Raw genomic sequence first — 72,089 nt, 5'->3', positions numbered from 1 at the left:
CGTGGAAGTCCCTTCAAGAGACCTAGTAATATGTCCAGCAACGTCCAGGATTTAGGCATGCGTTATTTTTTAATTCAAATTCAAAATAATTTTATTCAATTAAACTCTTACAAGTGCTTTTGAATCGTCAAAATAATCTACAACTGGTTCGGAAAGCCGTTCGTACTGAGAAGAACCAGCAAGAAACTCGGTGGTTGCTCTTTTCAAGTATTCAATTCACAATAATATGTAATATGCCATACTGTATACTGTGATTGTATACAAGCAATTGCAGCGCCGTGTATTGCTGGAGCGAGTCAAATCCAAGCTTTTTTGTCATTTACATAATCTTCGATTGTATAATAAGCTTTTTTCAGGAGCATACTTTTAATTTAATAGATTTTTTAAACTTGTGTCAATAATAAATTACTTTTCTTTTTTTTTCGGCTTGGTGCAAAAGCTTACTGACCTAACCAACTTTTGTTATTTCAATGATAATAATTATTGTGAACAAACAACGTAATTTAATGTAATAGTTTTATCATACGTAAAATAATTAGTGCATTCAACTACGAGTTTAATATATCGATAATATTTAAACAATAATGTCTATGAACTTTCAATTGTCGAAGTATAAATATGGAACTCAATTTGGATTTCTTGCATTGTTTAATAGAAAATGAAGGGGGTAACAGTGTTTTTTATTTCAGTTCTGTGCTTACAAATCCAGGGATACCTTATCAAGGTCCCGACTTCAACTACGAATACAAAGCTTGGTAAGTTAGCGCCAAGAGGCACCTACTAAGTAAAATTAATTTTATTTATTACTAAATTCAGCTAAAAAGTATTCATTTGAAAAGTTAAATTAATCATAATAGCCCCCGAAGAGATATATCCATAATTTAATTAAATTTAAACATCTTTATTGTTATAAAATTACAATAACAGAATAAATTCATTTTTTTTTTTGAAAATAAAATATAGCATATATCACTCAGGAATAATGTAGCTTTCTACTGGTGAAAGAATTTTCAAAATCGATTCTGTAGTTAAAGAGATTACTTTCTACAAACAAACTTACAAACTTTACCTACCAAATGCCAATCATAGTTCAATGCATAAAAACAGCCAATTATTTTTTATTAACTTGCGGCAGAACTTAAAATATTTACTAAGTTAGATTATTATCTAATAGCAGTAATCTGTTGATAAGTTACTGCAAATTTATTCAATTTTTTTTAACAAATGACAACGTTGCTAAATTTTAATACTTGTAACTTGCCGACAGATTACAGATAATATAGGATTGGTTATAAATTATAATATTATTGGTTATTAATTACGGCTGTAAGATGGTTATAACATTTTATTGACTCAACAGTCAATAAAATGTTATAACCATCTTACTTACATCATACTTACATCAATTTTACAGCAACAGGTGGATGGGTTCACATTCAAAAGCTTCTACTCCCGTTATTTGAAAATGTTTGTGAAGAAAGTACAAAACCTACTATCGTGAGGCTCAGTGAAGACTTCAAGTTAGATCCGTCCAGTGGCATTTATCTGGTAAATATTTTTAGCAAAGAATATTAGTCATTTAAAATTTCCCATTCTAATAAAATAACTATTTATTATTTATATTAAAATTGAAATTCAAATGCTTAAATGGAAATAACGATATTTAAAAAATATATATTTTCAGTTATCATAGTGCATTATTTTCAGAATCCGGAGGTTCTTAGCAATTTCCAAAACCTTAAGGCAACAAAAGGTTTATTGGCAAAGGGAGAGATTTTCACGGAATATAATCCTGATCACTTGAATGAGCTAAAAGTTATTTACGAACTATTATATTACGCTAGAGATTTTGATACCTTTTATAAAGCCGCTTGCTGGGCTCGTCAAAATGTTAACTGTGGATTATTCGTTGACGCCATATACTTGGCAATTTTGAATAGACGTGACACTGAAAAGGTATCATTACCAGCGCCCTATGAGATCTTGCCTAATTATTTCATAAAAAAAGATTTCGTCATAAAAGCGTCGTCATTGATAAGAGGTGAAACAGTTTCGTTATCTGATTCCGTGCGAAACGAAGGAAACGCATATGTTCTGGACGTGAATTACACAACTAGCTTCGATGATACCGATGACAAACTGGCCTATTTCCATGAAGACATTGGTCTAAATTCCTATTACTTTCTAACAAAACTGAACTATTTACCGTGGCTTAACAACTCCCAAAGAAAAAGTTACGGCCAACAAATGTACCATATAATGAAACAAATGATGGCCAGGTATAATTTGGAAAGATATTCCAATGGATTACCGGAGTTAAACGGAATCAGTTGGAACGATATCAATGAATCGAATTTTGATCCTATGCTTATTTACTCCAATGGTAATGACTTTAGCCAAAGAATGTCAGCAAATATTAGCAACACTGAAATCTTAACATCACTAACAAACATTGAAGGCAATCTTCAAGCGGTAGTCCTACATATGGTAAGTATTTCTATTTTCAATCTGTTATATTCTAGAAAATAATTTTACACATGATTTAATAGATATCTCTGATGTTTTATTAAAGTACAAATATTTACAGAGAGATGGTGGATATAGTAAATATGATATCATGGATCAATTGATGGAGATTCTTGTAACAAGTGAAAGAAGTTACTTGAATCTAGCTCTAGAGCTCGTTAATGATGATGGACTTCTTTCTAGGTAAGCCTCTATTCGGAAAACGTTGTTCATATTGTATGGTTCAGTTAGAGATTTTTAAATATGCTGCAAAATCCAAAGTTTTAATACTTGTTTTTGATTGAATATCAAAAAAAAGTATTAAAACTTTGGCTTTTGCCATTATTTTTAGAATTGCGTAATTTATAGATAGCATTTTTTTTAAATAAAGTTAATTATTTCTGTTTCAGATATCCTTCAGTTTTGGAACATTATATCACATCCGCAAGGGATCCTTTTTTTTGGAAATTAAAGAAAAAAATTGTTGACCTTGTAGATACTGCTCTAAAAGTGTTGCCTAGTTATTCTAGGAATGAACTTTATTTCCCTGGCGTAGACGTCCAAAATATTGAAATAAAAAAGATGATGACGACTTTTGATAATTTTAAGTTCGACGTTAACAGTGCCCTAAAGACTGAAGGAGAAGAGTCAAAATTCGAAGTAAAAATTTGTCAACCAAGATTAAATCACAAACCCTTTTCTTTTAAAATATCTGTGTCGTCACTTGTAGCACAAAAAGCTTTGGTAAAGATATACTTAGGACCTAAAGTTATGCCGGGTGAATTGGTTGAAAGCAAAAATCTCTTCATGTTATTGGACAGCTTTGAAGTGAATCTTAAAATTGGAAGTAACGTATTGTCCAGAGCTTCTAATGAAATTGCAAATCTTTCAGAAGACTTCCTGACCTTAGAATCTCTATATAAACTGGTCTTAGATGCTGAATTTGGAGTGGATGCTTTGCCTCTTAAACCGGTTTGGTCACAAATAGGGTTTCCATCTCGTTTGATTCTTCCAAAAGGTACGAGCGAGGGATTGCCTTTACATGTATTTGTATTTATAGCTCCATATGTGAAAGCAACTATAGGTGGTTCTAGAACTAATATGGATCTAAACACGGACGCAATTCTTTCACCTGGATATCCCCTAGACCTGAACATTGAAATCCAACAATTATTTAATCTTCCAAATGCAATGATTAAAGAAATTTCTATCACACACAAAAGTGAAAGCACATCTTATAACAAGCCAGCTAATAGTTACAATTCAAACAGCAGAGTGTGGCCAACTGATGACCAAGAGTCCGATGTTCCAAGTGGCCCCTTATACTTAAGTGCTCGACCTGAATTTACAAAGAGAACATTTGATTACAAATCAAAAAACAATCAATATGGAAAGAAAACAGATTATGCAGCTAAGCGAGGTAATTACAATTCCTACCAAAATAAAAAACCAGAGCAAGTCAAAATTGAGGCTGAAGATAAAACAAATGTTAGTACTGAACCTGAAAAAATAGAAGTTGTTTATAATGTTTCTAAAAAAATTAACACAGATCATGATGTTTCCAAGGATAATATAATTCACAAAGTTGAATTAGATAAAGTTAAAGATACAAAAAATTCATTTAAATCAGATAACTTTGAAAATGACTTTGAGAAAGTCGTTGATATAAAAGGTCATGACATAAAAGGCAAAACTGAACCTGATACTATGGATGTCGTAAATAAAATCTATATCAGTCGTGATTTAGAACATGAAGTTCCAGCGATTAATGATGATGAAACAGTAAATAGAGTGTTTTTATATGATAAGGATCATATTGATAAAATTTTACTAGATACCAAACCGGACGGTAATGATTTTGAGAAAGTTATTGAAATAACAAATTCCAATGTGAAACCACACGGGCTACTTACCATGCCGAAAAGAAAAAATGTATTAAATATATTTTTGAAACCTTTAAAAATATTTGATTCAAAAGAAATATTGTACGAATAAAAACTTGATTATAGATAGTTAACTAAAACTATTTAATTTTATTTTCATTGTTTCGTTTTAGTTACCGATGTAATTTATAAGTAATGTTAATAAAATATTAATTATAATATTTTCTAAAATTTATTTTTATTTTCTACAAAGTTGTGCTTATAGTTTTAATCACATTCTCATGAATTGGGGATTAATAAGTTTCATATCATCCCTGATACAATAATTTCGTTTGAAATAAGAAAGCATTTCGAGACCTATTTATTTTCTGATTAGAAATTAAAAGCTTAGACTGCTTTAAAAAATAAAATGAATACATCATTAGCGACACAAAAGAAGTCAAAGGATAATTATCACTTTTTCTCGATTTTCTATCATTATATCTGGAACTGGTCCAAATACTTTACAACGGTGTTACGCTTTCCCTATTTTCATCGCGGAAAATTTAAAAACCATCGGTCACTAATGTGACAACCGCTAGAGAATACTAACAGAAATATTTTACAGTCGATTACAAGGTTTCCTTAACGCTCGTACACCATATTTATACATACCTACCATACTGGATATTCATATACTATGTAACGACTGCATGATGGAACGTAGGTATTTTAATCACCGTATTATTATATATTATTATATTAGGTGTTGAAATGTATCATTCAACATCATAACAGATGTGGTGGGAGCTGCTCCAAATTTATTTCAATCGTAAAGAAATGATATTAAAGTTGTAGTAAACACACACGTCCACTCAATGCGCCTACATCTATCCAATGTTCGGCTAACAGGAAAGAACAGTGGATCGGGCACATTTCAATGTTAGGTAAATCTGTCCAAAACAAAATGGAACTTTATTCCGTCAATTTTATTTTCTTCTCCTTTGTCCTGGTTTTCTTTAACGCACTTAGACGTAGTCGTCCGTTGTACGTGAGACCGCCGGCTGCCCGCTGGATAACTCCAGCCCAGCCAGCCGAGCTCACTCCAGAATCCGAGCAGGTCAGCCAGGTCAGCAAACACATCTAGAAGCTGGGGGCCCAATTTAGGCTTCTCGTTGGGCAGATACACCGTTCTATATACACTCCACTCCAATTCACTCTCCATGTATGCTCATGATCTGCATAGTTGGCAGTCAGTGATGCCTAGAATGAAGAGGAGTTTATTTAACAAACGCAGTTAGCACAATATAAATCATACGTCTTACGAGCTATTGTATACACTACGGTCTACGATGTATGTACCTACTCTTCACAATAGTATCAATACATATGAAGCTTCGTACATAATTTAATTATATTCAATTACAACACATTACAAGATTTTAACACAACTACAAACTACTACACGAGCTGCTCCCTGTAGTATGCAGTCGTAATCTGTAGCCTTAATTTCCAAACCAATATTCGGTTTTGCGTTAACGTTCTACACCAAATACCAAAAAAATTGGTTGTCTGTAAAGTCGGTTTACTGACGATAGTTGAACGTGACAACAAAGGCCGATTGTGCTTCTTTGTCGCTCGTTCCGCGCTCTCGCTTGCACTTCAAGCCTTACATGGAACGCCTCAGAGCGAGGTAACGCCGCATGAGTCATGTTTTTTCGTGCGTGCAGCCGGCTCTATCGAATTATAAGGCGTTGTCACGTCAAAACAGGTACCCTAAAAATTTTACCGTGACAATGTATAGCACACATATTTCTAGAATACCCACTCTAAGGATAATAAATAGTAATAAAATCTTCTTTATATGCATCTTTAGTGCAAAGAAGGGTTTTGAGTTAATCTCGTAGAATATTGGTGCATGCGCAACGGCAGATAGTGGAGCCTACGTGTTTCATGAAATTGGTCTCGTGACTTTTTCATTTTACATTTAAAATCGAAACTGCCTACCGTTACGTAGGATTATGATGTAACGGGAGAAACATGGGCGGGTACAAAAATTTACGATCACTATTTGTTGACGTTTAAAACTCACTATTCATTATATACACCATGTGATTTTATTTATAAGTGGGAGTATTTATAACTTTTATATCCGTTTGAATAGTGAAGATACAAATTACTTACCAGCTAAAATCACGCTCACCCACACAATGATGCATCAGTGCTAATTCTGTTGTACACAAATCTCTAAACTATAACTGCGAACTATACACGAATTTGATAGTCAAGAAAAGAAAGAAATATTTTCGGACCTATTTGGTACGTATTGGAAAAAGCAGTAATACTTTTCCGAAAGTAACGTTTATGTCGATATTTTATAACATTTATGAAGACGTATATTAATTTTAGACGTGTTAATTTATTCCAGCTAAGTAGTATCTTTTTACAAGTTTACAATTTACAATTTATTTCGAGTATTTTTAACCGACTTCAAAAAAGGAGGAGGATTCGTCGGAATCTTTTTTTTTTATTCCGATACAAAGTAGCCCTTGACTACGATCTCTCCTGGTGATAAATGATGAAGCATGGATCGAAGCGGGTCAACTTGAAAGGGGTATGGCAGATTTGCTAAACCCATATCTCTGATCGGTTTGTACACGGCATCGTACCGGAACGCTAAATCATTTAGCGGCACGGCTTTGCCTTTAGGGTGTAACTAGCCACGGCCGAAGCCTCGCACCAAACCAGACCAGAGACTATTACACATAACTTCTAAGACCACAGCCAAGGAGGTCGTCTAAATCTTTATTGACTTTAGGATCTTTAGATTGGTTTGGTACCTAAATAAACATCGGGCATACAAAAAACAAGCTTTATTTAAAATTTTATACATCTTTATACATTTAAAAAAATACTTAAAAATTTAATGTGCAAGCTTTGGTGTAATAAGAAGTTTCGCCTAGTTTTAACGTTCATGCATGATAATTAATGAGTGTGTTTATCAAGCCAAGATCATTTTCCCGATAAATGTACGATAACATCTACCGCACCTCATTATTAATGAAATATTATTATCAGTTTAGAGCTGTAACACCGCGAGCATATTATTCATTAACCATCTTGTCTCATTGCCATGTCTAACACGTGTGCGGCTTAAACACACAATGATGGAGTAATCGACAATAAAGAATCTATAATCAACTAGCTGACGCCCGCGACTTCGTCCGCGTGGATTTAGGTTTTTCGAAATCCCGTGGGAACTCTTTGGTTTTCCGGGATAAAAAGTAGCCTATGTGCTAATCCAGGATATTATCTATCTCCATTCCGAATTTCAGCCAAATCTGTCCAGTAGTTTTTGCGTGAAGGAGTAACAAACATACACACACACACACATACAAACTTTCGCCTTTATAATATTAGTGTGACTAGCGACCCGCCCCAGCTTCGTACGGGAAGCTTATTACAGTTTTCGTAAGGATCTCTAATCTTTTTAAAATAAACTATAGCCTGCGTCACTCAGGAATAATGTAGCTGAAACTAGTGAAAGAACTTTCAAAATCGGTACAGGAGTTCCAGAGATTACTTCCTACAAACAAACTTACAAACTTTACCTCTTTGACGCGAGTTGGATTGCAGAGCATGCCGGCCATCAGCTAATTAATTTTACAAGTTAAAATTAAAAATTTAAAACACCCCGATAAGTAAAGGTTACATATATACAGTACTTTTCGTGGTATGTATTTCCAAAAAAGTTTTATTACAATACTTAAACATGCCTACCTATTCCCTATTCCTCAATCAGGAATCATGACTCATGCCTACTTTCATTTTTTTTTCTCTCTCGTCTGGCTTTACAAAGATTGGCTAATCTTTGTAAAGTCAGACAAATGTCAAGTTTGTAGTTATTTGTAACAAGTTAGTTAAACTATACAAGTACTGACCCCGTCTGTGCCGGCGCTCGCCGACACACGCACGGCATCCCCTTAGAGCGTTTTCCAGTCAGTTTTAACAAAAAAAAACACTCCAAAAAGGCAGAGCACGCCCGCCAGCTAACACCAACACAGACGAAGTCCTGCCTACTTTCAAGTAGGTAATTATATTATTATAATGGTAGGAGTTTTTTGGGATAATAATGCAGTGGGTTTCAAAAGCCAGCATATTAGCATAGAACATTGTTGATAGATTGGGAAGAAAATGATGTTTGTACGCAATTAATTATCCCATTAAACAAACAATTTTCCCTAAATAACTTATTTAAACACATAATTAGTTTGCATTTGGCATGCATATCTCACAAATCACTAGTTCAGTGCCAAAATAAATTTATATTTTCCGCTTCGTTGACACACAACCTCGGGGAAACTTCAAACTTTGCCGTAACAGCCAAATTTTCGACTAGGAATTTACGGTACTTATTAAATAAATAAATTTTCAGACGTCAGTTATGCGCCGTATAGTGGATTTAATAACTGAGAATCGAGCATAAATTTTCGCGTATCTCTATGTGAATCGCCTCAATAAAAAACAGGAAACATCTCGTAGTATCCATTCACACTCTGCCTACTTTATGTTACCATAATTTAGTAACATTATTACTAGGTATACCCTAATTCCAAATTTTACTTAATATTAATAATATAAAGGTTTGCAGGTTTGTTACTCCTGCACGCCACAATGGCTCAACCGATTTGGCTGCTTAGAACGGAGATAGTTTATACTCTCAATAATTAACACATAGGCTACATTTATTCCAGAAAATCAAAGAACCAAAAAGAAATCAGAAGAATCATTATTTACTTTATTGAATAGGAACGTGTTTGACTTTTGAACAAATCTTGAATTCAATCACAGAATTTGCCCGATTTTCTGCAGTGCGTATGTAAATTGAACAGACAAGTTATGAAATTCGTCACATACGGCGGGTGACCTGTCAAACATTCAAATGTTTAATCATTTTTGGTGCTAACGAAGGTGCAAACTCACGGCAAGAAGATGCGTGCGTTTAAATAGCCCATTTATTTGTCATCGTATTCGATTGTCTATTTTTATAACAAAGTCAGTATGCCAAGGAAATCAAAACATTGAATGGAATTGAAAGTGATAGTCTAGCTAGGGCTGTGCTTTCTTGAGAAAATAATAATGAATTATGTTGGCGAAAAAAGGGCAATAATAAAAAAATTGTCTTAGGTACTATGTAAAAATTTTGAAAAATAAAAAGTGTTGACTAATAGATTATTTTATATTTTTCAAATATACTAAACATCAATAACAGCTCAGCTCGCTGATGCCCACGACTTTATTCGCGTGGTTTTAGTTTTTTAAAAATCCTGTGTGAAATCTTTGTTTTTCCCGGATAAAAAGTAGCCTATGACACTCTCCAGGTCTTTAACTACATGCAAAAAACTATACGTTGATTTGATGTGATGCGATTGAAGGACAAACTTATTACTACGTATTTTACGAAACAGGTAGGAAGTACGGTAGGTGCTACTTAATTTAGACCCTGTATCTAATGTTAAAAGAATTGGATTATAAGTTCAGCACTTTATAAGATAAGAGCTTTTAAACTTACAGACGCAATGTACTGACTTTACATCGCGTATCCATAGGGTAACCCTAAGTCCAAGTAAAGGCCGTCCACAAACAGTTATATTGACGGTTGGAATCGTTATAAATAAAGTGTATCGCTACATCGCGAAGCATAAATCAAAAACGGCTTCAGGATGCGAAGCCAAGGTATTCCGCATATCTTCTCTATTTGTAAATTGGCTTAAGGCTCTTTCACACTAAGCTAAGGTCTCAAAATAAACTGGTGAATCTATTATTTGGACGCAAATCAGAAACTCAGGGTGGGCTCACGGTTGATCTTTTCGATGATACGCTGAAGTGATTGCCGATCTAAAATGGCTCATTGCTCAAACAGCATATATGTATAAGTCAGGGCCAGCCTGGGTCACTTTTACCGACAGTGCGAGATTTCTGCACCACACTAAAATTATAAAGGTGAAAGTTTGTGTTTGTGTGTATGTTTGTCACTCTTTCACTTTCTTTTCTCAAAAACTACAGGACAGATTTGGCTGAAAGGAAAGGAGATAGATTATACCCTGGATTAACACCTAGGCTACTTTTTATCCCGGAAAATGAATGAGTTCCCACGGGATTTTAAAAACCTATATCCACGCGGACGAAATCACGGACGTATTTATACAGATAATAAATACTCGAAAAATAATGTTCGGTATATACCTACTAGAACAATAGAAATAAAACTACTTACGTGGATTAATTTAGCGAGGTTATTCATATTAGCTACTCTATATGTATAACTAGCTGTACAGAGTTATAATTAAAGCTAAGTTACATTTTAATATTTAAAGCGTATGAAACGAATGCAATTATTATTTTACAACTTTTCCCAGGAAGAGGAATGTGAAAAATATAAAATCTTTCCAAGTATTGATTTCGGGGATTGCTCAAAGTACTGAAAGCAAAAAAGGAGAAAAATATCTTAAATACAGTCTGAACGCAAATGCAACGAGCAATTTTTTTACTATTTATACACAGTGGAAACTACAGCCTACTTTATGTTATCTAGTGGAATGTGGAAATCAAATCTTACTCACAAATTGATAAAACCTGAGCGAAGCGATTGTGTTTCATATTTATGCAGAAAAAAATGTGTTAGGTTTGGTTACTGTAAAAGCGCGAGCGAAAGGAACACAAAATTTTAACATATGAGGGCGCATTTTTGAGCCCAGTTCAATGCCCCCCTTATGATGGCACCAGAATCGACCTCAATATCTAATTAACCAGGGTCGGTCCTGATCGAAGTGTGATAGTCGATCACTTCTATTGTTGAAAAGATGAAATCATCCATGCATGCATCCATCTACAGTACCTAAACTTGAAAGCTACCCAGCAGCTGCAAACACTGCGTTTGTATAAACCCTTTCCTATGTAAGTAGCCTTGTATAATAACTAAACATTTGTTTGAACAGAAGCAACACGATAATAAACATGTTCACCGTGTTCACTAATATATATGTCAGTCGTATTTTTTGATTCCATTGTCTCAGATTGTCTCATTAGAGAGGGGAATCCACGTGGGCGGAGTTACGCATCACAGTTCACACTCACTCCGGCATTCGGGAAACAAAAATTATAGCCGATCACCGACATTCTATATCTGCCCGTGCGCAGCGTATAACCCGTTGCACGCGTCAGTGGTTGCAAAGTGACGCATACTGAAAGCTTACTGAAAGCGTGCCCCAACATTTTCTTCTGATTACTTACCTACTAATTTACAAAAATATTTTAATATGAAAAAAAAATATATACTTATTTTAAAGATGAAATTTAAAAAGAAATACGCAACGAATAGAGAATCTCCTCATTTTTGGATGTCAATCGAAAAATAATTTGATGGGTTAGTAAAATTTTAAAACGTACTTAGAATTTTTGCCAATTATTTTTCCAAGCCATTCATCCGAAAAAAAAACATTTTAACATTTTGATGCAGTATAATAGGTACATACAAGTCCATTGGTAGAAAAAAATGTTATATTCCGTAAGTAGGTAAGTAGGACTTGAAAGTTATGACAGAGGAAGCGAAGGTTACCATTACCACTATAAGTATATGAACTATAAAATAACCTTGTATTCCTTGGCTTGTATTCATGATATTCGACAAAGTTCACCTACGTCTATCAAAAGTTTTAAGCTTCTTATTTATTAGAGTTGGACGCCATTTTAATTGCTTACAAAGTTACAACAGATAAAAGATACATTTTACCAAAATGTGCATGACTTCTGATGCCTGGAGTCTCTCCTTCCATTGGTCTGTGACGTCGCTATACGTAATATTTTCATCGGATTGTTTTGGAATGGCGACTGCTTCTAAGGAATTTCCTGTTCTTAATCGGGAAACTGCTTAATAAGCGCATACCTTTTAGTTTCTGGAACACTTTAATATAGATGTATGAGCTCAGGCGCGTTTACTGGTCAAAGATTATGGTTACTATAGTTTCAAATCACTTTGCATGATGTGTGGATGCATTTGTCGATTCAAAAGTAAAAGTTTATTTGAATAGAAATATTACTTTCAACTCTATTCTAATCTGTTCTATTTTATTCTATTCTGTTCTATTCTATTCTTCAATGAGCAATTAAATAAATAAATAACACACCGGAGAACTGGCTTTGTTGGAAACATATTATCGAGAGGATGTTACCAGAAAGGAGCCATGACCCTTAGTAATGTTGGAGTAATGCAAGGAGGAGGAAGAGTTCCAAATAAATACGAATTAGTTAAATAAATGGTATCCTTCAGGATTCAAAATTTGGTAAGATTTTTTTTTTTAAAGGTTTATTGACCATGAAATCGAGTGTTGTTGCTGTGATGATGGCTGAGTTTGAACCTATGAAAAGATCTGTACGTAACACAATACGTATACTTATACTAAAGGTAATTTAGAAATTTGCAGATCTTTTTACCCCAAATTGGCATACCAATAAGCTAAGCCGCTTACCTTTTTCAGATAGGCACTTACATTATATGTACACCTTTTTCGGATAGGTAAGTAGCCTAAACAAAACATTCCCTCGAAAGAAAGTTGCTAATACCGATCTGGTTCGTAGCAAAAATTCGTAGCGAAACAACCCCAAAAAAAAAAACAGACGATAGATGAAAGCTATTCCAATCATATGGCAATAAATAAAATGAAAGAAACTGTATTATGTTTTCATGTGTTTTCTGCAATAATTCCAGCAACTGACGTATTAATACTGACGATAGAGTGAAACGTCATCGGTTCACTACGAAGAGACACTAGCTGATTTTTACTTATTTTTGTATTCCTTCGTCGGAGGAATGGTCTATAAATAAGGGTGCCACATGAATGTAAAATCCAGTGTAACAACACTCGCACTCGTATTCGGTTCTTTTTACAACTGCTAACTACTAAAACAACATGGTGAGCTCCAATATTATGATTTGTGCGTCTGTGCGTGTGTGTGTGTCATGTAATAAAAAGTGATCTCGTGAACAAGTTCTTAAAAAGTTATTAACTGTTAATGCTTTTAAAATTGAGCATTTACCAGGAGTATAATTATTGGCAAACTTTTACGTTTCAAATGATTTGTTGGATCACATGCCTTCATATTATTATGTATTCGTAGATTTTATTGCCAACATATTCAAGCATATGTTTTTTGTGAAAATCTTGAAACAGTTATTGTATACGTTTTCATTCAGTAATTACGTTTTATGGGATATTTTATTGTTTAGACATAAAACATACTAAGACATAAAATAAGTGTAAATGTGTGTTATCCGCTAATTTTTCACGACCCATCCGTAAAACCAATTTTGGCACCTTGCATTCTTGAAAGGACATATTTATTTTTATACCGAAAATCAAAGAGTTCTACAGGATTTTAAAAATCCTAAATCCTAGTGGCTAGCATCATCTATTTAATTCAGCGATAGTTTGCAACCAAGAGATGGGTATAGACTATACTTTTATCCTGGAAATCAAAGAGTTCCTACGGGATTTTTAGGAAACCGAAATTCACGCGGACGAAAGCGCACTCGCTGACTGCATCTTGTTTATAAATCCTATCATTTATAGGACTCTGAAGATGAGCAAAAGATGGCCATGCTCCGCAAGGCCTTCCAAATGTTTGACACCACCAAGACAGGTTACATCGAAGTCCTTAAGGTCTCAACGATCTTGAACACAATGGGTCAGCTTTTCGACGACGCTGAACTACAGGCCCTCATCAGTGAAAATGACCCAGAAGGTAATAAGACTTTTTAACTCTTAAAATTGTTATCAGCCATCATGCACCCAGTATCTATTAACCATAGGCGTGCTTAAGGTAATCAGAATTAACCACTTTTCAGATGTCATCACTTACCCTGATCCGAGATGACCTACTTACTCTCCGCTGACCACGACTCATTCAAGGTCCTTATGATTTTTACTTAAATCGTACGTGACCTGCATTTTACAACTGCTGTGGTTTTACTAGTTACTTATTTCTTCCTAGACTTCATCACTCAAAGCAAACATAGCTCTCTCTATAACAAACTTAGCTCTAACTTGAAGTCTTTTTTATATAATACCTATACTAAAGCGAACAAACGAGCAGGCGGGTCACCTGATGTTAAGTAATTACTACCGCCCAAGAACATTTACAGCACCAAAGGAATCATCAATGTATCGCGTTGCCGACGTTTCAGGGATTTGTGCTCCGTCCTTGTTGACATCTAGTGAGAACACTACCGAAGGAAGTTGGTTCCATAGTTTGTATGTGCGTGGACAAAAGAGTGATCAGAGTGCAACAGGCAACTAGGTGGTGATGAAGTCTGAAAACAAACTAAACCGATAATAATTATAATAGTTATAAAGTTGACTAAACTCTAACAAGTATTCTCGTGGTGAACTTGATCCACCCTCACTGCACTCAGCTGAAATTTCTACAAATCTTTTCTTACTAAAAGGTTGACATTGACAACGAAATTGAAACAACCCATAATAATACGTCAGTCAATCATTATTTCAATTGAGACTTTTGTAACACTTCAATCTCCAGCAGCGAACTAAAAAATTACCTGACACATAAACTTTTAACAAAAACAATTTATTTACCTCTTAAAAATAACGAGATACATTAATCATTTAGAACTGAAACAAGTCATAGTGTCGACGGACGACGTCTTCCAAGATACAAGAATATTTTTAAGCGCAGCAGTTATAATGAGTCTATTTTTGAGCGAGTCTCCTTAAGATTCCAATACCTTTGAAACACGTATCTTCTATTTCGATGTTCAGACATCCAGTTGCAACGAATACTCATATTGTAATTTTAGATTGCAGTAAACATTAATTTTAATGTTATGGGTTTATTAAAATGTCTCGTTGAGGTTGACAGAGATTGAGTGTTATATTCTTGTTTTTTGGGTTTCGTACCCAATGTGCCAAAATGGGACCCCATTATTAACCCTCCGCCGTCCGGCCGGCGCAAACTCTCTTGCTACTAGTTTGTTGAACGACAATATCCACCAAAGGAAAACTCTATTGAAAAGAAAAGCGCTCTCTTGGCGGTCAAAGCACTCAAGCAGTTTGCGCTGGGATTAATTAATGTATGACAGGCGATTACTCGCACTCGCACACTCGCTCTTAGTCCAACCATAAAACTATCCTAACTACTCCTCGCTTCTCGTTGCTCGCCAACTCGTTTTCAGTTTTTAGCTCAATTTGTTTAATAGCCGGTCGCGCGGTTGGACAACTGCATTGTTGTCAACAATCCGTCTTTTCTTTCTTCTTTTGTTGTCTTAAATCTTTGTTTTTTTTTTCTGATAGATGCTTTTGTTTTTCGCCAGGCTCTGGAAAAATCAATTTCGATGGATTCTGCAACATCGCCTCCCACTTTTTAGAAGAAGAGGATGCTGAAGCTATGCAACAGGAACTGAAAGAAGCTTTCAGGTAATAGTTAAATTCTTATGAATGTAATAAACATTCTGATTACAACTGACTAAGAGATGATTCTCTCTGAGATGCCATACTACTAGAGCATACACCACACAAAATGGACGCGTATTAGAAGTTTGCTGCTCTAGTAATATTAAGTCGTCTCTCTGAACTAAGCATAGGTACTTTATCTACATATCAAGTAAACCAATATTTGGAAATTACGATCCAACTTTTAGGAAATACTTAGTTACGAATTGAGTAGAATTGACGTGGCAAACCTATTACATATAAATATAAATATCTAACGGCTATACTCACTAGATTAGTCGGGCATACCTACGTCTACTAATCGTGTGTCTATCCGTTAGATATCTATCCATACTAATATTAAAAATGCGAAAGTGTGTCTGTCTGTCTGTCTATCTGCTACGTTTTCACGGCTCAACCTCTGAACCGATTTTAATTAAATTTGGTACAGAGTTAGCTTACATCCCGGGGACGGACATGGCTACTTTTTATCCCGAAAAAGCAAAGAGTTCCCACGGGATTTTTAAATAAACCTAAATCCACGCGGGCGGAATCGCGGGCATCATCTAGTATTAAATATAGATATCTACGGATCTATTCATGATAGTTTAAGCGCTAAAATGGCAAACTTATTGTGAAGTTACTGCTACTTATATTATACGAAGTGTAAAAATTTTGGACTGATTCCAAAATTATTCGCGTTGCAATCTAGTCATCAGACTTCTCAAGCCACGATATCCCCAGAGTTTATTCAGACTTTGCTTATTTAAATTCTAAATCGATAAGCCAGACTATAAGTTTTTTACACGGAACCAGTGACGGGTGTAAGGACTATACTAACTCAGATTAAATCATACTCACCCGTCTAATTTTAATTAGACGGGTGAGTATGATTTTATTAGATTGATATGTATCGCAACTATCGATACTATACTGATTAGCCTTTCCCATACAATTCCGTCAGCAAAAATACGCTTGAATCTTACGTCATCGTCATTGACAAAGTCAATAGACTTTTGCAAATTCTATTGACTTTTTGAGCGCGTTTTTTATCTTCGAAGGGCTTATCCAATCAACTGTGATTATAAAGCTAGTTTGATTACGCTTCTGATCAAAGTACTTTTTAATCCAGACGTCTTTGGCCCACTGCATGTAAAGTATTCATTTTCAACTAAAACGGCGTAAAAGTGTAATTAAATTTAGTCCAAAGTTCATGATTTCGATCACTGAACTCATTTCCAAGCAAAATGGCCTAAAACTTGAGCCCAAAGTCAGCAATTTCGAACAAAACGGTGCGATTCGACTTTAGTCTAATATTTTTGTATGTATTTGATTTTATGCAATCACACCGTTTTGTCCGATAGCTCCTCAATTCATTGCCAGCAGTAAATAAAAATTTATTTTGTGTAACTTCCAGGTTGTACGACCGCGAAGGCAACGGCTACATAACCACATCTACCCTCAAAGAGATCCTTAAAGCCCTCGATGACAAATTGAGCAACTCCGATCTTGACGGTATCATCGCTGAAATTGACACTGACGGTTCCGGTACCGTAGATTTCGATGGTTAGTTAATTTTTCATACTTTAGTTCCCCTAAACTTAAAGCTTTAGCTGACTTAAAAGATATTATTATACACATTCTGGAGTTACTTTTTATGGCTTCCAGGAGTCAGGTTTTCAGCCGTATCATGTCTCGATAATAATCTCGTAATACCTATGGGCCGCGCGTAGTGCGCATCTTACCGTTTCAGCGAGAGGCTTTAGCTTTAGTTATTAAGCTTTTAAGTCAGATAAGTAAAAATAGATTATAGTCGTCTGTATCTCTATCTCTTCATGATAAATCTTGATCTGATTGCTGAAAGTCATCACTTTATGATCCACTCCCTTACAATATAAAAAGTCATTAAACCACGAAATTAGATTAAAATCATTAGAAATTGGTTTTTCATTATGATCAACCCATTTCGATGGATTGCCGGGGATGCATCGCCGGCTCACTACTGAGCACGGGTCTCCTCTTATGAATGAGAAGAGTTTGGCCACGCTAGCCAAGTGCGGATTGGCGAACTTCACACTGCACCTTTGAGAACATTATGGAGAACTCTCATGCAGGTTTCCTCACGATGTTTTCCTTCATCGATAAAGCAAGGTGCGTGGCCGAATTTAACCACTAGGCTATCACGACTTTCAGCGTTTAATACCAGTTATTTATATTTTTCTAGTATTACTTACACTTAAACAGATTACTACAACAATATAATTTTTGTTACAGAATTCATGGAGATGATGACTGGCGATTAAAGCAAACACTTACCATTTACTGTAGTATTATTTATACTTAGATTTTTATAATGCACATTAAGTTCTAAAGACTACATCAGTACAAACAAATGCGGTATTAGCATAAATGCATGTTGGAAATTCTAATTGTGCACGTTTATAATCTATCTTATAGATAGGTGTTTAAATTATAAGTTTTACTTTATTTTCGTTCCAATCTATTATTTCCATGATAATTTAAATGAAACGAATTCCATGCGTATTGACATTATATGCTAATATTTATAACGCAACACCCTATTTTATTTGCTTTCCTTTCATAAAAATAACTAGGAAATGCCTGCTTTCGTCCGCGTGGATTTAGGTTTCTATAAATCCCGTGGGAACTCTTTGATTTTCCGAAATAGCCTATGTCACGTCACTATCTATGCAGAAAATTACATCGATTCGTGTTTTGTAGCACGGTGATTGAAAGAAAACCAACAAACAAACAGGTTACATTTATAATATAAACAGACAGCATCAAGATTCAAGACTGAAGCCGCATCAGAAATGGCTGAAAACGGCAAGCGGCGCAAATATGCCACTCTTATTAATAGTTACATTTTTGTTCCGTTTGCCGCGGAGACCCTGAGGCCATTGAGTCTTAGTGCTAAAAAAAATTACCAGACATTTTCACCGCGTTTAATAGCCTCATCAGGTGACAGAAGGGCTGGCTCATTTTTTGCGCAACGGATCAGCCTAGCTGTCCAGCGAGGAAATGCAGCCAGTATCCTTGGCACCATTCCACGTGGGAATGATTTGAATAGTAATTAGATAAGGCTAGCTTTAAGTTTTATTGTAATATTTTCTTAATACAAATAAAAAACTTGCAACCTAAACGGACATTGGAATTCCAAGATACTGGAATGCCGACCCCGTGCATTGGAAACCATAGTATTGGTAGACCCCGTACTGGACTCCGTACTGTGGACCGTCGACATCCGAGACTCGCAAAGAAGGCCCAAGTGGCACAAGATCGTGGAGTATAAAAACCCTCCAAGAAACCTACGAGGCTACGAGTATGTCCAACGGTTGTAAGTCATTGGACGTCTATTTAATACTTTTTTTTTTATCCTTTGTTTATAGGCTTTTACATTTATGCATGTCAGCCTAATTGTACCCTATCTTATCCTACAATTCTATCTATATATACAATTCCATCTTATCCTACAAACCTATCCTATCATACAAATTCCACAAATTACTTAGGTACCCTGTAACCATCTAAACAGATTGCAAGCTCCGTCAGAATTTGGATTAGCTAATAAGCTATTAAAGACACCAACTTGCAATCTGTTCAAGTTTAATAATTCAACCAGACGGTCTCTTCCTGATTGGAATCGGACACATTCCACCAACCAATGACTATCAATAAATGATGAATGATGAATATCATCTATGACTCCACAGGAGTCACAGTTTGGAGAAGATGTTTTTCCCATAAGAAATCCGAATTTGTTGCCTGGAATGTGCCCTGATCTAAGCCTGTGGGCCAACACTACATATTTCCTTTTCATTCGTGTACAGCTGCTCCAAGGTAGGTATATGAGGAGGCTCACTCTGCAACGTTCGATACCATATTCCTTTTTCTAATGACATTTTGTCGAAGTATTCTTTCCAATCTCTGTAACATAATTTTCTATATTTTGGTAATGATTCAGAATAGTCGCCCTCTATTTAATACTTATGATCACTAACTGGCAGACTCCAGTTGAATATCGATAAAATTCATAGAGACTTGTACACATTGATCCAAATCACTTGACGTACGTATGCCACGTGTGCCCAGTTTATAACTCTCCGGCTTGCCAATTGCTGTGGGGTTTCAACAAACATCACAGGATCTTGGTGAAATTGTAAACAGTGAGATCGGCTAACACTTGCCAAACGCATCAGGACATTGTGTTACATTGTCCCTTTAAGATCGAATAATTGTCTAATACTTTTGATAGCATACTATAATATTATTTAGCACAACGTCTTTTCTTCAAACAAAGAACTAATATTAGAACACGATGAAAGAAGTCTGTTTGTAAAACAATTGTCAGATAATAAAGTATGTTGGAGTATCCAAGGTGAGAATGTACATTAACTTTACGCATCGTATTAGAAGATATAGTGAAGAATAGATTAAAGAAATATTACTTCACATCTGGCTTTAGTAAGTACTATGATGGATAAAATATAAACAAAAAATATATATTAAACAACAAGTATCCAGGCAAATAAAAACACATGTAAAAAGTAAAATCAGTTTACGTTTTAATCAAACAAGGTACCTATAAGGCTATGGCTACAATATTTTTCTGAGAATTGAAAAAAAAGCTTCGGGAGAGCTTTAGCCATTTTGTTTGGCGATTTATTTATTAGAAAGAAAAATATCATACCACTGACCAGTGACCTTTTCTGGAGCAGTCTGGTGAGCGATCCCAATAGGGGCAATTTGAGATTTCTAGATTTGTTTCTGCTCTGGTTTGGTATGAGGCTACGGCCGTGGCTAGTTACCACCCTACCGTACCGGCAAAGCTGTGCCACCAAGTGATTAAGCGTAACGATGCCACGTAGAAACCAATCAGGGGTATGGGTTTAATAAAACTTTAATAACTCCTTCCAGGTTAGCCCGTTTTCATCTTATGCTGCATCATCACTTACCACTAAGTGAGATCCAATCAAGGGCTAATTAATTGTATCGGAATTTTAAAAAGACTATATTAAAAACTAAAATCTATGTTCACTTCTGATATTATCATGCTAAGATTAAACTAAATTAAAAACTAAAGACCACGTAACATTCTTTATTAGAAACATTAGTTTCTGAATATTCTCACAAAAATATTCTCTCAAAAATATTTTTTACACTTTTTAGTTAAAGGACGGCAGAGTTATCCTATACAAATGCTAAACATGGAAAAATAGTCCGACAAGCTGTATAAAATTGTCTATTATAGTATACAGGAGCTGTAATGGCAATTGTTGACGACGATTTACCTCCCGAACGAAATTAGACATGTGCCACCGTTGCAATTGGAAAATTATCCAATTGTATTTTGCTTCCCGAAGGATATACTGCTTGGACTGTCCTGCTCAAAAGTATTTATTTTAAATGGTTTTTTTATATTTTTAATAAAAAAGATTAGCATGTACATGATGAAGACCCTGTTCTTGTCTGATTTAGGGTCCATATAGATTGTAGAAGTATTCTTTACAAGCTAATGAACTCTTTGATTTTCTTCGATAAAACGTTCTATGTCTGGTAATTTTTGCACACCAAGATTGTAGTACAACGAATTCTACAAATAGCATGTTATGTACTTATACGAAACCCCAATATATTGACCTAATTTTCTTATTGGTAGTAATTGGTAGTACAACTTTAACAGGGCTCTCTCCGTCACTCGCTTCATACAATCGTAGTTCCAATTTCATTTGAATATTAAGCAATCAAAGTCCACGAAATTTTGCAGACATATTCGAGAAACTAATATCTGTGTCTGTGATGTTTTAGATTTTTCTAAAAATATCTAGTTTTAAAATTACAGGGGCTCAAAGATTTGTATGTAAATTTTTAAGACCGCGTAACTTTGAAATCGAATATTTTAACAGAAATCTGGAAAACCACAGACATAGATATTAGTTTCTAGAATATGTCTGCAAAATTTCATGGACTTTGGTTGCTTAATATTCAAATGAAATTGGAACTACGTTTGTATGAAGCGAGTGACGGAGAGACCCTTCTTATAAATGACAACGAAGTGATCGTATAGTTCCATTCTACATAATATAATATGATACACGATATTGATGATATATAAGTATCTTCATACGTATAATGCGCAAAATATAGCGATCCGATTCCACTCCAAAAAGAATTCTAAGAACTAACTAGAGCTAATTCAGAGTTGACCAATCAAAATTATGCCTTCTTTCTTCCACGAGTGACAGGAATTTAGCTAACAGCTATTGAAGCAGAAAGCGAACAGGAAATGGTAATAAAGGTTATCTCTTTAAACTACGTACTTCCTCGTATTAAAAAGTTACTCTTTTGAACACTCAAGAAATCTTTTAATAAGTGTACCTAGTATGAAAATTGTTGTCATTTAAGTGACCCCAGGATTTCAATTGAAGGAGCAGAAATAGTGGCAGTGAGGTACATATAGGTTGTTTACACTTTTAACATAATTGAGTCCGTGGTTGCACCGCACGTACAATGTTTCTAAAATATCTAAGCATAATGTTTCTATGGCTGTTTTTTCTTGGGAACGTATTTTCATCGCCAGCTGGTGATGGGTTACGAGATCTTGTAAATGAAGGAGGTAAGGATAATAATTTAAAACATACAGTTTATTTATCATGAATTAGGTACTATTTGTGTCTTTTTGATGAACTATTTACTCTAAACCGAACGCATCTTTTTTTTTGTAATTAAAAGTATAACAATTACTAAACTAATATTTAAATTATTAATTGGAACTTTTACAAACAATATTACTGTGGTTTCAGAAGTTATTTTAAACGATGAAACCTATAAAAAATATATAGTACCAGGAACATATACTTCTCAAAAGTTACAAAAACAAACCAGACAAATAGAAGATTTTATTGATAAGGTAAATTTTGTTATCAAAATTTTATTACTATTACTGACTGATTGTTAATGTTACCTATATTATTTTGCAATTTTGTCTCAGGATAATGAACATTTCAAAATTTTGAATCAACATATTGAAGCCGGTCATACAATGAAGGGGCTGACATTTACAATTTACGACGATAATATGAGGGAAGCTGCTATCGCACTCTTTCGGATTTTACAAAATGTTGAAGAAGATAAGATTAACGCTGTAAAAGAATGGGCCTATAAACATATTAATAAGGACATCTTGGAATATGTTCTACGCTTAGCATCAATACATAGAGACGATGATGCTATTGAAGAACTAGAACCACCTTTTGTTACTAAACCTAACTTTTTTGTGAATAGTGAAACTATACATAAAGCTCTTAAATTGAAAATAAACAATGGAAAGATCGACCCTCAGGAAGGACAAGTATATCAAATTTATAGGGAAGAAGATATGCTTATCATAAACACAAATTACTCTGGATGGAATAATTGGAATGAAGATTGTAGAGATAATCTAGATTATTTTACACAAGACATTGGTCTAAATAGCTATTACTACGGAGTACATCTACAATATCCGTTTTGGATGAGTAACGACGAATTATCAGCAATAGATTCAAAATATGCTGAACAATATTATTACATTCATAAATATTTGGTAGCCAGATACAACATGGAGAAGGAACACCTTAGACAAAGAAATATTTCAACTGAATCAAAATGTTACGATGACTTTATACCTTATTTATCTTATGAAAATGGCTTACCATTTGCTACTAGGTCTTCAGTTCGTATGGAATGGAATGAGGCATATACGCGAATAAAATCTATAGATCTTGCTATTAAAGAATGTATTACAAGAGGAGTAATATTTATGGTGAGTGTTAAAAATATATTTATACGACTCTTACATGAAAATATGAAGCCGCATTGGAAGAATCCCCCCGAAAGATAGTTTCGAAATATAACTTTTTTTGTTTTAGGAAAATGGAACAAAGGTAGATTTAACAGAGGAAAATTATGTAGATTTGCTCACAAAACTTATTAGAGCCAATTATGAAAGTATTCAAACAGCCAAATCCGTAAGAGCCCTTCTTGGTTACGGAGGCAATGGACATCCGTCAGACAGGTATTTGAGCAATTAAATTACATCTAATAAATAAATCGCCATCGACTGAGTGGAATGAAGCCTACTTATATCAATTTGGACTTTGCTAATATATCTGTCTGCCTATATTATATTTGTTCTAGCTTAATAAATTCTAAAGTATTAATTAAATCACTTAAGATTCACAAATATTACGTAAAATGACCTAAAAAAACTGAAAATGACAAAGTTATAAAACTTTATATCAAAAAAGGCGCTTATAGAAAAATGTAGGTAAAAAAATTAATACTCCCAGAATTGATAATTTGATATTTAATTTTTTGTCTCCGTAGACCAAGATCTATTTTGTCCCGGGGACCATTTCACTAAATGGTTTTAACTCAAAATTGTGATCCCTGTACAAAATTCCAGTCACATCCAAAACTACAGTCAATAGGAGAGCCAATAAGCTATCACGCTTGGTTTATATTCGGAGTAAATCACTTGTATAATTATAGAAACAAAAAGCATTAATTACGAGGGTTGAAATATTTAGCATTTTAACTTTAATGTATCTTAGTATGTTTAATTATTTTTTCAGATACAATCCAGCACCTTCAGTTTTGCACCACCCCCAAACAGCTTTACGAGATCCGACTTATTGGTACATGACTCAAGAATGCCTCAAATACTTTACAGAGTATTCGAGTACTTTGGAACCATATGATTTTTCTAGATATCAAAGTGAAGATATCGATATAATTGACAACAATTTTTCAAGAATTACTACATATTATGATCATTTTTATATCAGTTTGAATAATATTTTTGAAAACTATGACTTTAAAACTTCCGAATTAATATACACTGCTAGACAAAAACGAATTAAGCATTTGCCTTTTAGTTTAGCTTTTACTGTTAATTCAAAAGTCAACAAAACTTCTTTGGTCAAATTGTTTATTGGTCCCAGATGTCAAGGTGTTAACTGCTGGGATAAGTATTCTCAATTTTATGAACTTGATACGTTTACTCAAAAGCTAGAAGAAGGTCTCAATCTTTTAAAGTGGTCATCAGAATTATCAGAAAAATATTCTGTAGACGACTATTTTAATGTGGAGTTAAAAACTGTTAGAAGAAATAAGTTTGATATGCTAAGATTTCCAGAAAACTTGATTATACCAAAAGGTTTAAATGAAGGTCTTAATATAACATTGTTTATTTTAATTGTACCTATGAATGATGATTTTGAAACTGATTTCTATAAAGAACCCATAGGGTTTCCCTTCCATAGAGAGGTTGCAATTAATGGAACGGACTTTAGTAATTACAAATTTTATAATATTACTGTTTACCACAAGGAAAATACTAGAGAAATGGAAGAATACTATTCCCCCCATTTAAACTAAATAAGTTTAGTAATTGAAATGTAGCGGTATGAAAATGAAGTTATTATGTAGTAACGACTTACAGTATTAACAAATAACTTTATTTGTTCTTTTAATATTATAGTGTCTATACTAGGGATCAAGGATTAAAATAATAAATGTTATTTAAATTTACACCGTTTTTTATTTGAACTAAACGGTATTACATTATATTATATTATTATTATTTATATATATAGATATATAGAATATATTAAAATACATATGTAACATTATTTCTCTCTCCTCTTAGTGCTTAGCCACATCATTGTAGTGAGCTGTGTAGGAAGGAATGTTGTACTTGTAAGAGAACTCTTCTCCTTCATGGTATACCTCTACATCTTCGAAGAACATGTTGGGTTGCTTGAAGTAAACCTCGTGAACTGGACGGTCGAATGGATAGCCCAAAGGCTTGTTGTCCCAAACGAATGCCTTGATGGAGTCGAATTTCTTCTCAGCCGGGCTGTATGGGTAGACCATCACGAAGATTTGGTATGGGAAGCCACCCTTGTGACCCTTAGGCAAGAGGAGCCTCTTGGGGAAAGCACCAGATTCAATGGACATATCGGTGGGTATCTTGCCTTCGGGGAGGAGCTTAAGAATCTCATAAGTAGGTACAGAGTCTTCTTTGTAGAAGAAGAAGTCGTTGGATGAACGCTTGATCTTGTTCTGTCCCTTTTGCAACTTTTGTACGAACCAGTCCAACTCAACAAAGTTCTGCCAGTTGTCTTCCAAGCTGATGGGGTAGCCCTTGCTGTCGTATTTAGGTCCCAGGAAGAATTTGAATACTGCATCGCCTTCAACGTCAGATTTGACATCAACTTCCACGTTGAAAGGTTTGTGGTTAATACGGGGTTGACGAACTGTGAAGTATGGCATCTTTCCGGTCTTAAGTTCATCCTGGTTGTAGAACACGTTGTTTGATACATCGAAGTCGTAGTATTCGAAGAAAGTGCTCAATTTGTCAACCTTAACGTCGTTGATCTTAACTCCAACGTAGTGCAGATTGTCTTGGGTGTAGGGAGTCAAGAATTTCTTGTATTCAATGAAGTACTTGAGGATCTTGCTGTACAGCTGCCAGAATGCTGGGTCACGCAGAGATGTCTGGTAGAAGTCAAGTGCCGTCGGTACGAAGGTATACCTGTATCAAAATAATAATTATTTAACAAAATAAATAGAGATGAACTACCGTAAGAACTTTATTTTTTAAATTATCTGTATAAATATTTTTTTATCGCAACTTTTTTATACATTACTAGCTGATCCTCCCAGCTTTGAGGGAATTTGATATATACCTACATAATATTAATCCTATATTTCAATTCTGTTTTATTGTATGTTACATCTGAATAAAGTTGCTTTCTAATGGTGAAAGAATTTTTAAAATCGGTTTAATAGTTTCAGAGTTTACAAACAAACAAATAAGTCTCTCCCCTTTATAATATTAGTATAGATATCCCCATGTTATACTCACTTGTCAACAGGTTCAGGAGCAGCGCCCAAGATACGACGAGCAGTGACTTCATATGAGTTGTGGTTGTCCTTGCGTCCAACTTTGCCGTGCCAGTCAGCGTTAGCTTGCCAGAAGTTTCCAACAAAGTTGATAGACTTGGAGTTGCGTAGGTCGACATCCTGGTTGAACTAAAGAAAAAAAAGCATAGGTACATTAAAAACTCATAAAACTATAAAACTCCATATAGTTTTACTGTTTCTATCAAGGAACTTACAGCTTTGAAGTGTCCTTGTTCCAAGTACTGGATGAAAGTCTTCTCGTAAGTGTCAAGAAGCTGCAATTCTTCGTCATATTTCTCTGGGATGGGGTAGTTGGCAGGCCTCTGGACGAACGATGAGAAGTAGTTGACGTATGGGCTGTAGCCACTTCTGATCGGGTGCCACCAAGCGAAGTCAGGAACTTCACCTAATCCGTTGGACAGACGTTCCAGGTAGAAGCGGGCTAATAGCTGCTGGTAGAAGTAGTAGTAAACTTCTCCACGACGTTCCTTCATGACTGGGTAGAGGTCGCCGTCCATCCAGAATGGGAAGTATGAGTGGAAGTAGTAGTAGTACGCGTTAAGGCCGATATCTTCCATGAAGTAGGAGATTTTGTATTCGTCGGTGTGGTAAGTCAAGTAGTCAGAGTAGTTCGAGTAGACAACGTAACGGTCTCCTTCTTGAACGATGCCGTGTTCAGTTCCAAAGTCAGGGGTGAAAACTCCGTTCTGCATCTTTGCGCGGAAGATTTTGTACCATACGTTGGAGTTTGTGAACAGTTCAGGGTAGACCTCGTAAGGTGCAGGGACGACAACTCCTTTGGTTTCAGCACGGTGGAGTAAGGCGATGTAGTAAGCGTACAGGAATTGGCCTTCGTTAATGTAGACACGTGCGAATGCAGCGGTTTTCCAGAAGGTGTCAAAGTCCTTAGCGTAGAACATAATGTGGAATAGAGCTACAGCTTCCTCCCTCTGTCTTTCGTAGAAGATTGAGAAAGGAACATTCTTGGGCATGAATCCAGTCTTCCACAGTTCCAAGAACTCCTGGACGGCCTTCTTGTTCTGTAGATTAATGAAAAAGCTAAATGTTAAAATTGTTCCATATAAATTAGCAATAAAGCTTTTGTGTTAAAGTTGGAAAGTATTTTATTGTTCTAAGCCTCAAAGGTTAATAGGAACATTCTATTTGTTCTAGAATATTTTAGGTATATTTAATTAGTCAGTTTTGTAAGTAGGTAATGTTTTATCAGAACGTTGCATTAGATGTACAGAAGTGAAATAGATGTAAATCTTACGGTGTAGTCCTCGATGCATTTCTCGATGTCGTAGTCCTTGCCAATTTTGTAGTACTCAGCCTCGGGGTTAACTTGCTCTGGGTGATAGAACAGCTTCAGGATCTGTTGCTGCTTCGTTACGAAGTCAGTCTCAACTGTAACAAAATAATATTCATAAGTACCTATATTAAACAACTTTAAAATATGAGTTTAGTATATCCTGGTATACAAGGTTTAGGAAGTTAAAGAAATAAAATAGTATAATAATTCTAAAATTTCTTTAGTTAAAATATGAATTTAAATAGAAGAGGTGTCATAAAATTAGTTGGATTTCAGAAGTTAATACAAATCATCTTTATTATTTATCCCATGGGGATTTCAAGAAATCTGGGACTTTATTCCTTGTCTACATTCGAAAGGGAACCTCTGTACAAAACTTTGACTTTCTAGGTCCAAGGATTATGGCTGGGCGTTTATGAGTCAGTTAGTCAGTCAGAATCTTTTTATTATTAGTTATGGTATATTATTAATTATTCTAATAATTATTGTGAGACGAATGAAATATTTTGTGACTTCATGAGACACTGATGCAAAACAAATCAAGAATTTTTCAAGAAAGTTGTGAAATTAAATAATATTCTTACCAGGTTTGGTTTTGTAGGCGGTCTTTGGTGGGACCACGGAGGCCCCGACCATGGCGAAAGCCAGGCAAGCTAAAACGACGACAGTCTTCATCGTGCTCAGACCAGAAGGCAACTGTGCTTCTACCCTCGCCGGCTGCACTTTTTATACTAAATGAACACATCTTATCAGCCCCCAAACAGATCAATTCCATAGTAACACAATAACTTGCGATTTCTCTTTATCGGTTTATCTGCCTTTCTGTGACCTTTCACGTTTCGGGAGACAAACATACGCGTTCACTTGATTACCTATTTACTTACATATTCTTGAATATTCTTATGTAATTCGCCAAACTTTTTGATTAGCAACTTAACATTATAGCCCGCTTGAAGATTCAAAAATTTCAAAGAGTGTTTTACACAAATTACTCTAATGATAGAGTAATTTGATGACAGACAAATACTATTATTTATTCTAATTTGATAACAGGGTTGCATGACTGTATTTTACCTGATGTCGTATTTTTTAAAAGGAAGTTTTCTAATCTAGAATTATTACAGGTACCTTACTAGAGGTATCGTTAGTCCTACAGAGCCATACCCATCACTGGATGAGCGTATTTATGTATTGAAGAGAAATAATGCCTCTTCAGCACAGTGATTGGTCCAGTGACTTATTATATAGGAGGCTCCAAGCTAATCTAATGATTAGTTAAGACTATTATTTTTAACTTATTTAGGTCTGATGACGTTGGATCGCGACTTAACACCACTCCTGACCAACAAATCGTTTGTAGAAGTGTATAATCGTAGTGTAGTCTCATCTGATGGTAAGTAATGATGCAGTCTATGATAGAAACGGGCTAACTTGAAAGGAGCATGGCAGTTTTTAGTAGACCCATTACCCTTTTTGTTTTTACACGGCATCGTACCGGAACGCTAAATCGCTTGATAGCACGGCTTTGCCGGTAAGGCAGTAACTAGCCACGGCCGAAGCGTCCCCCCAGACTAGACCAGACATTTAGAAATTATGAAATTACAAACCAAGACCACGTCACTTATCATTGCGCCAGGGAGGTCACTGCATATTATCGTGGGTATTTTAAACTGGCATAATCCTGAAAAGGGTAGATTGTTGGTGGCCAGACGACATTAAATAAGTTGTAGAGCGCTGCCGCTGAATTCAAGGCCCGCAAGACTGTTAGAATCAATTATGTCATTTGTAGGTAGGTATTTCTACTACGCCAAGGTCTTACTGCCTGGATCTTTGGTACTGTCTACCTTCTGTCACCGATTCCAACACCTTGGGACTCTAACGTTTTTGATTCAATGCTTACTGGCAAAGCAGTTCTATATAATGTCTTACTGACTTTTGAGTTTTGATTGAAAGAAATTCAATAATGCTATTTCAAGAATGCTATATACTCAAGAACCTGTAATGAAGAAAAGGTGGTTATAAAATATTGTGTAGTCCCTTTACCTAAGAGTCTTAAGGGTTAAGGATAAAAACGCTTAGTTAGAGGTGAATGGAGAAAATTAAAGGGGTTGTTAAAAATATACTTTGCTACCTCCATAATATTATATCTAGGCAAACTCGTAAAGTCTATCACTCTTTATTTACATAGTACTTACTCTACATAGCCTACGAAACCAATTCAGCCGATTCGAAGTGTAGGCCGGACAAGCAGACAAATGTGTAAATTATTATGATAGTTAATCATCATGATCAACTCATCGTCGGCCCACTACTGAACACGGGTCTCTTCTCAGTATGAGAATGGTTTAAGGCCATAGTCCGCCACGCTGGCCAAGTACGGGTTAGCAGACTTCACACACCTTTGAGATCATTATGGCCTGGAGTCTCAGTCATGCAGGTTTCCTCAAGATGTTTTCCTTCACCATTAAAGCAAGTGACATTTAATTGCTTATTAAAAACGCGCATAACTTCGAATAGTTAGAGATACGTGCCCGGGATCGAACTCGTAGGCGGACGTCTAAACACTAGACTTTCGCAATCATAACAACTTTTTCATGTAGGTATGGAAGCCTCCCTGAAAAATTATGTAATTGAATTTCTAATTCAATTTTTGGTTTTGGGTCAAAGTTTTACACCACTTTTTGGAGTTACTCGACGTGATCAAATGAGAAATGAAGAGATCTGTTGGAACTCAGCGGGTGGCGAAGTCGAAGAGGCTATGGGCACTTAGTTCGAAAAACCGGCCAAGTGTCAGTCAGACTTGCACACCGAGGGTTCCGTACTCGGTTATTGTTTCCGACATTGTACACGATAAATCAAATACTATTATGCATAAAAATAAATAAAAATCTTTAGTTGTGCTATAAGACCTACGTACCTGCCTTTCATGATTCTATATCGACGTGAAGTACTCTACAGGTTTTCTTGACAGACACGACAGACGGACAGACAGACAGACAACAAAATTATCCTATAAGGGATCCTTTCCTTTTGGGGCACAGAACCCTAAAAACTAATAGATGTTGGGGTCCCAAGATGCTGGAATAGCGACCTCGCATCGGAAACCGCAGCGTTGGCCGTCCCCCACTAAGTGGACGGATGACATGGCGAGTCGCAGGGACCCGCTGAATTCAGCGGCATAAAACCGTGTCATGTGGATGTCCCTACAGGGAGACCTATGTCCAGCCGTGGACGTCCATCGCTTGATTATGATAACGATGATGAATCATATTTGTCCCGAAAAGGTCTCTTCACAATAACCATGACCATGAATAGCGAGTTCAATGACCGTCTAATGCTAACACGCCACAAATTTTTTTTTCCACCACGATAAAATTTGTTTTTGTGTTTGTATAAACCTATGAACTTTGTCGGTAATCTTCCGAAGACAGTGGTGCTTATCAACGGACTCGTTAAACTTTTATCTCCAATGAAATGGAAATATTTTTTTTTGTTTGTAGTTTTGTCCGTCCATAAAAATATATTAATAGCTGAGTTGTATAATATTTTCTGTTTTAGATTTTTTGTTTTATTAATACTTATTATAAGGTAGAAACATTAGTATGTCTCCTCTGTACTCAACATTTTATTCATAAGTAGCTGAAATAAATCGTGAGTATAAGGGCGCCTATCGAGTTGTAAGGTCTTGTCACAAGTGTGTTTATAACCTTTCTATGGTGTTACTTGTGGTTACAACCATAGAATAAACGGGTGTTTAGTCCTTGGTCAAAATATTTTTTCTCACTTCCTTACGAAAAAAATTGAGCGAAGCCTGTATCTATTATAATGCCATAGTTAAATTACCTACATATTTTCACCTTTTTAATCTCATTAAAACAATACCTTTGATAACCCTCCCCTATCACAATCTACTTGCTCTTAACACAATTTTTTTGGATCTTTAATCACCACTGACATGACGAATACAAGTTCGCTAGAGCAGACCTGTTTTTGAAGCAGCTTGGATTTCGTGCAGATTATCGTGGTAATGAGCGTCATATGAGCGTACACAAAACTGAATGTTAGTGATGACTGACGAGACATCTTTCAAGAACACGAAGACCATTTGACACAGTGACAATTTTAATTCCCGGCAACGCTTGGTGGAGCGCTTCGAAACGCACAAATTTACTGTAATTTTGTATAGCACACCTCTTCCAGCGCACTTGTATAAGTCCATTTCAGTGTTAATCACCGAAACGGCAATTAAAAGCAAATAATATGGTCATATCCAAACAATAACATCAACATCCGACTTCAAGATCAAGGACGGTCTTGTATTAATAACTTAATAAGTGACATTCATTTTTTATCGAAGAAGTTATGGATAAGTTACAACTGTAGAACAAAGAGATTATAAAGAAAATGACGTGGCGTGGTGTACCTATCTTATGTAAGAAACTGCTCTTGCTTATATTATGGTTATGATAAGTTAATCTTTGTCTTTTAAGAGGGTTCTCTCCGTCACTAGTTTCATACAATCGTAGTTCCAATTTCATTTGAATATTAAGCAACCAAAGTCCATGAAATTTTGCAGACATATTCTAGAAACTAATATCTATGTCTGTGGTTTTCCAGATTTCTGTTAAAATATTTAGTTTCAAAGTTACGCGGTCTTAAAAAATTTCATACAAATCTTTGAGCCCCTGTAATTTTAAAACTACATATTTTTAGAAAAATCTAAAACACCACAGACACAGATATTAGTTTTTAGAATATGTCTGCAAAATTTGATGGACTTTGGTTGCTTAGTATTCAAATGAAATTGGAACTACGATTGTATGAAACGAGTGACGGAGAGAGCCCTGTTAAAGAAAATAAGCTATATATATATAAGCTTTGAGCTCAGCTAAGGAACGTCACATGGAGGTTATGGTACGAAACGATAATTGGGCTTCGGATCCATTAACAAATAGTCTGCAACTGACTGCCAGCTATCTGATTCTGATGTCTAAGCTGCAAATAAGATGCAAGCCCATAGAAAATTTGCGCACATAGTAATTTTGCTGCAAATTGCAAATCAGCCGCTGCAACTGACTGAATGAGACGTCAATCGTCGAATTGCGCCGATTGGTAGGTACCTACTAGGTACGCGTTATAATATGGGAGGCTCTAAAATATATGGCAGATAGGAGACAAACCAGTCGGCCGCAAACTGACGCCGATTCTGATGTTGTTCTCTAAACTTTTTAACCGACTTCAAAAAAGGAGGAAGTTCTCAATTCGTCGGAATCTTTTTTTTTTAGAGATTCTGCATCTTTTTTTGGTATTGCTATAAAAAGACGGAAAATGAATTTTAAAAGATTCTAAATTTTATAGCATTTAACTATTTTTAACCAACTTCAAAAAAAGGAAACATAAATTATTTTTTACTTTTTAGTGTTGTGGTTGTTGAAGTTGGTTTTCTTTTTTTGATTTAAAAAAAAACACTCACGACTGGTACCGAAACTTACGATGTTTGACAGTTCTAAATAAAATAAGGTTTGTCTGTTCTTCTCTTATTACATTGGTAATGTGTTCGAATCTTTAACATAATGATTTGACATCTCCATACTTGGCATAGGTAACTCTGGTAGTGGTGTCAGCCAGGCAACCTGATTTCCCCGTGTGCCAGTGTGCCTATCCGAAAGGGACCGGCAGCACTCGAAGGTCCCTTTATTTACTACTGTTTCTAGGTTGGGAAGAGCAGCGCTTTTCTTCTTGACAGCGTTCAGAGCTTGACAAGTGTAGGTAGGTTTAATCCATACTAATATTATAAATGCGAAAGTGTGCCTGTCTGTCTGTCTGCTACGTTTTCACGGCCCAACCACTAAGGGTGGAGTTCACCGACTTTTAAAACGGCTGATTATTAGAAAACCGGCTGATTAAGTGATTTTTACTGTTCACCAGCACCTAACCGAGGTTTGCAGCCCTAAAACGGCCGTTTTACCTAACCGAGCTCGGAAGGGTCGTTTAACCGGGGTTTCCACATTTTTACATCTGTTGTGCCTTTGTGTACAGATCAATTTAGATTATTTCGATTTGTCTTTGCGTCGTTCATTTCAGTGCAACAAGTGATTAATGTAATGGTTGGAAATAATTACTTATCTTACTTTCCACTATATTTTGATATTTTAAAACGAACTCTGAACTGATGCGCTTGTCGTCACTTGAAAAATCACTTGTACACATTTTTGGCCCTCCATTTTAATATTAAAATTATTTTAAACACTAGAATCTCTTAAAATCATCTTTAAATGCACGCACAAATAATTACGGCAACACGACAGCAAAAAATCAACAGTCCAACACGTGCAGGACACATGATCACGACTGTGACGTCGGGGCCCCGAAGTTGTAAATTTGGGACGGTTACTACCTGGCAAAATTTAGAACAATAGTGTAGTTCATCTTACCCATAGCGTCTTTGTACTTTTCCAGTTGAAAGTATTTTATTTTATGCTCCTAAATATAGGCGTCACAGTTTGTTGTGTTGAATAGTAATGACAATGTGTCTTCGCTAACGCATTGCGTTTTAGCGTTCGTTCGTAGCAGCAGCGTAGCTGAGAACAGATGGTGTTCCGCCGATTTAGTAACCATGCTACACTTTTTCGTGATGAACAGTAAATATTAAAACGGTTGTTTAAACGACGGTTTCGAAATAACCAGCTGATTTAGCAACCGTTGTTTATGTAGCTTTCGGCGAACTCCAGTCTAAATCGAATTTAATGAAATTTAGTACAGACTTGGAATACATCCCGGGGAATGACATAGGCTACTTTTTATCCCGGAAAATTGAGGAGTTCCTACGGGTTTTTAAAAAAACGAAATCCAAGCGGGCGCAGCTGCGGGCATTCTCTAGTATGTTCATAATGCTCGCTGGAGAAAAGGAGAGCACTAGATGTCTGTCATTTAGTTTCGGGAATGTGTGCAATGGAATTAGCTGCAATGTTGGGTTAGCTAACGTGAATACGTGGGCCTAGAAACTCTGATAGTGCATACTTTATCTTTGTTACTTACTGAGTCATCATCAACATCATGATTATCAACCTATAGACATCCACTTCTAGACATAAATCCTACTCTCTTGTAGGAACTTCCACAGTCCACACACAAGATATTGCGATCTGATTCTGAGACTGGAGTTCGCCGAAAGCTACATAAACAACGGTTGCTAAATCAGCTGGTTATTTCGAAACCGTCGTTTAAACAACCGTTTTAATATTTACTGTTCATCACGAAAAAGTGTAGCATGGTTACTAAATCGGCGGAACACCATCTGTTCTCAGCTACGCTGCTGCTACGAACGAACGCTAAAACGCAATGCGTTAGCGAAGACACATTGTCATTACTATTCAACACAACAAACTGTGACGCCTATATTTAGGAGCATAAAATAAAATACTTTCAACTGGAAAAGTACAAAGACGCTATGGGTAAGATGAACTACACTATTGTTCTAAATTTTGCCAGGTAGTAACCGTCCCAAATTTACAACTTCGGGGCCCCGACGTCACAGTCGTGATCATGTGTCCTGCACGTGTTGGACTGTTGATTTTTTGCTGTCGTGTTGCCGTAATTATTTGTGCGTGCATTTAAAGATGATTTTAAGAGATTCTAGTGTTTAAAATAATTTCAATATTAAAATGGAGGGCCAAAAATGTGTACAAGTGATTTTTCAAGTGACGACAAGCGCATCAGTTCAGAGTTCGTTTTAAAATATCAAAATATAGTGGAAAGTAAGATAAGTAATTATTTCCAACCATTACATTAATCACTTGTTGCACGCTACTGAAATGAACGACACAAAGACAAATCGAAATAATCTAAATTGATCTGTACACAAAGGCACAACAGATGTAAAAATGTGGAAACCCCGGTTAAACGACCCTTCCGAGCTCGGTTAGGTAAAACGGCCGTTTTAGGGCTGCAAACCTCGGTTAGGTGCTGGTGAACAGTAAAAATCACTTAATCAGCCGGTTTTCTAATAATCAGCCGTTTTAAAAGTCGGTGAACTCCACCCTGAATCCAGCGGCTCGCTTCGAATCGTTTGATGACGTCTGTCCACTTAGTGGGGGTTCTCCAATGCTGCGCTTTCCAGTGTGAGGTCGACATTCTACCACTTATTACCCTATAACGTCTATCATTTTTTCGAACTACGTGCCCTGCCTATTGCCACTTCAGCTTCGCAAGTCGCAACCCGTTGTCGGTTACTCTGGGTCTCCATGGATCTGAGATGAGGTTTCCGATTTGATATAGAGAAACTGCAAGTATTGCTTTCTCCTTCTCCTGCTGAGTGACTCTGACTTAAAAGTCGATTTATTTACCTACTTAAAAAAATATTTTTGTCACTTTCATTATTTTTGTGGCAAGTTCATGCCTGATAAAAACTGAATTCGTTACCTATGCCAATATACTATTTCATTAGAACAATCTCATCTGATGGTAAGTGATGATGCAGTCTATGATGGAAGCGGGCTAACCTGGAAGGGGTAACAATGGCAGTTTTTACGAAACTCATACCCCTTTCAAGATTCAAGATTCAAGATTCAAGATTTTTTATTTGCAGAAACATTTTTTACAGTAAGATGTTATTAAGTACATATTGTCCAGTAGAAATTTGGTTTCTACAAGGCATCGCACCGGAACGCTAAATCACTAGACGGCACGGTTTGCCGGTAGGTCGGTAACTAGCCACGGCCGAAACCGCCTACCGCGATTAAGAAATTATAAAATTCCAAGCCCTATCGGAATTTGAACCCAGGACCTTTCTCTAATGAGATCAACAAGATAGTTATTTATTGTGTCCTCTGTGCTTTAAGATTTATCTTTAGGTACCTACTTACTATCCTAAAAAAACATATTTTACTTAATTATTATAGGTTCCAAAAATTAAGTCTCACCAAGATAAACTCAATTGAAACGAAAGCAATTTTTTTTGATAAGGAATGTTTTAATATTGACCTAGGTCAACTGTGCATTGCTATCTCCAAAGCCGATACTTTAAGAATCATTAACATTTATTACACATTATTTAACAAAGAGTTATTATCTATGTTAAAATTATTAAATATTAGCTATCTACAAAATGCCTAAAATTAATCTTCAAATGCATTTTGGATGAAAAAATCGGCCAAGTGCGAGTCAGACCCGGGCGATACACCGAGGGCTCCATACCTGGATATTTTTTCCGAAATTTTGCACGATAAATCGAAAACTATTATGCATAACAAGTGTAAATTAAAAATTTATGAAAGTGAAGGTTACAGTAACTAGAAAAGAGCTGATAACTTTCAAACGACAGAACCGATTTTCTTGGATTATAGCTAAGAACACTCTCGATCAAGCCACCTTTCAAACAAAAAAAAAACTAAATTAAAATCGGTTCATTAGTTTACGATGTCACAGACAGATACACAGATACACACGTCAAACTTATAACACCTCTTTTTGGGTCGGGGGTTAAAAATAAATAAAAACCTGTTTTAGTATGTACAGGTAAAGCCCTGTCATATTATGATACCCCCACTTGCTATAGCTTTATCTTACTTTGAAAATTGAAAATACTAATTAATTATTATTTTTTCATGAACACGTTTTGATTTTTTAGTAATGTAACAACAAATAATTCACGGTTTTTGGATTTTTTCCTTCATTCGTGCTATAAGACCTACCTATATTATAATATCATATTACCTTACAAAATCGTAGATACCTACTGCCTAGGCAATTAAAGATCAATCCGATCGCTGAAACAACCAACCATTTCTCATTTTCATGGCTCGCTTCGAAATGAAATATCGTGAGATCTTCCAAAAGAAGAATACTGCATTCTATCGTTAAATTGAGAAATTCCTTAGGTCTTGGGTTCCTAAATTGTATCTTAGTTCATGCCGTGCAACAAAGATGGCACTGTAGAATTTATTCTATAGTAATAAAGCATCAATAGATGGCGTTACTGGTGTTAGTAATGAGCCACTGAAAATAATATTTAAAAACCGGCCAAGTGCGAGTCAGACTCGCGCACTGAGGGTTCCGTACTCGGGTTATTTTCCAACATTTTGCACGATAAATCAAAAACATAAAAATAAACAAAAATCTGTTTAAGGGAAACAAGGTAGGTTTACAGGTAAAGCCCTTTCATATGATATCCCACTTGGTATAGTTATGTTACTTTGAAAATTGAAACGCATTTTAATTATTCTTTTAATGACGTAACCACAAATTCACGTCTTACGGATGTATTCCTTTACTTGTGCTATAAGACCTACCTAGCTGAGAAATTTCATGATTCTAGGTCAACGGGAAGTACCCTAGAGGTTTTCTTGACAGACACGTCAGAGGGACAGACGGACAGACAACAAAGTGATCCTATAAGGGTTCCGTTTTTCCTTTTGAGGTAGGGAACCCTAAAAAGATGAAATAGTGCATTCTACGCTCACGACTGGCACGTATAGTCCTATACTCACGAGGTTTGACAGTTCTAAATTAAATTAGATTTTGTGTATCCTTTTCTAATAACATTGGTAAGAAAAAGAGGCGAAACGCCTAAAATTTAGTTGTGCTCAGAATCAATAACCATTTTGTATCTAATGGTATCCGTGTTGTCACTATGTAAACCGATGCCTCTCTCATCACTAACATTTAGTTCCAAATTACGCTCATTGCTGTTCACATCAGCGCAAAGACCGCCAGAAAGAGGTCCCCAGAATCAACAACACTTGGATTAAAATATGAGGTTAGGATACAAGAGTCAATATTTTTATTATTGGTTTACTTTTTAAAGGGGTTTTTGTATCGGGGGTAGGTATTTAATTTTTTTTATTTAATTTTTATGACTTTCGAAATTCTCTAGATATAGTTTAAAAAAAAATCGAATATGAATCATGGGCCTAGCATTTTTAATGTTTGTCTTATGAAACAAATTTTTTTAAAATTTTAAATAAAGTTTTAACTTTTAAACTTTATTATTTAAGTAAATAGATAAATGTAGTAAAAATTGTAAAACTAGTAGTATTCGAACATTAACTCTTCTGCCACATTAAAGAACGCGACGAGTATGTAAAATAGTATATTTTTTTCAGCCATTTTAATATGTTTGATATAAATAAAACAACAAAACAATTATACTTACATTTTATTCTAAAAAATAGGTACCTAATAAATAAAATTATTTCATAAGTTGTTAAAATGACATAAAATAAGATATTTGAGATAATTAAAAATATAAAGACGAAGATCTAAATTATACTTATTTAGAGATCCAAATATTAAATAGGTAGCTATCTCTAAATACATTTCAGAGCTTCGTCCTTGCTTTTAATGTGAGAATAGTTATGTCTTGTCTATTATTTACAGATATTTTAATAGCTATATTATAGTATAGAATATTCATACCGAAAGTCTTATGTAGATAATATTGATTCTATTGAGATCTCTGAGCTGATCGCTAATTTGAGGGAATTGATAAGTTGGGGGAATGGTTTGTTAGGTGGAGCTAAGCTATTGTCAATAAGTATTATTTAATTGTTTCCACACAGTAAGTAAAGTCTTTGGTACAAAAGTGGATACATACATTTATCAAAATATAGAAAGTTAGATAAATATAAATACTAAAAATCTCGTGAACAATAAATAATAAATTATGTCGCTCAATACATAAACTAGATACATAACTATGTACTTACTTAATATTAAATTAAACTTTTTTCGGAATATAACATAAATTATTACCATAGCCTTACTTTAGGATGGTAGAATATCACGTAGACATTTTGTTGGTTTGGTAATTTGATTTTGAATAGTAAATATAAAATTGCAGTTACATTTACTAAGTAGCTACGAAGTATAGCAGTAGGTATAGCTGAGAACTGAAGAGTTCTATCTAAGATTATTTCTATTGACGCTATACCAAATTAGCGTGTTATATAACAAAAGTTGTATAACATGTTACATAAACTGGATGCACCTTAATAGTTTCATATAGGTGGTCCTGTTACACTAATAATGCTATTGTCGTCAGACGTCTGTGATAGCTAAGGCTTAACCCCCTAAACAGACATGGAGTAAGGAACTATAATTTCTGGCGTGGGTTTGTGTGTGATTTGCACCTCTTGGATGCGTAAGTTCGTCAGTTTCTTGATCTGCCACTCGTGCAAAGGTCTGTCCAAGGGGAAGTGTAGTGAATAGGCGGTCATTCTGAAAGCACCGGTACCGATACCGCATGTATTCTCAGGGTTGACTCCTTTGCCAAATGGAGCTTGTGGTGCATGGAATTCATTAATGAACACTAGGAACTTGAAAGGCATGCCACCAACGCGACCTGTGAAGAAATATCCAAATTATTTATGATACCAGGATACCAGTGACTTCTTTCGCGAGGATATAGGTTTTAAATAAAAAAAAAAATTCAAAATTCAAAATATTTTTATTCAATTATTAAAAAAAGAAATCCTTGTGAACCCTTAGATTTCCGGAGATAAAAAGTAGCCTATGTCTCTAGGATGCAATAGCTATTTTTATACCTAACGTCACAATAGGTTAAACGAGTGACTCTTGAAAAGGTAACAGACAAACACAAACAGACATAGACACACTTCCGCATTTTAACTCGATGAAATTTTTCAACATTTCACTACATATTATTTAAAATTGAATGATTTTTTTTTAACCGGTCAAGTGCGAGTCAGACTCGCGCACTGATGGTTCCGTACTCGGGTATTTTTTCCAACATTTTGCACGATAAATCAAAAACTATGCATAAAAATAAATAAAAATAAAAATAAATAAAAGTCTGTTTTAGAATGTACAGGTAAAGCCCTTTATGATATCCACTTGGTATAATTATCTTATTTTGAAAATTGAAACACATTTTAATTTTTTTTTTAAATGATGTAACCACAAATTCGCGGTTTCTGATTTATTCCTGTATTTGTGCTATAAGACCTACCTACCTGCCAAATTTCATGATTCTAAGACAACGGGAAGTAGGTACCCTATAGGTTTCCTGACAGACACGACGGACGGACAGACAGACAGACAGACAACAAAGTTCCTATAAGGGTTCCGTTTTTCCTTTTGAGGTACGGAACCCAAAAAAGGATTGACTTCGCCAATGACGTGTGGAATTGAAGATAACTTACCCTTAGGAAGCATCAAGCGACGCGGGAAACCATCAAAGAAGTTACTATGATCAATAACAAACTGTCCGTTTCCGTGAAGCGCGTTGTGAGCCTTCCTGTATATATCATAACCAGACATCCACTTGTCGATCATATACGTATTGCCGTTCGAGTCACGTTGAATTACAGATTCTCCCTGTGGCACTGAAATTTAAGCTATTATTAGAAATGTTTTGACTGTCATCAGCCAGAATATGTACTGAATAATTTGTACAAGTTTACTTCTAGTTATACACAATATTACAAGGTTGACTCATTTTTAACCCCCGACCCAAAAAGAGGGGTGTTATAAGTTTGACGTGTGTATCTGTGTATCTGTCTGTGGCATCGTAGCACCTAAACTAATGAACCGGTTTTAATTTAGTTATTTTTTTTTTGTTTGAAAGGTAGCTTGACCGAGCGTTTTTAGCTTTAATCTAAGAAAATCGGTTCAGCCGTTTGAAAGTTATCAGCGCTTTTGTAGTTACTGTAACCTTCACATGTCGAGGGTGTTATAAATTTTTAATTTACACTTGTTATTTTATAAGTGTTTTACACAATATTAGACTTCAACTTTGATGTTTGGAAATGCCGTGGATTTACTCTTTGACTTTCCAGGATAAAAAGTAGTTATAATAGTAGGCTTGATCAAACAAACTCCGTCATCGGGGCCGATCAGATGCAGCTTCCTTCTAACTTCGAACCCCCAGAACCCTGATGTCCTTAAGACTCCACTCCATCAACCCACTAGGCGTAGAGGTCTAAAAGACCTCTAAGTATTCCTCGGTCTCTACGGCCTCCTAGTTTGCTGTCTAACAACTATTTCGGGGCTCGTGTGACAGTATTTATTAGTCGAAAAAAATAAACAGATGTTGCCCAGGACTTCTTCGGCGTGGATTTGGTTTTTTTTATAAATTCCGTAAGAACTTTTTGATTTTTGGCGATAAAAAGTAATCATTCCTTGAATATATCTCTCTACCTTTTATCAAAACCGGATAAAAAGATGGGCCGTAAAAAGCTAGCAGGCACAAAGATATATTTTCGCATATACCTAATATTAGTATGGAATAATTAGGTATGTAGTATCACATAGCCTTAGTTCATAATTCATCATAATAAGTTCGAGATAAGTTTTTAGGATAGGTAGGTACGCCTAAATTTTAGGTTTTCAAAGGGAATAACTTACTAACAGGCGTAATCATGATCTAATATTGTGGTGTTTTTGAAAAATACTCTAAAATATTACTTACAATCATAAAGGAACTGGTCGAACTGGAAGAAGTTCTGTGTGTTCTCATGTAAAGGAATTTCGTAACCTTTGCTATCATATTTAGGTGCCAAGAAGAACTTTACAACGACTGTCTTTGGAGCGTCACTCTTGACATGAACGCGAACCTTAAACAGTTTGTGGTTCAGCTGAGGACGTTGTACTAAAACACTGACCTCATCTGCTTTGACTTTACCTGAAACATTATAGAATTGAATAATAAGGTTTATTCGTTGATCCAACACATATTAAACACAATAAAGATTTACAAAGATAACACCTTAAAATCTAAATTAACTTATACAGTGTCCATATAATATTACGTGTCGTGCCAACGAAAAGGCCCAAACTCCGCTAAATGTTGTAGATACCCAGAGATGTGTGAATATACTAATTAATGTATATTAGACACAAAAGGCATTAAACAAATGGAAATCTATGGATTTTTTTTTACATTTGATACTAATCTTGCGCCGGGTGTTTCAATCCTTTTTATAACCCAATTTTTATGAAACTTGCGCCGGATTTTTCAGTACATTCTCTTAACCGGTTGTCATGAAATTTCACACACATAATGTTATGTCTAAAACCCTGTATCATAAATAACTGTGTCCATCCCAACGTCACGTTCCAACTATTCAATTTTGAAATTGCAGAGATATTGCCCACACAAACCCTAAAGAGCGATCAATTACGAATAATAGTATCATTGACATAATGCGAGTAAAATAAAACTGTTGAACTTAAAAAAAAACAAGACATGCCACTTGTTGTATAACTTTTTTCAGCATATAGAGGACTTCCGAGACGGTTGTCCAAGTGGCTTGACGTCAAGCACGTAGATTTTTGTTTGGGCCAAGCATTTTGACCATTTACAAAGTTTCCTTTTTACGTTGTTAACACATTGTTACATGTTGTTGTTATTCTTGTGTACATTTTTGCTTGACGTTTGGACAGTGTTCGAGAAATGACAAAAGTGTTGTATGCTGGCTCAAGCTGCTTGACAATGACGGGCGCATCAAGTTTCTTGATCAAGCAAAACTTGACATCAAGGCTCGGAAGCCCTTAAGTTCATAAGATTTATTTAGAAACTTACTTTCAAACTCGTTCATAGGCAAGGCGTTTGTGACATTAAGATACGTGTATTCGAAGTAAGTCACAAGTTTATCAACTTCCACTTTCTGGATGTTGACTGGGAAAGCTAACTCTTCAGGCATGTACACGGGAAGGTAAGTTTGCCACAGGGTGAACAGATTCTGGATGCGTTTCCAGATCATATAGAAAGCGGGATCGCGAAGAGCTGTTTGGTACAATTCGAGAGCAGAAGGAAGAACTAGTGGCACCTGACTGTAAAAAGAAAAACGATATTTAAAGCGCTGTGATTAGCTAAGTTTCATTCTCTCTAGTTTTTTTGATTGTCTTTCCTTTACGCCCTAACTAAGCAACCAATTGACTTGATTTTTTGGCGAAGAGATAGGTGAAGGACGGAGAGTAACATAGGCTACTTTTTATCTCAGAAAATTAAAGAGTTCCCACGGAATTTTTAAAAACCTAAATCCACGTGGACGAAGTCGCGGGCATTAGCTAGTATTAGGATAAAAATATGTTTAAAGTAAACTTAATTTCATTATTTAGGAAATGACCAAGCCTCATTTGCTAAATGTGTATTGATTCGTTCACAATCAATGAAGATGTTAGAATTTGCGAGAGACAAGGAAACTTAGCTAACCACAGCGCCTCAATAAATGATTATCTACATATTTATATATATTTCTATATTATGTGGGTCATACGCACCCATTCCAATACTTATATTTAGTCATGATTGAGTTCCCTAGTAGCTCTTTCCAAGCTGTCAGTATGCTTCCGTAATACAAGATGTTAGGAGAGTCGACATTTCCTTCTATTACTTTTCCAAGAACGTCAATAGCGTCTGGAGTTCTTAAATTGATTTTCTCTCCCTTCACCTGGAAAAAAAAACAAATACTCATTATTATACCTATAATGAACAAGTAATTTAAAAAGTTATCAAAAATTCGACTACGGTTTGCACTGCATCAGGTATTATGTATTCTGAGATCAGGTCTAGTGTTCATTAAGTGAAAATAATTATTGAAGATGTTTTACTCTTGAAAATGGCACCATATAACCGCCATAATAAATTATTTTTTTTTTTCAAAAATTATAGTCTTTATAGTCTAATTTATACTCAGTGTCACGCAAGGTGATAATATACGGATTTTAATAATACCGTTCAAATCTGTTAGGCATTTAGAATTTGTGGTGAAATAAATAAATACATAGATGAACCCTGAAAATATTATACTCTTTTTTTTGACAAGTCGTGCAAAAGAGAAAAAAAACGAAAACGTAGTTACTTACGTTAACCAGGTATCCAATCTCGATGGCATCACGAATACGTCTTTCTAGTAATTTAACCTTTTCAACGTATTTGATGAGTCTTGGTTGGGAAAGGTAGAAATAGTCTGGTCTCACAGGTAATGGAACACCGTTGTAATGTACTAGACCACTCGAATATCCTTCAGGAACTAAATCAAAGTTGACCTCAGGAATCTCATCCAGGCCATTTGAAAGGCGTTCCAAATAGTAGCGATTTGTGAACTGTTTGTTAATAAACCAAAAGATTTCTCCACGCCTAAACTTCAACAGAGGGTCCTTTTTACCGCTCATCCAGAAGGGATATGTGAGGTGGTTGTTATAGTGGAGGGTGTTCAAAGCATAATCGTTTAAGTAGTATGAAACGGGAGCGTAGTTTCCGTCTAAATATGGCCACAGCGTTGTATTCCATTTAATTACAACATTATCCTCCCAAATATACGTCTGTGGGTAACGCTTAACGAATTTCTGTCCATGTGTATTAACCCGTTGAGCAATGTACATAATTTCCGCGTTGTGGAAATATGAAGGAAAGATATCATAAATTGGCGGAATGACAATTCCCTGCGTTTCTGGGTAGTGCATTATCACCACAGACAAAACATAAACGAATAGACCCTCATTAATGCGGTTTCGTAGGTAGACTGCTGTTTTGTACAGAGTTTCATAGTCCTTCGCTGAGTGCCAGAAGTTGAATAGAGTTACTGCCTCAAACTGTTGTCTAGGCTCCAGAATGTTAAATGGAACTGTGCGAGGCAAAAACATGTCATATTCTTTTAATTTCAAGTATAATTTCCCAGCAGTTACATTCTGAAAAGGCATAATTTTCATTGATGTCAAAAAATTGAGCGTTGGTGTAACCGAGAAAGTACCTACCTACAATTGTAACCTAGTTTAAAGGTTTTTCAAATGACTGTTTTAATAAAACAATGACACGATAAAATAGCAGTACTCAACCTTAGTTAAGTACCTCCGAAGCTAAGATCGTGCTAAGATGGTCTATCAATTCGTTGCCGTCAAGAAGCGGATGGGTCTTTAGGAATCCCGAGGGAACTCTTTGATTTTCCGGGATAAAAAGTAGCCTATGTCCGTCCCAGGGATATAAGCTAACTCTGTACCAAACGTCAGAATCGGTTAAACTGTTGGGCCGTGAAAAGGTAGCAGATGGACAGACAGACAGACAGACACACTTTCGCATTTATAATATTAGTAACGATTTGTGCTAAACAACGACGTAGGTATTAGTTATTTAAAACAACTCGTTATGAAGTAAGGACATCGAATCTAAGGTCAAGAAAATAATATGAATCACATACTTCGAATTTCTCGATATTTCTTTCCAAGTCCCATGTCTCAGCAATAGATTTCAGTTCTTTGTCATAAATAGGTTCATTAATGTGAGTGTACAGTTTATACAGATCTATCTGACGTTGTAGAAATGTTGGATCAGCTAAAAGAATAAAATTTTAGAATATAAATGGGGATCATGGGGTTTTAAAAATATAATAATTACTTATACCCAACGTAATTTTAGGTCCACTATCGTTTTCAATAATAGTAAAGTTATAGCTGATGCTGAAGGGTATTACTGCTAGCGCTGGAACCCGCTATTCCATGAACAGAGTTTTGGGTAAGCCTGCGAATTTCCACCGCACAATTTTATCTGCAGAATTCTGTGACATGTGGAAATTGTTTGTAGCCGTAGGCACTCTCGAAAAAAATACACACGAACGGCTTCGTACAGTTTCCACATCAAATAATTCTGCGGAAAAAAGCGTGCGGTGATATTCCGCAGTGCGGACTTACCACGCCACGTCACTTACAACGCGTTGCACAACTCCTCGCCTCTACCTGAACGAAGCCTTACATAAGTTCAGTGTTAATTTTTTAAATGTGATAACTGATAAGTTATACTCATACCCTCACACCCTAGCATAGAGTAAAGCAATTAAATATCACTAGCTTTAACGGTGAAGGAAAACATCGTAAGGAAACCTGCATGCCGGAGAGTTCTCCATGTACTCAAAGGTGTGTGAAGTCTGCCAATCCGAATTGGGCCAGCGTGGCAGACTATGGCCTAAACCCTTCTCACTTTAAGAAGAAACCCGTGCTCAGTAGTGGTCCGGCAATGGGTTGATCATAATAGAGTAAAGATAGTACTTAAGTAGGTTATTATCTTATATATCTGTGGTAACTTACCAACTTGTTTCGGAGTCACTTTAAACTCCTTGAAGTCAGCGCCCACATGGGCGATCAGGAGCGCCAACACACCCACCAAAATACGCACCATTTTGACTGATGCAACTTTGATCAACCAGGTATATTTATACCCAAGAGCAAACAAACTTACATTAGTTTATCAGCTGGGTCAGTTGTAAAAGTTTTAGTAAATACTTTCTCAATGTATCAGTGTTAACGATAAGGGAGTCGATGGGTCGAATAAAATTAAATATTTCGTTTCAGCTTGTATTGTACTTAAACTCTTTTCGATTAAGAGGGGTCTCTCCGTCACTCGCCTCATACAAACGTAGTTCCAATTTCATTTGAATATTAAGCAACCAAAGTCCATGAAGTTTTGCAGACATATTCTAGAAACTAATATCTATGTCTGTGGTTTTCCAGATTTCTGTTAAAATATTCGGTTTCAAAGTCACGCGGTCTTAAAAACTTACATACAAATCTTTGAGCCCCTGTAATTCTAAAACTACATATTTTTAGAAAAATCTTCAAATGAAATTGGAACTACGTTTGTATGAAGCGAGTGACGGAGAGAGCCCTGTTAATCACACAACTCTATGCTACAGTCATCGCTTTTCAAGCACACAAAAAGTTATGAACATTTTGGAAATATGCTCAATGCCCGTCTTAGCCTATAACCCAGTCGCCAGGCGGAGTGCAGGAGCGCTTGGGTTTTACTGGATATTCCCCGTTTTCGGGAGGAATGCGTAAGCGCATTTCCCAAGGTTCAAACAAAAAAGGCCAAACGGAAGTTCCCGCTGCTGCTAATCCCAGCAAGGTACAAATTTTCATTGTAATCAGATGAATGGTAGGTATAGGAAGAAAAGCACAACGACAATCAAATAAAGATACTTACATTATTTTTTTACATAGATATCATCTGGAATCAAAATAATGATTTGTACCTTCATATAATTGATCATGGTAATTATTTTTATCTATATTATTTTTGTATGATAAGCTTATTGTGCTAAACATGCTAATTTGTTGTGGCTTAGTACACAATAATATGTCGTACTGAATATTATGAATGAAGCTGGGATTAATAATAATATTGTATTTACCTACAAGCCTTTATCAATTACTTGAAGTTCATAGGTAAGTCATCTGAACAATTACTTACTATTTGTCTTTTGTTGGCAATAAAAAATTGGAGTTATTTCAATGAACGCATTTTAAAATTATCATAACAATTAACTATTTATCTTTTGTTTTAATTAGCATTTTATTGAAATTTGTGATACATAAAAATATTTATTTTATTTGATGACATCAAAGTTCGTCTGTATTTTTTTAATAAAAATAGCGAACAAACGAGTAGGTGGGTCACCTGATGCTAAGTGATAACCGCCACCCATGAACATTTACAGAACCAGTGGAACCGACAATGCATTGCCAGCTTTCCAGGAATTTGACGAATGGTGCAGCAACGGTAGTCTCCAGGTTGAGGGACCCCTATGGCCACAGGCATAACATTCGAGGGGGTGAAAGAGGGGAACTGGCTCTTCAACTCGCAGACGGGATGCCCAGCTCGCGGCTGGAACACACAGGATGTCTAATATTACAAATATCTAAAATATTGTAATTTTTAGGGTTCCGTAACTGAAACGGAAATCGGAACCCTCCTAGGATCACTTTGTTGTCTGTCTGTCTGTCTGTCCGTCCATCCGTACGTCCGTCCGTCCGTCCGTCGTGTCTGTCAAGAAAATCTATAGGGTACTTCCCGTTGACCTAGAATCATGAAATTTGGCAGGTAGGTAGGTCTTATAGCACAAGTAAAGGAATAAATCCCAAAACCGTGAATTTGTGGTTACATAATTTTAAAAAAATAATTTCAAAGTAAGATAACTATACCAAGTGGGGTATCATATGAAAAGGCTTTAACTGTACATGCTAAAGCCTTTTCAGATTTTTATTTATTTTTATGCATAATACTTTTTGATTTATCGTGCAAAATGTCGGATAAAATATCCGAATACCGAACCCTCGGTGCGCGAGTCTTACTCGCACTTGGCCGGTTTTTTTAACTTTATTCTTGTGGTTCCGTAAAGGGTGTCAACGGGACCCTGATACTCCACTATCCATTCGTCTGTCTTTCTGTCGGTCAACGGGCTGTATCTCAGGAACCGTTAGGTAGAGTGTTGAAATTTTCACAAAACGTGTATTTCTATTGACGACGACTAATATTTTTTTCAATATGGTCGCCATGAAAATCAAAAATAAAATGGGTATTAATTCTTGTACGATGGTACGGAACCCTTCTTATGCAATCCCGACTCGCACAGCGCACTTATTACACGTATTTTTTCGGGTTTTAATAAGGAATTGGTATTTTTTTTGCTGCTTTTATGGTGCCAAAAGCTTATCACCGAGATGACAGTGATTTTATGAATGAAAACCTACAATTATTTACCATCGCAACGTTTCCGAAAAAGTTACACATTCTGCCCTCAGGCCTAAAGCCTCCAGCCGTAACATTCCATCATAACTTTTAATACATTTAAGGGACATCCGCATACTAATAGAATGGCTCATTAGGATAAACGATTCGACCACATTGAGCAATTAATTAATCGAGGATATTAAAATTGGTAGAAAAAGGTACAATGGTTGTGACAAGCTCCAATATATCACTCGTTGTGTTCCGCCGCGCGTCCAGAGTTTTGACGTGTGAGTAATTTATTGGCCCAAAAAAATAAATTACCGGATTGCCCACACATTTGTTGGGCCCAAGGTGGCTGAATCGGGTGCAAAAAACGAATCGCCTCAAGCCTCATATTAAGGCCCTACTTCAATAATAATCTACATGTAATTGTATAGTAAGAGGGAGGGAGTTACGTCTATACGTTGATCAAAAACCTATTAAAGGCTTATTTGTTAGTTTTCGTGCTACTGCTTTACAACAAAAATAAAGGGTGTGTTTTTATTACACTTAGTTCTACCTTGCCTTGAGACATTTTCTTAGAGTATAATGGTGGCTGAAACTCACGAAAACGAGTTGTTTGGTTTCGTACCTCAAAAGGAACCCTTATAGGATCACTTCGTTGTCTGTCTGTCTCTATAGGGTACTTCTCGTTGACCTAGAATCATGAAAGTTGGCAGGTGAGTAGGTCTTATAGCACGCACAAGGAGAAAAATCCGAAAACCGTGAATTTGTGGTTACATCGCAAAAAAATGTGGTCTTGAAAAAATATCTATTAGTATTTTCAACTTTCAAAGTAAGATTACCAAGTGGGGTATCATAATTCTAAAACATTTTACACACAGATTAAAACATAATCATAAACACTTATACTCTCTTAAAAAGCTCTTAGGCTATAAAGCTCTTATACACTTCTTATGCACATTTTGATGTATGACAGATTTAAGGTGCCTCGTATAAATTACAAAATATTAAAATCATCTTTCACAAAGCAAAGTCGACAGCATCTGCTAGTTGCAAATAACTGCGATAGCTATGCAAATTATTAAGAGCTGCTCGTTTTCTAGGGCCTGAGTCCGCTTTGATAAATTATTGCTGCCTTTCGTATTTTATTGCTTTATCAACTTTCATTAAAGTGTACAAAAGCTTCAATTTGCTAATGGAGCAGTCAATTTGTATCCTCGCAATAGCTCAACGGTTAAAGAGCGGACTGAAATCCGAAAGGACGCCGGTTCAAACCCAACCCGTTGCACTATTGTCGTACCTACTCACTACACAAGCTTTACGCTTAGTAAGAGAGGAAAGGGGAATATTAGTCATCCGCGTTTTAATTTTCCGAAATAAAAAGTTGCTTATGTGCTAAGTCAGAGGATATGCTATCTCTATTTCTTTCAGTCATAACCGTCTAGTAGTTTATACGTGAACCAGTAGCAAACACACATACACATACAAAGTTTCACCCTTATAATATTAAGTGTGATAATTAACATGGTTTTCTTTTTAAAAAAATGTCTATAACTGTTTATAACTTCACTCACTTAGCCAGTTTACTTAGTAGTAAGACTTGAAACTGATAAAACAAATACAAAAATTTTAAGAATGTATATTATATCTTAATATCTTCAACCCTTCCTCTTATGCTAACATGTTTTCCACAATGTATCTGACAATTTGTAACAATGCACCCGACCAGGCAGGCATTGGAATATCAGCAAGGCCAAAGAAAGCGTGGAGAACTTGAAAGGAGTTGAAGCCAATGGCGTCCGATAGATCGGCTTGCACAAGGCCCGAAGTGTTCAAAGGACATAGGATTTAATCATAACCATGAATTAAGAATGCCTCATTACGAAAGTTTCAGTAATTTATGAAGATTAATTATGAGATTTCATTATTAGGTTTAATAATTGACGACCTTGCTGACACAGTGGTATGGACTAAGGACTTTAATTCCGGTCATTTCTAAGCACTCTACATTAGAATTATTTAGGCTTATGTAGATTTAGAGCATAGGAGTATAGACTTCTGTAAATGTACTCGTACTAACTAAACTAAGTTTTAAAAATACGTTGTTACAATATGGACAGTGAATCATTGACGTAGACTTATTCCCCGTTTAATATTCATGTATTTGTTTTCGCCCGTTTCGCCTGACAGTTTACGGATGGGCGAGTATTAATTTTATTTGTACCTACTCGTGCCTACATGGCATTCCTTGACCTCTGCACTTATGGGTAATCTTATTGTTAATTGTGAGATGGCTTGCGCTTGACGACAATCAGGCTTCACAACAAGTGTAAACTAAAAATTTATAACTTCTCCCAAAAAGTGAAGGTTACAGTAACTAGAAAAGAGCTGATAACTTTCAAACGGCTGAACCGATTTTCTTGGATTATAGGTAAGAACACTCTCGATCATGCCACCTTTCAAACGAAAAAAACTAAATTAATATCGGTTCATTAGTTTAGGAGCTACGATGCCACAGAAAGATACACAGATACACAAGTCAAACTTATAACATGCCCCTTTTTGGGTTGAGGGTTAAAAAGCAATAATGAGGTCTAAGGTGGAGCGCACTTGTCTAGAAGATGGCTATTCACTCTTAGCTTGAAGATTATACCTACGAGCTACGTGGCAAGAAACATGGACGTCGGAAGGACATTCCACGGCTTGGCAGTGCGTATCAAAAAAAGTTGACCAAAATCGTGCTGTAGGTAGGTAGGTAAGTAGTAGTTTGGATTTTAACCACCTTAAGGTGCTAACGTTCACAGTTTCTCGCTGTTTTGTATTAGAACGGTAAAAGAGGAACAAGGCTGGAAGTTCAAGAATCGCTTGAGAGTCTTTTGGGATCTATGACACATATTACGTACCTACAAAGATGGTCAATTTTTTCTATTGTAGCTTCTGCATCTCAATGTAGCCTCTTCTAGGAGATTACTAGGTAAATTGAGTCGTGCAAAAGTCCGCCTTCGGCCGACTTCAATGCGATTGGATCTCACGGGCAAGTATTCATCTTATCCCTCTGCTATTACTTATATTAAATACAAAGCACTCCGTAGAGTCTGATTCTATTGGTACGTGAGAAAACTATTTTTCTTTGCCGAAATGCCGAAAATGTATGCGGAATCTTACGAGATGCAATCTACGTACAGCCCAGTATAGCATTTTTCCACTTTCTACAAGCTGTTATGCAATTTTTTGTTCTTTTAATTTCACACAGGTGTAAGATTTTCCTAGGTGGAGTAAAACGTGCGTAGAGTCACGTAAAATGTTTGTTTGAGAATCTTAGTAGTGATATGCCTTGTTTACTTTTCCTGCATAAATTAATTATGTAAATGGGGAAGTAAGTGCCTTTCTCGAAGTAACTAGACGCGCCTAGATTCGTGTTTAGATAACGAACGACATAGACTTCTTGTTCCAGAAAATCAGAGAGTCCCCACGGGATTTTAAGAGCCTTTATAATTCACGCGGATAATTTTGCGGGCATCATCCTACCTATTTCACACAATTCTTACACAAAATGTCACAGAAAAAAAATATTCACTTGTACCTATCACACTCTGCGGCCCAACAAACTACAAAATGAGATGTCAAACGAAAGTACTAGTAATCCCTCTTAACAAACAAGATTAACAGGATCAACTTGAACAAGAGAACACTGCAAAATATTTTGTGGACTTTGTCTGTGGTGGCGTTTGTTGGCGCGCGTGTTGTGACTTTTTGGAGTGTTTTTTTGTTAGAAGTGGCCGGTTTTTGTGTCCCGCTGGTGTTTATTGGTGGTGGAACTGACCGAGGAACTGACTGAGAAGCGCTCTAAAGGGGCGCCGCGTGTATGTCGGCGGGCGCCAGCACAGACGAAGTCCATACTTATACATATAGTTTTCCTAACTTGTAAATAACTACACACTTGACATTGGCTAATCAGTGTAAAGCCAGACCAGAGAAGAAAAAAAAAAAAAAAAAATATTTTGTCAATCTTGTGTCACAACTGGTGGTCTTATCTCCACATCATCATTGTTGCCGAACTTATTATACTATTATCTCTTTGTGTCGGGGTGGTAAAAGGGAAAATTGGATATCAACAGGGTGCTTTACCCCTTTCTTATAAAATGTTAGCGCTTAAACAATACTGTTTTGTTTTCAAACGTCGCTTTCACTTGAACGAACTTGAGTACTTTCTTTGTCAAAAGTATTATTATATCAATCGTGTAAGTAAACTTTGGAGAATTACGGAAATAGTTATAGCATGATCACGGATTGATTCATTTCACTTTTTTAAAGCTAAAAACAATACAAAATATTGTTTACGTAATTCAAGCTCCGATTAGATGTTTTTCTTACGATAGTGATATTATCATAAGGTGAGACCCGATGTTTTATTATGGTGATCGCACACTACGAGCCATTTTCAGTACTAATAAAAAATTAGTTCCATTGCATTTGCGGCTTTTCGACAGCTCTTGCACCCATCCTTTAAATTAAGTAGGTACCTACTAAAAACTAGTTAAGACTGTATCAGAATTGAGAACCACATTTAAGATAGGCTTGCGTAGCGATGCTGGTTGCCAAAATCTTTGGCGGTCATATTTCTTAAACGGAAGTTTTTTTCTAAAAAAGCTGTACCTAAATGAGAAATCTAATAATGGACTCTAATAAACTATTTAACGAGGTATAACTCGCGGGGGAGTGAACCTAAATGTTTTTCAACTCTCACTTTTCATCTTCAGGATCTGTTGAAGATGAAATTTTCAAAATTTGATTATGTCTCTGTGTAGCGTATCTGCCTCTTCTTACTTAATTTTAAAATGGCTGTGACACACCGATGGACAGACGGACTGGAAAAAACTGTAAGGGTTCCTTGTTTTGCTACAAAATCCTAAAATACATCAATCTAGTAACTAATAGAAACCTATTCTAGAAATCGCATACAAAAAGCACCATAGGTATATTATGACTATAATTTTTCAGCATATTATCGTTTGAACCATAACAATATCCTAAGTTTGCATAATGTTAATTAGGTACGTTATATCGCGGAATTATAAGGTGCGCTAACAGAGCACGGCCTATTATTCTCGATTTACCTGAATAAAGTCATTATTGTTTAACCTTTATACGCCGCTCTATTAATTAAGCCGGCTTTAATAATATTACAGTGCGGCTTTTGACAACAGATGGCAATCTGTTATTAACGTAGAGTAACTTTGCTATATAATAATTATGACGTAAAAATGTACCTACTAAGCTTGTGATGTATTTTTACGATAGCATTTATAGATATAGCATTTAGTTTCCAAACGAAATGAATCTTTCAGGATTCAGGTAGGTATCTACCTATTAAAGTGTGAGTAGGAAATATAACGCGCCGCATCAAGCTATTAATTTACTTTGATGAAAGTGAAACTAAGGTGAGGAAGAAGATAAGAAGAAAAAATAAGATACGAGATATTATAGAATAAGATAAAAGAAAGTAAAGAGATTAAGTCGCGAGTCGCTTTCTAGTATAACAGTTCCACGAGCGATCCTTATCTAGGGATAAATCGTTTAGAGTTTAGAGTTAGACAAATAACGCCAAAAATGAAAATGGATCATGATGACTTTAAGGCATAGAGTCATAAACCATGCTTCTTGCTATATCAATGGCATAAACTGTGAGAATCTCTGTTACATTCAAATTCCAGAGCCTCAGCCCATAATAATAAAAGGTCAGTAGGTACGAAAACTTATGCGGTTTTTTATTGTTTAGAACATGTTTACTATTGGGTATATTTTCTGCTGTGGAGAACAGAACATTATTAATAGAGATAGTATTAATAATGACCTGATAATTAACATTTCACAAACGATCAGATCGGAACTTTTGTAGTTCACAATGAAAACCCACTAAAAGAATTCAATCGTGTCGGCCACACATTACGAACACTCATAAAATCAACGGGATACACACGAATCGCTTAGTCGCTCACATCTCCTTCGTGATGTACCACAATAACGATCCCAACTCGTTTATAACTCAAATTAATTACAATGATGAAAAATTATCACACCTGCATTAATTGCAGTTCACAACAAGTGTAAATTAAAAATTTATAACATCCCCAAGTGAAGGTTACAGTAATTAGAGAAGAGCTGATAACTTTCAAACGGCTGAACCGATTTTCTTAGATTATAGCTAATAACACTCTCTATCAAGACACCTTTCAAACAAAAAAAAAACTAAATTAAAATCGGTTCATTAATTTCTGAGCTACGATACCACAAACAGATACACAGATACACACGTCAGACTTATAACACCCCTCTTTTTGGGTCGGGGGTTAAAAACACTGTAGTGTTTTTTTTGTAGCATAATAAAAGAAACTAGAAATCCAAGTGTGAAGCTCGCCCGACTTCATATTGTAGGTACATTACACGTGTGGAAACAAAAATTAATTTTTACTTGCGTGCTTGTGGTTTTTGAAGTCGGTTTTATTTTTCTTTTGAAATTTTATTTCCCAATTTTTAATGGCCCCACGTATGCTATGGCCAGTTAAAACCCTACTGTTTACTAAGCTATAACACGCGAGCAATTTACTCTTATCCATTGAGGAGTTCTGTTCTCCATCTCCGAAGATATTCATCAGAACTTCACCAAATTTATATGGGCCCACCTGTATAGTATACCCTTTCAAACAAAATAAAATTCCAAATCGATCCAGGGGTCTTTGAGTAATCGGGGAACATACATTAAAATAAAAATTAAATTAAAAATTTAAAAAACCCCCGACACATAAACCTCTAAAAAGTAAAAAAATAATAGGTAAGTATGTATGGGCCCTTTAAGAATAGTATAAATAGTAAAGTTTTTATCCAAGCGTTCGTTGCGTCGAGGGACCGCTACCTATCATAAACTATGAAAGTCATCTGTTGTAGAAAGAATAGTCTTTAGCGGTCCCCCGACGCAACGAACGCTTGGATAAAAACTTTACTATTTATACTATTCTTAAAGGGCCCATACATACTTACCTATTATTTTTTTACTTTTTAGAGGTTTATGTGTCGGGGGTTTTTTAAATTTTTAATTTAATTTTTATTTCACGCTTTTTAAACTTTTATGCATAAATTACCGTTTATTTGTGCCATTCTAAAACCAAATTTCTATAATAATATAAATCCAATAAGGCAGCTAATATCTCTTCAAAAGTAACATCAATGTTATGTTAATTATACGTTCCATGAAATATTTTTGACCGAACATCACTAAATCAAGAAATATCTGAATGACTCACATAGTTTAACATGACCAAAACGAAATATCTGTTTCTAACATGTCGTTGCTTTAAAAATGTACCCATTTTACGTAGTCGTATAATAGTTCGCTTTTTTAAGGATATACGATTAAATTGAAATCGACTTTCACCCGATGAAATAAGGAATAAAGTGGCTTGTATGTCATTTTGTTTGTTATTGCATGTCAAATTTTTATTTGACATAACTTTCAAAAACCGGTCAAGTGCGAGTCTGCCTCACACATGAAGAGTTCCGTACAAGTTTTTTTTTTATGTAATGACAATTCAGTTGTCGGATTTTTCTCTTTACTTGGGCCACAGGAGTAGAGTGCTTGGGCTATAAGATATTGCTACCTGCCTTTCATGATTCTAGGTAAACGGGAAGTATCCAATTTATAAGTTTTGATTCTCTTGAAAGATGCGACAGACGGACACACAGACAGACGACGAAGTGGTGAAGGAAAACACCGTCAGGAAACCTGCATGCTTGAGAGTTGGCCATAATGCTCCCTCAAAGGTGCGTGAGGTCTGCCAATACGTGCTTGGCCAGTGTGGTAGCTTCTCATTCTGAGAGGAGACTTGTGCTCAGTAGTGAGCCGGCGATGGGTTGATCCTGATGATGATGATTTTTAAACGTATTTTGTCAAAGTAAATAAGCTGAGTTCAAGCAGATAAAAGAAGGTGCGCCTAATGCATCATCCAAACCTGCGCGATAAAGCGACTACGAAGCGGGAACCTCAGCCGCGCGGAGGGTCATCGCCTTCTACGATATTTAATGGTGCCATGCACACCTACGCGACTACATCAGTCGAGGCTACGACATCTTTTTTTTCTCTACAGATACCTACTGAACCCTAAAAATAGTTTGACTATGGTTTGGGTTTGGGTTGATTGTTCGTGGCCTTTGGATGACTGCTGTATATTATAATTGAATTGATGTTTTCTCGTTTAACTGTGATTATAATATTTTATAAATTAGAAACTCGAGATTGGAGTTTTCCAAAACATTATTTTCAAATAAATAATTATGTATCTAGGCAACGTCCATCTTATTGACATTTGTCAATTGACATAATATTTTGAACCTCTGTTACAATAGTGAAAGATCCCAGGGCCACCAGCCGTCACGTATTTTCTGACGAACGAAATGTGGACGATTGAGTAGTGTTAGTATGTACTAAGAACGCATGCCTACAGACCTGCTAGCTTGCTTAGACGGCCAATTTTCAGGTATCAGGTAATCAAAGTACATAAAAACATTACTTAACTCACGTAAATTCTCCAATTTTTTTAATTTTTAGCAGATTTTTTTAATATTAATAATTAATTGACATAAGTAAACTATAAGAGAGTGAGAGGGAAGTCAATATATCCTAATACATGTCTCACTCAGTCTCATGCGCGTAGATAATGCCCTCGCGCTCAAACTCACAGAGGCATTAAAATTGAATTTAGGGGATGATTGGCCCTCTGGATCGGTCTGTCTTCTTGTAAAAGGTTTTAAATAGTTGTCTGGTGGACATATATAAAAATGGAGCATCAGAATTTACGTGCAGTTAAGTAATTACTTATTTTGGGAGCTTTAAAGCGTCTGCAAAGCAATACGGCCGACGCGGGAAGTGTCTGGGAGTATTGGCGACTTATTTTTAAGGATATTGCCTAAAATATACGTAAAAATCAGCTTGGAGAATTTACGTGAGGTAAGTAATGTTTTTATGTACCTTGATTATCAGATACCTGAAAATTGGCCGTCTAAGCAAGCTAGCAGGTAGGCTAGGCATGCCTTCTTAGTACTTACTAATACTACTCAATCGTACATATTTCCTTTGTCAGAAAATACGTAACCTCTGGGGGCCCTGGGATAAAAGTAATAAGAAAACCAGAAAAGAGCTGATAACTTCCAAACGGCTGAACCAATTTTTTTGGATTATAGCTAAGAACACTCTCGATCAAGCCACCTTTCAAACAAAAAAAACTAAATTAAAATCGGTTCATTCGTTTAGGCGCTACGAGGCCACAGACAGATACACAGATACACAGATACACAGATACACAGATACACAGATACACAGATACACAGATACACAGATACACAGATACACACGTCAAACTTATAACACCCCTCTTTTTGGGTCGGGGGTTAAAAAATGTGACGATTGAGAACCTCCTCCTTTTTTCGAAGACGGTTAAAAAGCAAAAAGTAGAAATAAACAATATCCATATCAATATGGACAACGATTACGTTAATTAATAAGTTAACGATGAATAGGTATAATACATACGGACAACAGGATAATAATAAATAATCTGATATCGTGAACTTTTAAAGGTCAATTTTAACGTTGTCGGGTAGTAACAACGATAACTATATTTTCATACAAAAATGTGGGCACATAAATGCAAGAGGGACAAACTTATCTCATAAGGATGATTTTTAAAATATTTTAACTTTTAAAAAGTTTCAATTTATAAATTTAGTTTCAATTAAGCATAGTTTTCAGAAATTTAAAAATCCGCGGAATTACGATTTTCACGCTATTAAAATTAATGTATTTGAAAAATGTAATTTTTCGTTCACATACAGGTTAAGCCATGACTGCAATTAACCTGATGGTTAACAGGGCTCTCTTCGTCACTCGTTTCATATGTCTGCAAAATTTCATGGAATTTGGTTGCTTAATATTCAAATGAAATTGGAACTACGATTGTATGAAACGAGTGACAGAGAGAGCCCTCTTAATTGTAGTCATAAGAGGGAAATGGATCTGGATATTGAGATTAATATACCTAATATACCTCTAACAGCTAATCAGGGTTATGTGCGTTTTAAGCAATTAATTAATATCACTTGCTTTAGTGGTGAAGAAAAACATCGTGAGAAAACCTTCGTGCCTAAAGGTTCTCAATGATGTTCTCAAAGGTGTGTGAAGTCTGCCGATCTGCACTTGGCCAGTGGTCAGTAGTGGGCCGACGATGGTTTGATGGTGGTGATAATAAAAAAAAGAATACCCGGCTATGTTTGTTGTGGGCTCTTCTCAGACTTAGGCGCATTTGTACTTAATTATTATCACCACATCTAACAATTCTAACTATCAAAAGGTGTAAATAGTACCTACTTTGAATACATGATTTTGAGTATGAGTTTGAGTTTGATTATGATGGTAATGATGAATAACATGTTGATACATATTAATCCTAGCAGTGTAGCTGGGCTTATGGGCATACACTCGTTAACCATGGTTCACCCGCACGGTTTCACCGATCAAATGAACCCACTGTTGCCAACTGCTAGCTTTCCCAGTTGCTAGACATTTTTCAAAATGTTGCTAGATTGCCAGTTTTTTTTTACCCCAAAAAGTTGCTAGATAGTGCTAAATGTTAAAACTTAGGCAAAGAGTATTTAAACACTACGTTAACGAACTTGGTAGGTATTATGGTAAGTGACAATAAAATGACAATTTCTAACAATCATTTTTATTTTCCTTAATTCTAACATTGTTAAAGTTAAAAATGTCTAAAGTATCGGTGTACGTCTTTGAATAAAAAAAAATGTGGTTAAAGAATTTATTCTCAAAAGAATTTATAATAAGAAATTAATAAAATAAAAGATAAAAATAATTTAAAAACTAATTAATTAAATAGGAAGATTTCGATGGCTGGGCTTCCGGGTCTTGCGCTGGTTTTGAATATTTTTCCGCAGTACTCATTTTATGCAGAACATCTTTAGGCAAAACACAGTTATAGCAACATTTACCACTTTTCCTGAGGAAATCTCTACTGCGGAGGAATGAATTCAGAGTTAACAAACTTATTCGGTTTCTTTGCTTATTTTTCACTAAATTCATTTGAGAGAATAACCTCTCTACCTCTGCATTTGAATGAGGCAGTGAAAGTTGCTAGAAAAAGTAGCTAAAAAGTTTAGCTACAAGTTTCATTAAATTATGGCTGTCTGTCACCAAATAATAGCTAGATCTAGCTATAAAGTTGCTAAGTTGGCATCACTGAATGAACCGCATCACACCTGTGGCCGGCATCAAACGCGCCGGCCTCCCTCCCCGCCGCAACACACGAGCCGCCTTACCTCATGATACACTCCCATGAGAACTAAAAACATCTCCGATTTGCGTTGTTACTAGATGTGGCATGCCAAAACATCGGACCTTAGCTTTTAGATATTATATCCATACCATATTATTCCATACTAATATTATAAATGCGAAAGTGTGTCTGTCTGTCTGTCTGTCTGTCCTACCTACCACGGCCTACCTTTTCACGGCCCAACAGTTTAACCGATTCTGACGAAATTACACAATTATTGACAATTACAATTATTGACAGGGTTAGCTTATATCCCGGGGACGGACATAGGCTACTTTTTATCCCGGAAAATTAAAGAGTTCCCACGGGATTCCTAAAAAGTCATCCACTTAACCGATGTATATGAAATTTGATACCGAGGTAGCTTGCGTCCCTGTAATTGACATAGGCATTTTATCCCGGAAAATCAAGCAGTTCCCACGGGATCTTTAAAAAACTAAATCCACGCGGACGAAGTCGCGGGCATCCTCTAGTAGTATTATATTGTTTAGTTTATTTAGCTATTAGTATTTAGGTTTATTTACACCATCTCCCACAGTCCATTTGTTCGTTTTCACCCTAGAATATCTAAGAATTATATCTATTTTCAATATATTAAGTTTTATTCGATTTTTTTCAATACTCAAGTTCAACTTATCGTTTTATTTCAGAACCACATCCAGTCACGCTATATCACTATAACAATCCAATAATGGCCTGTTCAGATTTTATTGATTCGAAATATCGGCAGATTGATTTCTTTATAGCCGGCCCAAGGCGGGTCGTCTTCTATTGATGCTTGTCTAGGTATTAATTGTGTTAATTGCCCGGGATTGATGCTCTCCACGCATCTTTAGGACATGTTTTGGCACCTAATTAAGCCCTATTATGGACTCGAAACCAATGATTAGCTTAGTCGTTAAGCTATTAGCTAAGGAGGTTATAAGCTAAGGAGGTTGTAGGTTCGATCCCGGGCACACACATCTAACTTTTCAGAACTATGTGGACTATTTCAGAGGACGACCAAAGAAAAGGTGGATGGATAGCGTGAAAGAGGATATACGTATAAGAGGAGTATATGAGACGTTGATGGATGACAGTTAGAGAGTGGTAGAGGAAGACATGTTGTGCCGACCCAACGTAGCATGGGATAGGCTGGAAGAAGAAGAAGAAGTGCGTTATAAATAAATAAATTATAAATATCACTTGCTTTAACGGTGAAGGGAAACATTGTGAGGAAACCTGAATGCCTGAGAACTCTCTATAATGTTTTCAAAGGTGTGTGAAGTCTGCCAATCTGCGCTTGGCTATCATGGCGTGCTGTGGCCTAAATCCTTCTCATTCCGATAGGAGACTTGTGCTCAGTAGTGGGCCGGTGAAGAGTTGACTCAAAATGAAAAACCTTTAAACCTTTAGTAAATATCACTTGCTTTAACGCTGAAAAAAAACATTGTGGATAGTGTGGATAATGGATTTTTAGATACAACAGTAAAAGAGAGGACAATAAAGTTATAGGAACTATCTGGCAAAAAAACGATTTAATACGAACAAAGCAAAACAACTCTTTTTTTTAACCGACTTCCAAAAAAGGAGGAGGTTCTCAATTCGTCGGGATCTTTTTTTTTTTTTATTTTTTATGTATGTTCCCCGATTACTCAAAGACCCCTGGACCGATTTGGAAAATTTTTTTTTTGTTTGAAAGGGTATACTGTGCAGGTGGTCCCATATAAATTTGGTGAAGATCTGATGAATATCTTCGGAGATGGAGAACAGAACTACTCAATGGATAAGAGCAAATTGCTCGCGATCAGTGTAATAGCTTAGTAAACAGTAGGGTTTTAACTGGGCATAGCATATTATAGTACAGTGGGGCCACTAAAAATTGTGAAATAAAAAATTTTCAAAAGAAAAATAAAACCGACTTCAAAAACCAAAAACACTAAAAAGTAGAAAATAATTTTTGTTTAGCTACACATGTAATGTACCTAGGTATGAAGTCGGGCGAGCTTCACTCTTGGATTTCTAATTTTGTTTTAATATGCTCGCTCGACTTCATACCTAGGTACATTACATGTGTAGCTAAACAAAAATTATTTTCTACTTTTTAGTGTTTTTGGTTTTTGAAGTCGGTTTTATTTTTCTTTTGAAAATTTTTTTTAATTAATGATGTTAATGGATTTTTAAATTCTAGGTAAAATAATTAAACTAAGTATCTAAATTATTACTGAAGAAAAATATTTCATAAATAATTTTATACCTACATACCTACTTAATAAATGTTATTTGAGTGATTGAATTTGCAATATGGACTCGTTTTATCTCCAAATTCCAATCCCTCTTCTCTTCCATATTTTAATATTAAAATACTTCAACGTCCGAACGACATTATTGGATATTACTAAAAAATTCTTTTCGGATTTATTTATCTACATTCCGTTGTTAATATATACCTATTTGAATATACTTACTTACTACAAAAGTTATAGGTACGTGGCAAGAAACAGGGACGCTGAAAGGGCGTTCCAAACATTAGCAGTAGGAACCTAGGTAGTAGGCACCTACTGCTAACGTTTAGTATAATAATACAACAGATAATGTTTTGGTTGAAAAAAAAGTTTCGTGTAAGTAGATTGGATGTCAACTACTTAAGGGGCAAGCGACGGATCTGCCCGCGAAATTCAAATTTTATTTGGTTTTTCGCAATTTGTAAACAAATACGACAAAGTAGGCTTATTGCATTCTAGTTGCGACAATGGCAGTATCATCTCCACGTGTTTATATAAAAATCTTTACTTGAAATGGTCCAGTTTAAGAAATTAGCTCTAGTATCGACTAATTTGTGAGTTATAGTCGATACTAGAGCTAATTTCTTAAACTGGACCCTTTCAAATAAAGATTTTTATATAAACCTGTTGGAAAACCTTCACGTCTTCTCGCTGTTCTACTCGTTTGATAGAAAAGTAAAGGATGATTATATTATCGGCATCGTCCGAAAGCTCCAAAATATGAAGAACTTTTAAGCGAGTAAGTCTGAAATATTTTAGTTATAATTTATTTCACCTACATCCGAGCACCTAAATAACTTCAATGCAGAACAATGCAACATCAACGTTTAGTCAGCAGCCTCTCGGCCGCGCATAAAATGTTTCCAAGCGCGAACAAAGACATCAATTGCATCACATTTCATCTCAAATTACACGTGTTTACTCACAAATGGACCCGTTTGACGAACTAAGTAACACTTTTGTACATTTTGTACTGCAAAGTATTCAGGGTACGAACCTTCGCCGAAAACGCTCAGGGCTATGCCCAAAATTAGGAGGGTTTCAAGAAACCGTACTTAGTAACTTTTTTTTTTGTTTAATTTAGAGAGGACTTATTTATAGTAAAATTAAAGTAAGTAATACAATGTAAAAGAATGAAAAAGCTTTGATTTTTAAGATACTAATTCAGACGAATTAAACTGAAATGAAGAATAATATTATTATGGATAAGAAAAGTACGACTCTAGTTTTTATCCCGTAAAATCGAAGAATTCGCAGAGGATTTTTAAAACTTAAATCCACCTAGACAAAGTCGCGGATATCATTTAGCTGTTAGTGCATTAATGTATGCTGACGCACAAGTTACTTTGATTGCATTAACAAATTAAGAAATACATCAACTCACTCAATACTCAATTTTGAATATTATAAGAGGCAGATTACGTAGATAAAAAGTTTTATATTTGTATTTTCAATCCTTAAGCCGACGGAAAAATTATTTAAGTCATGGCTTCTAAAAATATATCAATCTCATATATATCACCTAAGTACTTTTAGTTAAAAGTTTATCAAAGAAATCATGTAGAACAGATGGTGCAAATTGCTCAAAAAAAGGCTATTTGCCTGTTTCTGTTAAACTAAAAGCTCGATTCAAAATAATTAATCAAACCGAATTAGAACTGTAACACAATCAGTAATTAATAGTCCATATTTATCGATATCAACATAAATACTGCTCTATAATAAAGGCAGCTCAAAATAAAATATTCTTGATCGGTGGACCTCCAGGTGTGAGTGCATAAATATATACTGGCGACCCGCTGGCATACTCATGCCCGCTGTCATATTAACTGTTACATTAAATTACTGCTACAAAACTGATCGACTTTTCGTACTTATTGTCTTACACGGAAACAACGAAAAATAGACTTTATTACATAGAAATTGTAGTTGACATCGAGTTTCCAATTCGCGTAGACTTAGGATGTTTTAATTTCGTTGGGACGCCAGCAATGTACCGGAGCTCGCACATTGATTTCGGCTCATTCGAAAAGATATCTTTTTTGTCCATTTGTTTGTTTTAATAATATTTTATCCGGTGTGATGGAATGAACGCATTTGTCAGCTCGTGAAATATAGCTACGTTCTGAGTCCGGCCTAATTAATTAGTAACCTTGGTATGTATGGTAATGAAGGATTAAGGGACTTGAAGGCCTTATTTTTCTGTGCAAAGAGCAAGTTAGGCATCGAAACAAGTTATTTTGTTTATGAAAATAAACTTACTTTATGAATTTAACTATCATCTTACTAATATTTATACTCCATCACGTCACAATGAACCGATTTGGCTAAAAATTGGAATAGAAATAGCATGGATCTAGTATGCGTCCATGGAAGATAACTTATGCCCCAAATTAACATACCTATAGACTACATTTTATTTCGGAAAATCAAAGCTCCCATTGGATTTAAAGTAGCCTTAATCCACGCAGATGAAGTCACAGGCATCATCTACTAAGCTTTTAAAAAATGTATGAAACGAACACGCTATATTGATTTGTCTCAGAAGCTTAAAATGGCTTATTTCGCTGAGATAATAAAATTTTCCTCAATATGATGAGGTAAATATCGAGCAAACCAGGAGCCATTCATCATTTTGATGGAAAACTCGCAAAGTAGCTATCGATGAAAGATAGTGCAGAGTTTTTTTAACGTCAAGATAACAAACGATGGAGACTTCAATATCGCTTTTAGAATTTATACAATATCGGGTGTGAAAATCTACTTTTGGAAAAAAAACTAACAAGTGTAAATTAAAAATTTACAACACCCCCGACAAGTGAAGGTTCCAGTAACTAGAAAAGAGCTGATAACTTTCAAATAGCTGAACCGATTTTCTCGGATTATAGCTATTAACACTCTTGATCAAGCCATCTTTCAAACAAGAAAAAACTAAATTAAAATCGGTTCATTAGTTTAGGAGCTACGATGCCACAGACATACACAGATACACTGGTCAAACTTATAACACCCCTCTTTTTGGGTTGGAGGTTAAAAATGAAACTCACTAAGACCTTGCGCGCAATCAACTTTAGGTAATAATGTATTTTTTTTGTAGTTGTTTGAAAGGTGGCTTGATCAAGAGTGCTCTTAGCTATAATCCAAGAAAATCGGTTCAGCCGTTTGAAAGCCAAACCAACTAACAAACGCACTTTCGGATTTATAATATGGTTAGTGAAACAAACTTTTATTACCTACTTGCTGATACCCGCGACTTCGTTCGCGTGGATGTAGGTTTCTTAAAATTCCCGTGGGAACTTTTTGATTTTCCGGGATAAAAAGTAGTCTATGTGCTAATCCAAGATATTATCAATCTCCATTCCGAATTTCAGCCAAATCCGTCCAGTAGTTTTTTCGTGAAGGAGTAACAAACATACACACACACACACACACACACATACAAACTTTCGCCTTTATAATATTAGTGTGACTAGTATTTTTAGGATTAGGCAAAGGTACCATTAAGGGCATTAACACATTTGTTCTTCCAAACATATCGATATCATACTCAGTTCCAAACGCAGCGTGTCCAATGCGATTCGGCGTCGGTTCGTTGGTACGTTCGCTAACAACTTGTAATGGGCGACCGACGACCGTCATTAGATGTGTTAACCCTAGTGTCTCTCGTTTAAAGTGCGAATGTGCAAGTCACCTAACTCTTTGATAGATTTGACCATTCGTGATGTTGTATTTCGACTTGTTATATGTACCTGTTGTGTTTTAAGCATTGCTGTGATGGCCCCAAATTCGCCCGGGTGAATTTAGGTTAAAATCCCATGGAAATTTTTAATTTTCCATGATTATAAGCACATATCCATGATAAAATTCAAGTTCATACATTGCCCCGCGCCGTAATTGAAAAACAAACCAACAATCCAACCAACAAATACACTTTCACAATTTATATTAATATTATGAGTAGTGATTATAGAGTGTAGAATATAATAATATGTATGATAAAGATTAATTTAATTTTGATAGTTGTCCGAATAAGTAGTATAAGGTTTAATGCCTATCGTCAAAAATACCTAGTAAAACTGATTGCATCTTACATACCTACTTGTGCTATTAAAATTTACAACTTAAACAAATTCTTCTTTGCCCGAAAGTGTCAAAAGATTGTATAACGAAAGGCAATAACTCGCATTATGCGGTTTAGGACAATCGTCCCTCATGATTCTACTTCCCGATTATGAGATATGATACTTACTGACATCGGCGCCTCTGAACTCTTTCGGAGTAAGTATGTACCTACTCTCAAAGTACGAAAATTGATTTAATAGTAACTAGCTGATACCCGCGACTTCGTTCGCGTGGATGTAAGTTTTTTAAAATTCCCGTGGGAACTCATTGATTTTCCGAGATAAAAGTAGCCTATGTGCTAATCCAGGGTATAATCTATTGCCATTCTAAATTTCAGCCCAATCCGTCCAGTAGTTTTCGCGTGAAGGAGTAACAAACATACACACACACACACACATACAAACTTTCTCCTTTATAATATTAGTGTGATTGATGATTGATTGATTGATTGATTTAATAGTAGAAGTAGGTTTAACTACAAGTAGGTAGGTACTTTAATTGGCCTATAATAGTAGAGATAGTATCATCATTTGTTAGTTATCATTATCAGATATCATCAGTCAGTCAGCCTCTCCTTTTATAAAAAGTTAAGATAACTGTAATCTTGTCTAGTTTTATTCCGATAGACGCTATCACTCATGGTTAGTTACCTTGCAGTTGTCACTAATTTTCTGTGTGTGTGTGTGTGTGTGTGTGTGTGTGTGTGTGTGTGTGTGTGTGTATGTGTGTGTGTGTGTGTTATCCACCCAAGTACACAAAAATCTAAAAATGCCGATAAATTGAGCCGCAAAGAATTTCCATGAATTCTCGAAACACAAACAAGTGCAAAGTGGTGTGAGCCATAAGTTTTATCGGCGTATTGTTGCCATCCAAGAGTTCTGTTGAGAACAGTGCCTCATAACGCTTTGAGAAATCCCTTTCAAATTTGTTTCACCTATTCGCGGCTGAGTTTTCGCGAGTCCGAAATGGCACATCGGTGTTGTCAGACCACCTGGCCAACGCATAAACTTGAAAATATAACGTTCGAAACATCGAACTAAATAACGATAAAAGACTCAGTATACTCCCATAAAGCAAGGAAGAAAAGTAGCGCCCAAAAGTGCGCTGGATAGGCGGTGTAGCAAAAACTATCTGATTATCCATCCATATCCATACTAATAAATACGATAGCTAATCTATCTGTCTGTCTGTCTGCTAGCTTTTCACGGCCCAACAATTTAACCGATTTTGATGAAAGATACAGAGTTAGCTTGGTACAGCTTACATCCCGGGGACGGACATAGGCTACTTTTTATCCCGGAAAATCGAAGAGTTCCCACGGGATTCTCAAAGATCCATCCGTTTAAGCACTTGATATGAATTTCGGTACAGAGGTAGCTTGCGTCCCGGAAAGCAGAGTTCGAAAAACTTTTATAAAATATAGTGCTCATAGGTATGTAGAGCAGCTTACGTCGAATATATTGAAGGTTATATTTTGGAAAGGTCTCGGTCACGCGTGCCTTATCAAGGATCTGTAATAATCCTGGGCGTATAAGGGCACTATGTACGTGTTTGACACTTAGCATAACTTGGGATGACCTGTTTTCTACGCTGTTTGGACTTCGGAGGATGTTACAAATTAAAATACTTATATTTTCTATCTTACAATAATGATTTTTTTTTGTTGCATACGAAAATAAATAACTTTTCTTTGCTTTTCTTTTATTTACTCTCAATAAGCTACATAACTAATAAGCGCAAAAAGAATCACTAAGTAAGTACACCCACCACCACTAGTTCTTGCGAAAAGCGTCCACTTAATATTTGACAAGTTCTCAAGACTTCCCAACCGATATGCCCTAGTTAGCTAGAATATACGAAATTAAGTTTTTTTTTTGACGAAAATCTTCGTAAAGCGCAGAATCGATTGTGCCGTCAACCGAAACCATCGTTTGCAAAAAAATCGATGACAACAATGTTACGGCAAAACGGCAAAATCAATATGGCAGTTCCCACGATTTTAATCTAATTTCACTACACAGATTTTAATTTATTAGGTGATTTAATTTATCACCTAACACTTCAGTTTAGGAGGAAGATTGAAAACGGGAGATTGAATTTTTTTTTTCAATCCCATGAGAACTTTGTGATTTTCCGGGGCAAAAAAAACCGGCCAAGTGCGAGTCAGACTCGCGGCGCACTGAGGGTTCCGTATCCGGGTATTTTTTGCACAATGTATCAAAAACTATTTTACATAAAAATAAATAAATATCAGTTGTAGAATGTACATGTAAAGCCCTTTCATATTATGATACCCCACTTGGTATAGTTATCTTATTTTGAAAATTGAAACACATTTTTTTAAACGATGTAACCACAAATTCACGGTTTTCAGATTTATTCCTGTACTTGTGTTATAAGACCTATATACCTACCTACCTTTCATGATTTTAGATCAATGGGAAGTACCTTATAGGTTTCTTGACAGACACGACGGACGGACGGACGAACAGACAGACAGACAACAAAGTGATCCTATAAGGGTTCCGTTTTTCCTTTTGAGGTACGGAACCCTAAAAATAAGGATAACTTATTAAAATTGCAATAGCTCAATGTAAATAACGATACAAATAATATGTAGTGTGTACATAAACGCAATATTAGACATTCAAAGAGAAGAGAGAATACCAGATATTATTTCCGATAGGTATTGGATAAATAGGGGCTTCATCGTTTCTCGGAACACAAGCGGAGTGAACCATAACTACACAAGTGAATGGAAAACGTTTTCAATGACAACTCAAAGGAAAATAGGTACTATACCATTTTTCTGAGTTGAAAATATATAGTTCTAAGTATCTGTATTTCATTTTCAGTACGCAGATCAATAATGCTAGCCATGACAGAATTCATAGGTACTAATATTTTATTTTATTTATTTCATTTTATTTTACAAGGAAAACTTACAGCTTACCGTAAAAGCAAGTGATATTGAGCTGACAAAGACGTTTAAACTCTGAAGTGTAAGAGGTGCGTGCCCGGGATTGAACCCCAACCTCCCGAATAGAAGGCGGACGTATTAACCACTAGGTTATCACGGTTTTACGAATCAGGAATCATCTAGTAGGCTATAAATCACACCATGCAGACGAAGTCGCCGGCAAAAGCTAGTTCTAAATAAGGTAAAAGTGAGTGAAAAGTAATTTCATGGTTTGCAAAAATAATAACTATCCACCTTTCTGACCATAGACTGATCGATCAAATGAGAACATCTGCTGAAAATGGCTTTAAAACACACAAAAAATGCTTAACATCTACTCAAATAGAAGTTTTCATTCAACACAGTAACAATGGTTCTTCCTTCATTGGCATACTGACTGTTGATTATAGTTGGTATGGTTAGCAAAGAAAATATTAATTATATTACTGTAAATATTCAAGTTTGAGTGTATAAGATTTTCTATTGCCGCTATAACAACAAATAATAAAAAATTCAAAAGGGATGCCATGCAAATTTAAAAAAAAATTACATAATCATGTACAATAGTACGAAATCCTTTATCTACGTACCGACTCGCACTTGGCTGGTTTTTATTCTGCTAGATGATGCCCGCGACTTCAGTCGCGTAGATTTAGATTTTGAAAATATCGTGTGAAATCATTGATTCCCCAGGATATAAAGAAACCTATGTCACTTTCCAGGTCTTTTACTATACCCATTTAAAAAATCACGTCGATCCGTTGCTCCGTTGCGACGTGATTGATGATTGAAGGACAAACCAACAAATTAACAAACAAATACCCTTTCGCATTTATTATATTTTATTTTTTAATTATTATTTTAAGGTACAGCATGTTCACAAAACACTTAAAAATACAGTAGGTATAGGTAGGTACTAGGTATATTATAATGGATGGGTAGTCAAGTCTAAATCATTTATTCAAAGTAGGTACAATTGTACTCCTTTTGATGGTCGAAATTGTACGATATAGTGGTTATAAATTAATTACATTAAAACTAAAGCTACGAGGATTCCAAACGCGCCCAAGTCTGAGAAGAGCCCACAACAAATTCAGCCGGGTTTTTTTGTCAACAGTACTCACACACACACGCAGCGCAACTAGTTAATTTCCTTTGTGACAAAGGCCGGTCGGCGGGATGGATGCGTGAAAATCGCGATACGTCACGGTGTTCCCGCTCCGGGTGCAGCCGCCCTTCAAAGGGCTCGCACTCTGCCCATACATCGTAACGTAGGAATTACTATAAATTACCGACTATTTATAACTTACCTACATTTTTGGAATCATTTCTAGTTATAAAAGTGTAAATTAAAAATTTATACCGTCCCCGACAAGTGAAGGTTACAGTAACTAGAAAAGAGCTGATAACTTTCAAACGGCAGAACCGATTTTCTTGGATTATAGCTAATCAACACACACACAATAATAAGAACAATCCCGATCAAGCCACCTTTCAAACAAAAAAAACATAATTAAAATCGGTTCACATAGTTTAGGAGTTAACGATGCCACAGACAGATACACAGATACACACATATACACAGATACGAGTACAGTACACACGTCAAACTTATAACAGCCCTCTTTTTGGGTCGGGGGGGGGGGGGGGGGGGGGGGGTTTAAAAAATCTACCTAAATAACGAAATTGACGAAAAGACTAGACGGATTTAGCTTTTTGGAATAG

At 35.7% G+C, this 72,089-nt stretch overlaps 4 protein-coding genes across 4 annotated transcripts; 3 read left to right on the top strand and 1 right to left on the bottom strand.

Moving 5' to 3' along the window:
- The first annotated feature begins 658 nt into the window (after window positions 1–658).
- Window positions 659–4,548, top strand: LOC123873605 (arylphorin subunit alpha-like). Its single transcript, XM_045918510.1, has 5 exons — window positions 659–755; window positions 1,415–1,548; window positions 1,708–2,487; window positions 2,573–2,709; window positions 2,916–4,548. The coding sequence occupies exons 1-5, from the start codon at window positions 659–661 to the stop codon at window positions 4,498–4,500; spliced, it is 2,733 nt and encodes a 910-aa protein (XP_045774466.1). The 3' UTR covers window positions 4,501–4,548.
- Window positions 4,549–13,184: 8,636 nt separating this feature from the next.
- Window positions 13,185–18,446, top strand: LOC123873617 (troponin C). The gene is made up of 5 exons (XM_045918542.1): window positions 13,185–13,339; window positions 13,997–14,168; window positions 15,754–15,856; window positions 17,289–17,437; window positions 18,146–18,446. Exons 1-5 carry the CDS (start codon window positions 13,337–13,339, stop codon window positions 18,172–18,174), a joined length of 456 nt encoding a protein of 151 aa, XP_045774498.1. The 5' UTR covers window positions 13,185–13,336; the 3' UTR covers window positions 18,175–18,446.
- Window positions 18,447–22,312: 3,866 nt separating this feature from the next.
- Window positions 22,313–25,465, top strand: LOC123873609 (arylphorin subunit alpha-like). Its single transcript, XM_045918529.1, has 5 exons — window positions 22,313–22,508; window positions 22,696–22,802; window positions 22,884–23,696; window positions 23,803–23,948; window positions 24,508–25,465. The coding sequence occupies exons 1-5, from the start codon at window positions 22,403–22,405 to the stop codon at window positions 25,310–25,312; spliced, it is 1,977 nt and encodes a 658-aa protein (XP_045774485.1). The 5' UTR covers window positions 22,313–22,402; the 3' UTR covers window positions 25,313–25,465.
- Window positions 25,377–47,286, bottom strand: LOC123874035. The gene is made up of 13 exons (XM_045919192.1): window positions 47,196–47,286; window positions 46,313–46,446; window positions 44,982–45,806; window positions 44,397–44,566; window positions 43,696–43,946; window positions 42,583–42,795; window positions 41,315–41,497; window positions 40,247–40,494; window positions 28,739–28,871; window positions 28,116–28,249; window positions 27,058–27,882; window positions 26,805–26,971; window positions 25,377–26,471 (listed from the first exon to the last, which is right to left on the bottom strand). Exons 1-13 carry the CDS (start codon window positions 47,284–47,286, stop codon window positions 25,580–25,582), a joined length of 4,266 nt encoding a protein of 1,421 aa, XP_045775148.1. The 3' UTR covers window positions 25,377–25,579.
- Between the last annotated feature and the right edge of the window lie 24,803 nt (window positions 47,287–72,089).

Source organism: Maniola jurtina, chromosome 17, assembly GCF_905333055.1.
Source record: "Maniola jurtina chromosome 17, ilManJurt1.1, whole genome shotgun sequence".
Lineage (NCBI taxonomy): Eukaryota > Metazoa > Arthropoda > Insecta > Lepidoptera > Nymphalidae > Maniola > Maniola jurtina.
Note: the sequence above shows the minus strand (reverse complement) of the source record. Positions and strands in the feature narration are given on the sequence as shown.

Excerpts from the sequence above, each read along its gene's own strand:
- LOC123873605 (XM_045918510.1), top strand. The coding sequence starts at position 659 with ATGAAGGGGGTAACAGTGTTTTTTATTTCAGTTCTGTGCTTACAAATC. Across the intron at positions 1,549-1,707 it reads CGTCCAGTGGCATTTATCTG|AATCCGGAGGTTCTTAGCAA; the intron begins GTAAATATTTTT and ends CATTATTTTCAG. Across the intron at positions 2,488-2,572 it reads AAGCGGTAGTCCTACATATG|TACAAATATTTACAGAGAGA; the intron begins GTAAGTATTTCT and ends GTTTTATTAAAG.
- LOC123873617 (XM_045918542.1), top strand. Across the intron at positions 15,857-17,288 it reads GAACTGAAAGAAGCTTTCAG|GTTGTACGACCGCGAAGGCA; the intron begins GTAATAGTTAAA and ends TGTAACTTCCAG. Across the intron at positions 17,438-18,145 it reads CGGTACCGTAGATTTCGATG|AATTCATGGAGATGATGACT; the intron begins GTTAGTTAATTT and ends TTTTTGTTACAG.
- LOC123873609 (XM_045918529.1), top strand. The coding sequence starts at position 22,403 with ATGTTTCTAAAATATCTAAGCATAATGTTTCTATGGCTGTTTTTTCTT. Across the intron at positions 22,509-22,695 it reads AGATCTTGTAAATGAAGGAG|AAGTTATTTTAAACGATGAA; the intron begins GTAAGGATAATA and ends CTGTGGTTTCAG. Across the intron at positions 23,949-24,507 it reads AATGGACATCCGTCAGACAG|ATACAATCCAGCACCTTCAG; the intron begins GTATTTGAGCAA and ends TTATTTTTTCAG.
- LOC123874035 (XM_045919192.1), bottom strand. The coding sequence starts at position 47,286 with ATGGTGCGTATTTTGGTGGGTGTGTTGGCGCTCCTGATCGCCCATGTG. Across the intron at positions 43,947-44,396 it reads AAATATAAGTATTGGAATGG|TCAGGTGCCACTAGTTCTTC; the intron begins GTGCGTATGACC and ends TTCTTTTTACAG. Across the intron at positions 40,495-41,314 it reads TCGCTTGATGCTTCCTAAGG|GTCGCGTTGGTGGCATGCCT; the intron begins GTAAGTTATCTT and ends ATTTCTTCACAG.